This window comes from Bidens hawaiensis, unplaced genomic scaffold, assembly GCF_021521415.1.
Source record: "Bidens hawaiensis isolate Kalapana, Puna unplaced genomic scaffold, B.hawaiensis_p1.1 tig00000904_1, whole genome shotgun sequence".
Lineage (NCBI taxonomy): Eukaryota > Viridiplantae > Streptophyta > Magnoliopsida > Asterales > Asteraceae > Bidens > Bidens hawaiensis.
In genome coordinates this window covers 5415289-5487377 of record NW_027491052.1, presented here as the reverse complement: position 1 = coordinate 5487377, position 72089 = coordinate 5415289, and the positions used below count along the sequence as shown (strand labels likewise).

The 72089-nt window shown below is 41.0% G+C and overlaps 1 protein-coding gene across 1 annotated transcript; it reads right to left on the bottom strand.

Annotated features, from left to right (window-relative positions):
* Positions 1-33947: 33947 nt before the first annotated feature.
* On the bottom strand, positions 33948-35069 carry LOC143546373 (uncharacterized). Its single transcript, XM_077038057.1, has 2 exons — positions 34697-35069; positions 33948-34462 (listed from the first exon to the last, which is right to left on the bottom strand). Exons 1-2 carry the CDS (start codon positions 35067-35069, stop codon positions 33948-33950), a joined length of 888 nt encoding a protein of 295 aa, XP_076894172.1.
* Between the last annotated feature and the right edge of the window lie 37020 nt (positions 35070-72089).

Sequence of the window (72089 nt, the reverse complement as noted above, 5' to 3'; positions counted from 1 at the left end):
TTATAGTTTAGGCTGGTTGTTATCAAAACTCGTTATTAATTCGTTACGCGCAATTAAATTTTATTGAGAACGTTTACCTTGTCAATGATAGTTGATGATTTGTCATCTTTGATTGATAAAGCCTAACCTAACTTGGTGGATGGATATTTTGCTGGGCAATCACGATCTACAAGTCACATTTTCTGATTCTTTTTTTTTTATATATAATTTACAACCTATCATAACACATATAAACAGTTTAAGGATAAATCGTTATACCATTTTTTTTTACAATTTAAAAATTAAATTGTAACACCCCGGCTAAAGCGGAAACGTCTGAGTGCGACGTACATATTACTCAAACACACGTGACACTGTTAGGTTACCATAATAACATTAATTTATTTCAAAACATCATGTAACACTAGTTCAAATGAAATAATACAAATCCAAATCAAAATCGCAATCATAATAATAGTTTGCTTATTTGAATAACCTAGAAACTAAATGTCTTCCAATACTTCATCCTCTAATCACGGTACCTGTAACATATGTATAAAATACGGTCAGCTATAAATATAGCTTGTGAGATTTCCACAGTTTGAAATACTACGTAAAAACCATACAATTCCATGAACTCGTATAATGCGCAAGTAAGGGTTCTTTACACTCGATGCAATGGACCTGAGTGTAAAGAACAAACGAAGGTCCTTTCCGGCTGGGGCTACCAACGTACTCGAATATGAGGTCCCTTTTTCACTCGATACAAATGGACCTAAGTGCAAAGGGGGGCGTACGATCATACTTATTGAGACAACCACTTGAATTCCACGTATATAACAAAAAAGCACGTAAGCACACAAGTCCATGATAAGAATTGTAGTTTGTAAGCAAAGTTGTAAATCTTGAAGTTTGATAATAAATACATATGCCACCCCAAAATATGAAAGCGTTTAAAAAGGGGTTGTGAAAACTCATCTTAGAAGTTTGAAGCGAAAGACTAAGAATAAACGAAAGCGTCAAAGATACCCGAGTAAACGATCAACCGAGCTATAATAATAAATACAAAAATCAATCAATCAATCAAACATACCCAGTATTTCCCATCACAAATAGCCTAGGCTATCATAAGTAGGGTCTGGGGAGGGTGGGATGTAGGCACACCTTACCTCTATCCCTAAAGATAGAGAGGTTGCTTCCGGCGAGACCCCCAACTCAAAAGTAAATAGATATACAGATAATATATATATATATATATATATATATATTTACAATCAACTACAGTACTATGATATTAGTCTGTTTAATTCAACATTTCACTATAGGTAAACTAAAAACACAACACACGGTTGAATTTAGTAAATAATAATAAGTAGAAAATAATAATTCTAAAAGTAGAATTAATAGTAAGAACGATAGTAATACTAACAACAACCACAACACCCACCACAAAAGCAATAGCAATAGCAAAAGGGATAGTAATAATAATAGCCCGTCATTCTAAAGGTCTTTAACATTAATTTTACGTCTCCAAGAACTCCTATCCTCAACCATGTCCTCAGAGAGGTGCAACTCTAGCAAATCACGCCTAATCCTCTCATCCCAAGTTAATTTGGGTCTACCTCTACCCATCCTCCCCTCTATAATAAGGCTTTCCACTGATCTAACGAGAGCCGTTGTCTGTCTCCTTTTTACATGTCCAAACCTGTGACAACTGCCCAATCAGACCCGACCCAGGTACCCGTTTTCGAATCCGATTCTTTTTATGATTTAAAATTTAATTATTTTTCTTTTTACAACTTAACATTTAATATATATATTTTTACTTACTAATAATAATATTTTCTCTTTCTTGTCGCCATCTCGCCCTTTTCTCTTTCTTGTCGCCGTCCCGCCTCTTTCTCTTTCTCTTGTCGCCGTCCCGCCCTTTTCTCTCTTGTTGCCATCCCCCCTTTTTTCTCTCTTGTCGCCGTCCCGCCCCTCTGCTTAACCCTTGAGCCTTGTACCCCTTTTTCTCTTAACTCTTTGCTTGTCCTTTGGTTCTTCCCGCCTAAGGATGTCTGCGCAGCTCCACGCGCCAGACTCCTTACAAGGAAGCCTGCGCGAAGACCAACTGTTCCTGCGATACGCGAGGCGAACTGTTCTCGCAGCGCGCTAAGAACGGTAGTTCTTCCCGCGACGCGCTAAGAATTGTAGTTCTTCTCGCAGCGCGCTAAGAATGGTAGTTCTTCCCGCGACGCGCTAAGGATTTGTAGTTCTTCCCGCGGCGCGCTAAGAATGGTAGTTCTTCCCGCGGCGCGCTAAGGATTTTAGTTCTTCCCGCGGCGCGCTAAGGATTGTTCTCTGTCTGCCTTCGCCCTCGCGCGTAGCGCTCGAATCTTCTCGCTCTAGACCTTAAGTCTTTTCTTCTGTTTAGGTCAGCCTGTATCTTTTGATATCTTATCTTTTGTTTGAGCTGTAGGTCAGTTCCGATATCTGTCCGAAAAGCCACTTTCGGCGCAGCATGCGCACCAATCCTATTGGTTGACAGAAAAAGTGACTGACATAATCTTTTGAAATCTTCTTTTGCATGCCTTGACCAGTACCTTTATCTGACTCCTCCCATGCTTTATTCTGTAACCTGTCAGCCCTTTTTCCTGTTCCCCGGCTGCCATATCTTTTGGTATCTTTTGCTTTTGGAGTCTTTTGCCTTTTGATATCTTTAGCTTGATTTGATAAGATCTTTTCCTCTTTTTAAGGGATTGTGTTCCCTAGGGTTTCCCTATATATAATACTATTTTCTTGTTATTTAACACTACACACACAAACACTTAAACTCTCATCTGCTCTCTTCTCCTTGCCCTCTGCCGTTGTTCCTCAGCCGCCTCCTCTCTCTGCCTTCGTCTTTTCCCTTGTCCTGCCCAGATTTCCGGTAATATATAATATATAATAATTTGCTAAAGATACATATTACTATGCTAACATATATTCAAGGCATAAAACAAATCATTAAACCAATAACCTCTTATTTATAGGTTAACTTGTGCTTGTTTAAAAGTTGGTTCTTGCATTATCTTTCCACACACCTTTTTCAGGTGAGTAATCTCGTACCTAATCCCTTTTTATTTTTAATGTTTTGGGATGTTCATGTGTTCGTACAAACTTGAGTCTTAAACTTGTTTATAAACTTTTGTCGCGCAAAACCCCATGTGTTATGGACGTAGACTTGGCTGTTTATTTGTATGTGTGGATCATTAACCGTCTTGTCGGCCTATTCCGCAGTTTTCATGGATCCATTAGATGAACACGGGAGAACTATCGTTTATGATTTCTCTTTTGTTTACACTTGCACAGTTTTCTTGTTTTTGTGCTCAATTGGGAGCACGGGTTGAACTATGAGCTATGATCTATTAGGCTTGATCACAATCTGATTACACCCTTGTTGAACACCAGTTATACACATGATGCGCGCAAATATTGTTATCTATTTATATGTATTAAACTTGATTTCTCACCGACACGCAAGTGTTGACGTTTTATTTTAACACATGTTCAGGTTTGCTGTAGCTGTTTCTGGAAGCTTGAGGACACATAGGATGTTTTCTTTTCTTTTGGACCTAGATTAAAATGTAACAAGACAAGTTTATGTTATTTGAATATTTTGAGTTATGATATGATTAATTTTATGTTACTTCGTGAAATTGTGTTGCGCGTGCGCGGTAAATGTATTTAATAAATATTGACACCCAAATAGTGTCACGAGTAATGAAACAATACGTGGCGCCCCGATGTATAATCCGCCATCGGTCGGGGTGTTACAGATTGGTATCAGAGCTCCGTGACTTTAGGATAGGTGGTTAGACGTAACGACCTAGAATACCTAAGAGTCCCTTTTCGCGCATGAGAAATATCTCATGTTTGCGCGCTAATTGTTAATTACTCGATATTTATAAAATATGCTTGCGCTTACGCAGCACATGATCTCATGTTTATTTCGCGATCTTTCGATTCTTATTGTTAAATTTCAATTTATTTCTTTACTTGTATATTCGTTTGTTGAGGGGATTGAAGATTTGAAAAGTCATGGTGATACATGAATGGTCAACCTTCAATGCTCATTTACTCGATATTTTAAATTGAAGATTTGAAAAGTCATGGTGATACATGAATGGTCAACCTTCAATGCTCATTTACTCGATATTTTAAATTGAAGATTTGAAAAGTCATGGTGATACATGAATTGTCAACCTTCAATGCTCGTTTACTCGTATATTTTAAATTGAAGATTTGAAAAGTCATGGTGATACATGAATTGTCGATTTTCAATTCGAATTTATTTCCTGTATTAAGTTTGCATTTTACTTCAAAATTTGATAGCATTTAACTCCGTGAAACAAGCTTTACGACGATATAACTTTGCGCTAAAACGATTTCCCATACCAAGATATTAACAAAAATTAAAACTTTTATAGAATGCCTCCGCTATCTCGCCGTCATCAGAGGAGAGAAGCCTCGCGCAGACGTAGGCAGCAACGTTCCCAGGAAATGGCCGCCGCAATAGCCCAAGCCTTAAACCAAAACAATACCAACCCCTCCGGATACAATATTAAATCCTTCAATGCGGGTAACCCTCCGAAATTCACAGGAATTGAAGGAGCCACCGTAATGCTCCAATGGCTCGAGAAAATTGAAAACACTTTCCTCCATACCCAATGCCCTCCAGACAAACGAACCTTATACGCCTCAAGTGTCCTAGAATCAAGGGCGCTTACTTGGTGGAACGGAGTAGCTCATGCGCGTGGCGCAGAGGCTGCTTCTAGCATGCTCTGGGAGGAATTCAAGGAAATCTTGACGCGAGAGTTCTGCCCTCCCAACGAAGTAAAGCGCCTGGAGGAAGAGTTTTGGAACCTGAAACAGTACAGTGGCGAAGCGCGCGAGTACGCGACGCGCTTCCATGAATTAAGCTTGCTTGTCCCGCACCTAGTTACCCCTTCCCGCCGAGCCATCGAGAAGTTCCTTGGGGGTCTCCCCATGGAAATCCAAGATTCTGTATGGGCCAGGAACCCACTAATGTTGGTACATGTTTGTCAGTAGTTCATAGTCTAGTATTTGTTATCGAGTCTGTAATATAGTTAATGGTTTGTTTATGTTTTGTTTTGTAAACTAGCGAAGTTATCAGCAAGTTCGCTATGGCGAACTTGCTGATTTAGCGAGGTTACTGACAACTTCGCCAGTGGCGAAGTTGTCGTGTTTAAATACACTGTTTCAGCCGAAACAGAAAAGGACGTGAGTTAGGGTTTTTGGTTACGCTTTGTTTCGTTTTGTTCTCTGTAACAGTGACTTACTGTCACGTGTTTAGTTATTCAATATAACGTGTTTACCTTATAGCTCGTGTTCATTGTTCGTGTATTCAATCTCTACAATATCTACACTCGTACCTATATACGCAGGGATTCCGCACCTGCGTTGTTAGAGATTTCCCGTGTACGATCCGCGTTCAGGAACCTACAATTGGTATCAGAGCCATCGGCTCGATTGTGAGGTTCGGGATTTCACGCGGGTGTAGATTTCGTTTCATTTCGGGTGTTACCGGGACGAGTTTTTGGTGTGTTTATTCATTCTAGCTACCTACCAGTGTGTTTAAGCCTTTAAACCTTCAAAATTCTCGTTAAAATCCGAGTTTCAGATCTGAACTGTTCTTCGCGTTCATCGGGCGAAGTTGCCGTCACTGGAGATTAGGGTTTCGGCGAAGATATAAGGATTAGCGAAGTTAACCACAACTTCGCTTACCTCATAAGTTCGTCAAAGCGAAGTTATCCGTAACTTCGCTTACCACCCAACTTCGCTTACATCCTAAGTTCGCTCATTCTAAGCGAAGTTATTCTTAACTTCGCCAAGTCAAGCGAATTTAAGATCCAGCGAAGTTCTTGTTCAGCGAAGTTAACTTCCAGCGAAGTTATTCTTAACTTCGCCATCTGAGCTGTTTTAATATTTTTTTTGTGTGTTTTTCAGGTTTTTCAGGTTTTCGCAAGGATGTCCGCGATTAACATCTCAGATTTAGTCAAGATGGAGGTAGAGGCGGGGTCAGCCACTAAGGCCCCGAGGTTGATGAAGGGAACGGACTTCGTGGCATGGAAGGACAGGTTCATCCAGTATATCAAATATCAGGACGCCAAGATGTGGGTGTGCATGCAGGATGGATATGTACCTCCAACCATGCAATACGAAGGACGTGATGTGGTGAAGAAGTACAGTAAGATGGATGACGAGGAGAAGAAAATGTATGAGGCTGAGAGTAAGGCCCATGCTGCTATTACTATGGCACTACCTCAAGAAGTTCTTCATACATTCCGAAAGTACACTTCTGCAAGAGAGCTCTGGGATGCTCTGGAAAACAGATTCGAGGGGAACGTGGGTATACGTGCCTCAAAAATTAAACTTTTAAAAACCCAATTCTCCGTCTTCAAATATTTGAAGAATGAATCCTTAGATGATATTATCACCCGATACTATCACTTAATGACAGAGCTTAGCAACTATTCAATTGCCTATCGAGAGGAGGAGATCGTTGAAAAGCTTCTAGATGCTCTCCCACCGAAGTGGGAAATGTATACCGTGTTAATGAGGGAAGACAAAGACTTTCCTAACTGTGACTTAGAAACTACAGTGAACAAGCTCAGAACGTATGAGCTAAATATGGTTCGAAAGGAGACACCCACAGACCAGATACAAGACCCTGGTATGTATGGTGCTAAAGTTAACTCAGGCTCAAGTTCAAGGCCTGAATCTGCTGCATTTTATTCGAAGGGGGAGTCAGGTTCTGACTCTGCACATGAAGGAAATGTTTCTGTGAACTCAAATGGGGACGTATGTTTTGTTGCTGGAGGATCTAGTGCTTCAAAGCCTCAATCCTCTACAAGTGGTTATTCAGCTGGTCCCACAAGCAATAATTACACCAAGATGCCTATGAGTGTAAAATCTGCTGAAGAGCAGTTTGCAGTCTACGCTTCATTTATTGCTTCATACGAGAATTATATCCAGGGGAAGATTGTGGACCCTGCCGTTCTTGATGAGGATTATGACCAGATTGATGCTGACGATTTGGAAGAAATGGATTTGCAATGGCAAATGGCAATGATCGTGAGACGGGTAAAACGTTTTATGAACAAAACAGGAAGAAAGTTTGTTGGTGGTAGGCCTGGATTTGACAAATCAAAAGTAAGGTGCTACAATTGTCAACAGTTCGGGCACTTTGCTAGGGAATGTAGGAATGAGAGAGTTGAACGGGGACAAGTTAGGCCTAACCAACACTCTGGAATTAACCGCGAGATCAATGCCATGTTAACTAGAGAGGCAGGAGAATACAACTGGAACCAACACTCAAGTGGTTTGGGTGAACAAGCACACATGGCTGAGACTGAAGCTGTAGAAGTTGAGAAGGTTGATGGAGAGAAGAAAGCAAATGAAGAAGAAACCGCTTTCATGGCGAACGATCAGGATGGTAGATCCAAGGTATGTCCCAAAATTATTTGTGCTAATTGTGAAAATTTGACTGAGCAACTAACCAATATAACTGATCAGTATGTCAAATTAGATGCTGAGTTTAAAACTGTTAAAGAAGATCACCATTTCATTAAAGCAAGAGAAAACAGTTATAAAGTTAAGATAAAGGCTTGTGAAAAAGACATTAAAAGTCTTAAAACTAAACTTGCTGAGAAAATAGAAATTATTGATCTTAGTTATGAGGTTTTGGAAGAAAAGACAAAATTGATTGCTGATAGAGATAAACAGATTGCTGACCACCAGGTAAAGGTGGTGGAACTGAACCGCAAACTTGAGCAGTTCAGAAACTCCTCGGCTATCCTTGATCACCTTGTGAGTGATCCAAGTACCTCTGCAAAGAGGGCAGGAATCGGATACCACGAGGTTCCACCACCCTTTAACCATAATTACACTTATAATCCAAGTGTTCAGAAATCTGTTGATTTTGAGATTGCTCAGTCAACCCCAATTAGAATTACTAGTGTCAAACCAAGTGTTAGCTGTGGCGAAACAAGTTCGCCTGTTTCTAGTGTGAATATTTCTGTATCAAGTCCAGTCTCATCAGATTCGGATATGTTGTCCGAATCTGGTCAGACAAAAGAAAAGGTAGAATTACCCACCAGTGGAGATAATGATAAAGTTTCTAAAAAGAGTTCTCCACTCAATCCGTACGTCCCACCTTATGTGAGACGAACGGCTGGTAATACTACCTCTACATCCAAACCAACATTTGACAAGAAAATGGAGAGTAGATGTTGCTTTAGATGTAACAGGTTAGGACATCTTGTTGCAGATTGTCCTTTGAAACCGAGATTTAGAGATGTGAAGCCAAATAAAAATGAGAATAAGCGTCATTTTATTCCAGCTAAAAATGAAAACTTTAAAAATTGCCAAAATGTAACGAATTCAAGTTTTCATAAAAACCAACCTCATTTTTACAACCAAACCACAAGAAATAACACTTTCTATTCTCAAAGGTTTGGAAGGCATTACACTCAATCTGCAGGGAGATTCCCTAACAGGACGTACAGAAATTATCCTGACGCTAACTTGAGAAAGCCAGGGTACGGGATGTATCGATCCAAGACCAACTGGTCTTGGGTCCCAAGATTCTAACTCATTGTTTTATTGTGCAGGAACAGTTGAACAGGGCTGCCAACAATCTTTGGATTGTAGATAGCGGCTGTTCCCGGCACATGACTGGCAACAAACACTTGTTGCAAGATTTAAAACCTGTTCAGGGAGCTAGAGTTAGTTTTGCTGGTGAAAGCGGAGGAAGAATAACTGGGAGAGGAACAGTGTCGAATGGGAGAATGACACTTGAAAATGTAAATTTTGTGGAGGAATTAAAGCACAATCTGCTGAGTGTGTCGCAGATCTGTGATAAAGAATATACTGTCCATTTCACTAAGAATGAAGCAATTGTATTGAAGCCTGGTTTTCATATACCAGAAGAATGGATAGTAATGAAAGCTCCACGTGAAACGAATACATACGTGATGGATATGAGGTCTACTGAAATGGCCACCAGAGAATCCTGTTTAATGACAAAGGCAAGCGAATCAGAATCAGAGTTATGGCACAGGAGAATGGGACATATTCATCTTCGTAAGATGAACTTCATTGTCAAAAATGGGCTTGTGATGGGTGTTCCCTTAAAGAGTTTTAACTTTGAAGATAAATGCATAGCGTGCAAGAAGGGAAAACAACACAAGAAAAGCCATCTCACCAAGACGATCAACTCAATTGCTGGTACTCTAGAACTACTTCATATGGATCTCTTCGGTCCGGTGAATGTACAAAGTCTAGGCGGTACTTCTTACTGCTTGGTGATAACTGATGATTACTCACGATACTCGTGGGTATATTTTCTGAAAACGAAAGACGAGACGACTCAGATGGTGAAGAATCTAATTACAAAAGTCGAGAACGTCATGAGTAAATCAGTTAAATTCATCAGAAGCGACAATGGGACAGAGTTCAAGAACTTTGAGATGGAAATCTTTTGTCTTCAGAAGGGTATTGAGCATCAATATAGCGCTCCGTATACTCCACAACAGAACGGAGTAGCTGAAAGGAAGAACCGAACGTTGATTGAAGGAGCCAGAACTATGCTGGCCGACTCAAAGCTTCCTGTGATGTTCTGGGCTGAAGCAGTTGCTACAGCCTGCTATGTTCTGAATCGGGTGTTAACCGTTAAGAGACTTGGAAAAACTTGTTACGAGCTTATGCACGGAAGGAAGCCCAACTTGTGTGGTCTTGAACCTTTTGGGTCTCCTTGTTCGATTTTGAAGACTAACTCGAAATTTGGTGAAGTAGCCGATGAGGGAATTCTAGTCGGTTATGTTGTTGGGACTCCCAACAGACGGGTCTTCAATACGACAACTTGCAAGGTGGAGGTGGTTTGTAACACCGACATTACTAGTTATCAACCGCCAAAACCAAGCAATGGACCTGCTGAGCTTTTTGACTATGTTAAACTGTTTAAGTCGTTTAACGTACCTAATTTGGAAATTGCTGAAGAAGACGAAAGAGTTGTGACGAAGATGATATTTGATGAGGAAGAGGAGCTAGTGCAACATCAGATGACAGAAAAATCTCAGCCTTCCACATCAAACCCTATCGATACCCCTGCGGCCTCAACTGAAGATGAGTTTATTAATCCTTTTCACTCTCAGCCTGAAACTACCATAGATGAGATCTCTTCAAACTTGGAAGACAATTTACATGTCGGTGCTGTTCCGACCACGAGAATTCACAAAGATCACCCTTTGGAGAATGTTATAGGTGATGTGTCCTCGGGTGTACAAACCAGAAGTAGCCTGAATGAGCACACCTGTGTTTATTCAAGCATAAAAGAAACAGGTATAATGAATGAATGTTTGTACTCCTGCTTTATAAGCCAAATTGAACCGAAAAATTATCAAATGGCTTTGAAGGACAGCTCGTGGGTCGAAGCTATGCAAGAAGAGTTGGCTCAGTTCGGGAAAATGGAAGTTTGGACTTTGGTCGAAAAACCAAAGAATGTGCACGCTATAGGCACGAAATGGGTGTTCAAGTGCAAGAGAGATGAAAAGGGGATTATTGTGAGAAATAAGGCGAGGCTGGTTGTTAAAGGTTTTAATCAGCAAGAGGGTATTGACTACAATGAGGTTTTCGCTCCTGTTGCCCGGTTAGAAGCGATTCGATTGTTTTTGGCGTTTGCTGCTTTCAAAAAGATGAAGGTGTTTCAGTTGGATGTAAAGAGTGCGTTTCTTAACGGGAAAGTTGACGAGGTTGTGTATGTTGAGCAACCACCGGGTTTTCCTGACCCAGACTTTCCTGATCATGTATACAGGTTGAGCAAGGCGTTATATGGTTTACATCAGGCACCTCGTGCCTGGTATTCAACGTTATCGGACTACTTGCTGGAAAATGGTTTTGAAAGGGGTTTGATCGACAGTACGCTGTTTGTGAAGAGAGAAGGATGTGACTTCTTACTGGTTCAAGTCTACGTGGATGACATCATTTTTGCTGCATCAAGAGTATCCATGTGTCAAGATTTTGAGGCTGTCATGAAGAAACGATTCGAGATGAGTGCTATGGGTGAACTAACTTTCTTTCTAGGATTGCAGGTTGATCAGAAGAAAGATGGAATGTTCATTCATCAAACAAAGTATGTTCATGATGTGCTGAAAAGATTCAAGATGGAGGACAGTTCTCCATATGACACTCCAATCTGCGTCAATCACAAATTGGGAGCTGAATCAGATGGTGATGCAGATGTGGACCCTACTCTGTATCGGGCGATAATAGGTTCTTTAATGTATTTAACTGCTTCTAGGCCTGATATAATGTTTTCTGTTTGTCTTTGTGCTCGCTTTCAGGCAAACCCAAAGGAATCTCACATGAAAGGTGTGAAGAGGATTTTGCGGTATCTCAAGGGCAAGCCGAAACTAGGATTGTGGTACCCAAAGGGAGGAGACGTTGAACTGGTGGCATATACTGATTCTGATTATGGAGGTTGTAATCAGAGTCGGAAGTCAACAACAGGAGGCTGTCAGTTTCTTGGAGGAAGATTAGTTTCCTGGCAGTGCAAGAAACAGACATCAGTCGCAATTTCAACTTGCGAAGCTGAATACATGGCAGCATCCAACTGCTGCTCTCAGGTTTTATGGATTCAGCAACAATTGCGCGACTATGGTCTGAATTTCTTACTCACTCCTATTTTAATTGATAACACTGCCGCCATCTCAGTAATTAACAATCCCGTGAAGCACAGTAAAACTAAGCATATTGACATTCGTCATCACTTCATACGGGATTGTGCTGAGAAGAAACTGATCAAGATCGAAAAAGTTGATACACTTGAAAATTTTGCTGACTTGTTTACAAAAGCGTTTGATAAATCCAGATTTCAAAACCTAATTGAACTAAATGGGATGATCAATCCCGAGTAACCATGTCTTTGTTTTTGATTTAAAAAAAAAAAAAAAAAAAAAAAAAAAAAAAAAAAAAAAAAATGAGTCTTTATTGCTTAAAATTAGTCGGTTACCTCGGTTTGATGGACATCTCCTCGGATATGTTTTGGTCCTTGTTTTCGACTTAGGAAATGAGGATAGCCATTAACCGGAAGACTGAAAGTAACTGGGGCAGTGTTGACATGTTTTTCTTTCAGTTGCTGAAAATTAGTCGGTCATTCTTAGTAAGAAGGACACATACTTGCATGTGGTCGGTCCAGCTGATCCAATGGATCTTCAGGATAGCCGTTTACCTGATGACTTTGACATGATTGGGGCAATTGAATTCAAAACTTTATTTTGGGAAATGAAATTACTTTTCAAGTCTATTACTTCGTAAGAAGTTCTTTGCTGTGTTTAAAAGAAAATTGATCCACCCTTGGAAAATGATATGTATACTGACTATGTGTGCCTAACTAGTGAAGTTATTAAGCTTAAAAGGCTTTAGAACAGTCATTGTATGTCATGGTAATTTTAATGGTGCGTAAAAGTGTATGTGATACTAACCTAAATTTACTCGAATTTAATGTGGAAACTCCTTAAGAGTTTTGCATGTCTTCATACACATCTTTTCGAAGGATAGGCAGAAAAGCAACTACCCAGTCATACACGAGCCCGTGAGTGTTCTGATTCCCGTGAAGAAAGCATTTCAAGACACTGCAGTGATCCAGATTCGGGACTTGCAGTAGTTTAGTACTCCGATGAAAACTCTTATGTGTGATTAAAAAAAAAAAAAAAAAAAAAAAAAAAAAAAAAAAAAAAAAATGTACTTATGAGAAGTAGTGACAATAAACACGAGAACCGACACTTCTCAAGATTTCTCAAGTTTGGAGTAAGAAGAAAACGGGAAGCAGACAACGAGTATCTACAAGTTAATCAGACACTATGGGTCGAAGTCAATTCGGGGTGACTTGGGTATAGCCAAATACGCTTTGAGAATAGATAGAAGGCATCATTACCTCTGAGTTGTTGCCAACTTAAATTTTTGAGCTTAACTGAACCTTAATCCGTATCACAGAAACAATGAAAACCATTTAAGTTATTACATGCTTATAACCTGCTTCTCTATGTCATAATACAGCCAAACACGGATCCAAGTGACAGTCACGTAGTTAGTATGATTCCTGTTAGGATCTTTTCTAAAACATGGTGGTCCCCTGACTAGACTGAAATTTGATCCCTTGTTTCGTAAAATAAGTTTTTCCTATTTTTTAAGTTGTATTAATTTTGACTGGTTACTTGGACATGACCATTTTAGTTATAACTATTTTTGGAAGCTTCCAAGGTTAAATGACAAATTTTTCAAACTTAAAGGGCTGATTTTGTAGTTACTGGCGAAGTTGTTGAATTTGGCGAAGTTGTTGAATTTGGCGAAGTTGTGCTTAACTTCGCCATGGCGAAGTTATTCGTAACTTCGCCAGACACAACTCCGCCCTATATATGTTCTGTTTCAACACTGTAGCTCTTTCATAAATCTTCCGGCGAACATAAAACCTCAAATCCTTCGGCGATCTTTATACTCAATCGTCTTTTCGATCTTGTGTTTCTTGTTACTATTATTCTTGTGGTATGTGTTATCACTTGTATCTTACCTCTCTCGTTCGTAATAGTTTACCCGGTTCGAGACCTTGGATCGTCGGTCTTTCAAAACCAAGTTTTTCCGACCCTTTGTTACGTGATCATGGACGAGCCTTACGTCTCAAATCCTTTGAAATATGTTGTTCTTCACTTATAAATCATCGATTTTGTCCGAAAATCATCGGACAAAATCGATTGAATCTGAACAGTCGCTGGTTCTGGTTCTGGCGAAGTTAAGGTTTTGGCGAAGTTATCCTCAACTTCGCCAGTGGCTGAAGTTCGCCAATGACGAAGTTGTCCCCAACTTCGCCCTCGGCTTAAGTTCTCCAGTGGCGATGTTAACCGTAACTTCGCCAAGAATTTAACTTCGCCTATTTCAAATGCCTTATCAGTTTTCAGACGAACTTAAGGACGAAGCGAAGTTGTCTCCAACTTCGCCTCACCCTTAACTTCGCCTGTACTGGTTACCTCACAACTTCGCACTTGGTTCTATGCGAACTTGTGGAATACACTACTGCTCTCTAACTTGTCTTGTTTGGTGCAGATATGGCTGCTGTTGGAGGAACTGGTGGTAATGACGGTGATGACCAACGACAATTCTTTCCATCCCACAACCAATATATCACCTTAGATCCATATGCACGAGGCTTAGATGATTTCAGGGAGATTATCACATTTCTCCAGCGATCAAGGATATTTCATGCTTTAACGACAACACTGCCCATCTCCCTGCCAAACATTGAGGACTTCTGGAAGACAGCTTACCTTGATTGCAGGGCTGAGCCTTCGGTGATACGAGCAACCGTAAATGGCCAAAACATACAATTCTCTTCTAAGGATATACGGTTGGCTCTGCAGTTCGGTGCAGAAACCAGAGATGACCCTACGGAATTCACAGCTCCTTTCCGTGATGGAGCATATTTGAGAATGGGTTATTCGGGTCCGCTGGGGGACTCACAAAGGAGGAAAGGCTTTCTGCTGGACCAATGGCGGTTCTTGATGCATGTGTTGATTGTTTGCATGTCCGGCAGGAAGGGAGGGACAGACGGAATGGGGGCAACGATGCAATCGGCTATGCTTGCGCTGACTTATAATCGCAGATACTCATTTAGTCAGATGATATTCTATGAGATTGATCGCCAAATACGGGCTGCGGCGCGCGAGCGATTCACTATGTATCCGCGCTTCTTGCAGATGATTATCAATCACATTGCTCCGTCTCTACCGCAAAGGCGCCCGATACGATTCGTTGAGTGTGTCACTAAGCGTATCTTCGCTCAGTGCAGGACGTCAAGCGCTCGGAGCAACCCTGAGCGTCGTCCCAGGCATACTCCTCTTTTCGGGTATCTAATTAACCCAGAGTATGTCCATGCAGGCGGGGATGAGTTCAGGGATCCCCAACCACATCAGGCGGCAGCACCTCATGCTGTATCAGCTGCGCCTGTTGTCACTTCTGCTGCTGTGCCAGCTACTTCATCGCAGGCTGTGTCTGCTGCTGCAAACATTGATCTGGATGCTGCCTTCAGTGGACACGGTCTGTTCGATATGGATCTCTCGGGTTCTCAGATTTTGGGTACTACCTCAGCGGCTACTTCGGTAGCTGAAACCGAGCTGGATGAAACATTTGCTGAGGCCAGACGGTTGTTGGTGACTCGGGAGAGGATATCGGGTAAGCGACCGAGGGCTGTGGATGAGGATGAAGATGATGAAGATGAGGAAGAGGCAGTCCGACTTGTGCTGAAACGCTCACGTCGAGAACGACAAGGTATGGTCACTGGAGCGGGGGAGACTTCAAGGTTCGTACGATTTGCTCCGCCTGCCTTGTCAGGTATGTCTCTATTGCCTACTACTGCACAGGTTACTACGGTCGAGGCGTCGGCACCAGCAGTTGTGTCGCTACCACCCCAACTGGTTGATCCCCCGGTGGTAGTTGCACGCTTCGTCGACTCAACAATTACAACAACTGCAGGGTTACCTAGTGTACCACCTGCGGTCACTTCAGCTGCTACTTTTCCACCAACTCCAACGCCTGCTTCAGACTCTGAACGGATTGCTTCGCTGGAGCGTATTGTTGCTGTACAATCGAAGACCATTGACCGCCTGGTGGAAGCCAATCAAATCCAAGCCGCCCTCCTGGTAGAACACGGACGAACTATCGATGCCTTCAAGGAATTCTTGGCATCTCAGGGGGAGACGACTTGCAGGGGCGATGAGTTGAGGACAAAGAGACGACAAGATCATGACGATGATCCCAATGCACCTTCGGGTGCAGGTGGTGAGCTGCCAAGAACCTCTCAGGATCTTGGGGCTTCCACAGCTGAGGGGGAGTCAACTGATGCAGCGGGTGATGATGTTGTGGATGTTGATGACGATGCTGATGTTGAAGACGTCATCGATGCTTTGAAGGAGTTAGATGAGGAGGAGGTTGATGACTTTGTGGATGTTGATGACGATGCTGATGTTGAAGACGTCATCGATGCTTTGAAGGAGTTAGATGAGGAGGAGGTTGATGACTTTGTGAATGATGATGACGATGATGTGTTGCCCGTGGAGGAAATTGAAAGGATTGGAGAAAATATTGATGTGGTGAATGTGTTGGAAGAAGGAGAGATCGTGGATGACGCAGTGGAACATGAGATTCCAGCTGTTGAAAGAGCAGATTTGGGAGATGAGAATGTGGTAGATGATACGGTATGGGAGGAGCAACCAAATTGGAAAGAAGGGTGTGCTCAATGGTTTGTTAAAACTAAGAAGCCTGCAGTGCCAACAATGTTTAGAAAGACGTATAATATAAAGGGCTATGCAGAGTCGAAGAAAGGTATTATATGCTGGTTGTACGACAAAGAGTTGAAATTATTTGTGATCAAAAGGTACGACGGCATTCAATACTTTAAAAGATTATTGAGATCTCTAAACTCCCTACCGGAATGCGAGGTGAAAGAGTTAGCAAGACTGGGGCTAATTAACAGAAGTAACGATAATATGGCGAGAATTATTGAAAAGATCGTCTGGAAAGAAGCCATCAAAGACAAAAAGTTTGAACTGCTAAAGCCTCAGAAAGGAAGATTGATAGAAGATAAAGATAGGGGAATGAGGGCTGACGGAAAACCATGGATGGTTATGAAGTATAAACCAGTCCGACATCTGAAGGAAGTACCAATGAGAGTCATGCCCAAGAATGTCCTAACAGATCTGAAATGGTGGTATGTGGATTGCGAGACAGCTGAGGCGGTTATGGAAGATGAGGACGAACAAGAAGTTCTTCGGGTTTATGACCCGATGCATCTTGTTAATCTATCGCAGGCTGATCTGGAAGTGCTGAACAACAAGAAGATCTTCTACATTCCTGCTTGGAAGGATCAAGCGAGGAAATATCAAGGAGTTGTGTCGGTTTGTGTGAGAGAAGGGGCGCACGCGTGAAAGTGCAAGATTACAAGACTCAGAGATCAAGATATGAAGCTACTGCCAAGGGGGAGTCTGTTGGTACATGTTTGTCAGTAGTTCATAGTCTAGTATTTGTTATCGAGTCTGTAATATAGTTAATGGTTTGTTTATGTTTTGTTTTGTAAACTAGCGAAGTTATCAGCAAGTTCGCTATGGCGAACTTGCTGATTTAGCGAGGTTACTGACAACTTCGCCAGTGGCGAAGTTGTCGTGTTTAAATACACTGTTTCAGCCGAAACAGAAAAGGACGTGAGTTAGGGTTTTTGGTTACGCTTTGTTTCGTTTTGTTCTCTGTAACAGTGACTTACTGTCACGTGTTTAGTTATTCAATATAACGTGTTTACCTTATAGCTCGTGTTCATTGTTCGTGTATTCAATCTCTACAATATCTACACTCGTACCTATATACGCAGGGATTCCGCACCTGCGTTGTTAGAGATTTCCCGTGTACGATCCGCGTTCAGGAACCTACAACTAACCCTCTCTGACGCCATCGAGTTGGCCGCTGTGCTCAGCGACAACCATGTCAGGGCAGGAACCCTGTTCCTGCGAGGAACCGAAAAGACCAAACTCACCAAGACTGTCCCAGAACCAATAGAAACCAAACCAGAACCCTCAAACCGTAACAACCTCAAGCGCAGGCGCAAAGCCTATGCGCTTACCAACCCGCCCATTGTCCAGCAACCCACCTACCAACCTCCAGTTTACGCGCCTAACCCACTGTCGACCTACCCAACACCTCCTGTAGTCCATAACTATGCCTTAACCAATCCAGCACTCCCTGCCCCGTCAACTAAGAAACCCTACACAGGAAACCAACCCTTTTGCCCAACCTGTAGACTTCACCACCCACCTCAAGTCCCGTGTCGACTTTGTCACCGATGTGGCCGCGCTGGTCACAATGCGGAAAACTGTAGAGTCCTTCCCTCCAACCCAATCGCGCAAACACCACCAACTTACCCGCTAAACCCACAACCAGCATACCCTAATCCACGACCCAGGTCGTGCTATAACTGCGGTGATCCCAGTCATTTCCGGAACGCGTGCCCGAGACTACAAGTTCAGATTACACAAGCGAACCCAGTTAACCAAATTTCGAACCAAGTGACGCGCGGACGAGCTTTTAATATAACCGCGCACCAAGCGCAAGCGAATAATGACGTGGTTAATGGTACATTTTTACTTAACGGACAATATGCATCTATACTTTTTGATACTGGCGCCGATAGAAGTTTTATTTCTCGAGCATTTGAGCAGAAACTCGCGCGACCGCGAGTAAACTTAAACGAAAACTTTTCAGTTGAATTGGCTAATGGTGAAACTATTTTAATAAACTCCGTAATCAAAGATTGCACGCTTAACCTTAATGAACACGATTTTCTAATCGACCTCATTCCTATGCCGCTTGGAAGCTTTGATGTTATTATCGGTATGGACTGGCTCTCGCAAAATCGCGCCGAAGTTATTTGCGCCAAAAAGATGATTCGCATTCCTCGAGAAAATGGTGATCTGCATATCTACGGCGAGAAACCATTTAACGGTCTTAAACTAATGTCATGCACTGAAGCCCGAAGACTTTTGCGGAAGAAATGTGTCGCTTTCTTAGCTCATGTGGTCAAACCCGATGAAGGAAAGAAGAAACTTTCTGAAATCCCCATCGTGCGTGACTTTCCTGAAGTCTTTCCCGATGATCTTTCTGGTCTACCTCCCGCTCGGGAAGTCGAGTTTCGTATTGATCTGGTCCCTGGTGCTTCCCCCGTAGCCAAATCTCCTTATCGACTTGCACCCGCTGAAATGCAAGAATTGGCAAGTCAACTTCAAGAGTTGACCGATAAAGGATTCATTCGCCCTAGCTCTTCGCCATGGGGTGCTCCGGTGTTGTTCGTTAAAAAGAAAGACGGTTCGTTTCGCATGTGTATTGATTACCGCGAGCTGAACAAGCTCACCATTAAGAACCGGTATCCCTTACCGCGTATTGACGACCTCTTTGATCAACTCCAAGGTGCCTCTTGTTTCTCCAAGATCGATCTCCGCTCTGGCTATCACCAGTTGCGTATCCGCGAAGAGGATATTCCCAAGACTGCTTTTCGAACCCGCTATGGCCATTTTGAATTCTTGGTCATGTCATTCGGTTTAACCAACGCACCCGCCGTTTTCATGGATCTAATGAATCGGGTGTGTAGGCCTTTCTTGGATAAATTCGTGATCGTGTTCATCGATGATGTTCTGGTGTATTCTAAAACCAAGGCCGAGCATGAGCAACATCTTCGGTTGGTGTTGCAAAAGCTTCGAACCGAGCAACTCTATGCCAAACTCTCCAAGTGTGAGTTCTGGTCGGATGAAGTACAGTTTCTTGGTCATGTTGTAAACAAGATGGGTATTCATGTCGACCCATCCAAGATTGAAACAATCAAGAACTGGATTACGCCATCCACTCCTACCGAAATCCGTTCCTTTTTGGGCTTAGCTGGTTACTACCGGCGATTTGTTTCGAACTTCTCAAAGATCGCCTTGCCTTTAACAGCTTTAACGCACAAAGGCAAACCGTATATTTGGGGCTCGAAGCAAGAAGAAGCCTTTCTGAAGCTCAAGCGATTGTTGTGCGAAGCTCCTGTTCTAGCTTTACCTGAGGGTACTGACGACTTTGTTGTTTATTGTGATGCCTCCAACCAAGGTCTCGGTTGTGTACTGATGCAACGAGGCAAGGTTATCGCTTACGCATCAAGGCAACTTAAAATTCACGAAAAGAATTATACGACTCACGACCTCGAACTTGGTGCAGTTGTATTTGCCTTAAAAATCTGGAGACACTACCTCTATGGGACTAAGTGTATCATTTACACCGACCATAAAAGCCTTCAGCATATTTTTGATCAAAAGGAACTTAACATGAGACAACGCCGATGGAACGAACTCATCAGCGATTACGATTGTGAGATCCGATATCACCCTGGAAAGGCTAATGTGGTAGCCGATGCGCTCAGCCGCAAACCCTGCCAGCTTAACTGTATCTTGCCGCGCACGCAGCTTCGCTTCGCGCCGATCCAAAACGATCTTGAATCGCGCATTCGTGACGCGCAGCGCGCATCCATCAGCAATGGCAACCTTCGCGCCGAGTTAGCGTGTGGCGCGGAAGCGCATTTTGTCCCTAATCTGAGTGGAATTCTCTGCTATCTCAATCGCATCTGGATTCCCAATGATGAGAATCTTCGCTCTGTCATACTGAGTGAAGCGCACAAATCTCGGTATTCCGTTCATCCTGGTGCTGACAAAATGTACAAAGATTTGCGCCTTTCTTATTGGTGGCCTGGTATGAAAAAGGATATTGCTGTGTTCGTAGCTAAATGCCTAACTTGTTCTAAGGTAAAAGCTGAACATCAACGCCCATCTGGTTTGCTCGAACAACCTGAAATTCCTATGTGGAAGTGGGAAAGTATAGCAATGGACTTTATCACCAAGTTACCCTTGATCGCAAGCAAACATGATAGCATTTGGGTAATAGTGGATCGATTGACCAAGTCTGCCCACTTTCTGCCCATTCGTGAAACATACCGTGTTGAACAACTTGCGCATCTATATGTCAAGGAAATTGTCTGCCGTCATGGTACTCCTTTGAGCATCATATCCGATCGCGATGGCCGTTTTATATCTCGCTTTTGGAAATCTCTCCAATCTGCGTTAGGAACTCGTTTGGACATGAGTACTGCATATCATCCTCAGACTGACGGACAGTCTGAGCGAACCATCCAAACCCTTGAGGATATGCTTCGATCTTGTGTTCTTGATTTTGGAGGTAATTGGGATTCACACCTACCTCTGATCGAGTTCTCTTATAATAACAGCTATCATTCCAGCATCGGTATGGCCCCATTTGAAGCACTTTACGGTCGAAAGTGCCGTTCACCGATTTGTTGGAACGAAGTGGGTGAAGTTCAAATCACAGGACCCGAACTAGTTCAAGAGACAACCGATAAAATCGCCAAGATCCGTGATCATCTGCTGACTGCCAGAAGCCGACAGAAGAGTTACGCAGATCGCAGGCGGAAGCCTCTTGAATTTCTAGTTGGTGATCTTGTTCTCCTCAAAGTGTCGCCCTGGAAGGGTGTTGTTCGCTTTGGGAAGAAAGGTAAGCTTGCGCCTCGTTATGTTGGACCATTCAAGATTCTTGCGAGGGTGGGAAAAGTTGCCTACAAGCTTGACCTACCGCCCGCGCTCAGCAATGTGCATCCAACTTTCCATGTATCCAACCTCAAGAAATGTTTAGCTGACGAGAACCTCCACATACCACTTGATGAAGTTCAAGTTGATGAGTCTATGCATTTCGTTGAGAAGCCTGTTGAGATTATGGATCGCGAGGTAAAGCAAACCAAGCGCAGTGGCATCCCTATTGTCAAAGTTCGTTGGCAGTCCAAGCGCGGAGCCGAGTTCACTTGGGAAAGGGAAGATCAGATGAAGATCAAGTACCCGCACCTTTTCTCTGCGCCACCTACTTCGAGATAAATTTCGGGACGAAATTTCTTAAAGTAGGGGAGACTGTGACAACTGCCCAATCCGACCCGACCCAGGTACCCGTTTTCGAATCCGATTCTTTTTATGATTTAAAATTTAATTATTTTTCTTTTTACAACTTAACATTTAATATATATATTTTTACTTACTAATAATAATATTTTATCTTTCTTGTCGCCATCTCGCCCTTTTCTCTTTCTTGTCGCCGTCCCGCCTCTTTCTCTTTCTTGTCGCCGTCCCGCCCTTTTCTCTCTTGTCGCCATCCCCCCTTTTTTCTCTCTTGTCGCCGTCCCGCCCCTCTGCTTAACCCTTGAGCCTTGTACCCCTTTTTCTCTTAACTCTTTGCTTGTCCTTTGGTTCTTCCCGCCTAAGGATGTCTGCGCAGCTCCACGCGCCAGACTCCTTACAAGGAAGCCTGCGCGAAGACCAACTGTTCCTGCGATACGCGAGGCGAACTGTTCTCGCAGCGCGCTAAGAACGGTAGTTCTTCCCGCGACGCGCTAAGAATTGTAGTTCTTCTCGCAGCGCGCTAAGAATGGTAGTTCTTCCCGCGACGCGCTAAGGATTTGTAGTTCTTCCCGCGGCGCGCTAAGAATGGTAGTTCTTCCCGCGGCGCGCTAAGGATTTTAGTTCTTCCCGCGGCGCGCTAAGGATTGTTCTCTGTCTGCCTTCGCCCTCGCGCGTGCGCTCGAATCTTCTCGCTCTAGACCTTAAGTCTTTTCTTCTGTTTAGGTCAGCCTGTATCTTTTGATATCTTATCTTTTGTTTGAGCTGTAGGTCAGTTCCGATATCTGTCCGAAAAGCCACTTTCGGCGCAGCATGCGCACCAATCCTATTGGTTGACAGAAAAAGTGACTGACATAATCTTTTGAAATCTTCTTTTGCATGCCTTGACCAGTACCTTTATCTGACTCCTCCCATGCTTTATTCTGTAACCTGTCAGCCCTTTTTCCTGTTCCCCGGCTGCCATATCTTTTGGTATCTTTTGCTTTTGGAGTCTTTTGCCTTTTGATATCTTTTGCTTGATTTGATAAGATCTTTTCCTCTTTTTAAGGGATTGTGTTCCCTAGGGTTTCCCTATATATAATACTATTTTCTTGTTATTTAACACTACACACACAAACACTTAAACTCTCATCTGCTCTCTTCTCCTTGCCCTCTGCCGTTGTTCCTCAGCCGCCTCCTCTCTCTGCCTTCGTCTTTTCCCTTGTCCTGCCCAGATTTCCGGTAATATATAATATATAATAATTTGTTAAAGATACATATTACTATGCTAACATATATTCAAGGCATAAAACAAATCATTAAACCAATAACCTCTTATTTATAGGTTAACTTGTGCTTGTTTAAAAGTTGGTTCTTGCATTATCTTTCCACACACCTTTTTCAGGTGAGTAATCTCGTACCTAATCCCTTTTTATTTTTAATGTTTTGGGATGTTCATGTGTTCGTACAAACTTGAGTCTTAAACTTGTTTATAAACTTTTGTCGCGCAAAACCCCATGTGTTATGGACGTAGACTTGGATGTTTATTTGTATGTGTGGATCATTAACCGTCTTGTCGGCCTATTCCGCAGTTTTCATGGATCCATTAGATGAACACGGGAGAACTATCGTTTATGATTTCTCTTTTGTTTACACTTGCACAGTTTTCTTGTTTTTGTGCTCAATTGGGAGCACGGGTTGAACTATGAGCTATGATCTATTAGGCTTGATCACAATCTGATTACACCCTTGTTGAACACCAGTTATACACATGATGCGCGCAGATATTGTTATCTATTTATATGTATTAAACTTGATTTCTCACCGACACGCAAGTGTTGACGTTTTATTTTAACACATGTTCAGGTTTGCTGTAGCTGTTTCTGGAAGCTTGAGGACACATAGGATGTTTTCTTTTCTTTTGGACCTAGATTAAAATGTAACAAGACAAGTTTATGTTATTTGAATATTTTGAGTTATGATATGATTAATTTTATGTTACTTCGTGAAATTGTGTTGCGCGTGCGCGGTAAATGTATTTAATAAATATTGACACCCAAATAGTGTCACGAGTAATGAAACAATACGTGGCGCCCCGATGTATAATCCGCCATCGGTCGGGGTGTTACAGATTGGTATCAGAGCTCCGTGACTTTAGGATATGTGGTTGGTAACGGTTTTTGATTTTCGTAAACCAAAATCGAACCGTAGAACTTCTAAACCGAACCGAACCAAACCGGTAGTAACAATTTGGTTCCGGTTTGGTTTCGCGGTTTGGGCTTATTAGATTTTTATACAAGATGACCAAATTAATGCATAATATATTTTTAGTAATGTTGTCATATGTTTCTATAATTTAACAAACATAAACAAGTCATTAAGAAATAAGCAAAACACAAGTTTAAGCCACAAATTGTCAATTAGAAAACCTATGGATTTGGGTTATTCCCATCTTTTTCTTAACCATTATTGTTCAATTTAGCAATACATAGTAATAAATTTGAACATATATATACATATAAAATATAAATATTTAAAAATTTAAAATTTTAAAACAACTAAATCACCCCATCCGGTCCGGTTTATACGGTTGGTTTGCGTTGTAAACCGTAAACCAAATCGTTCGCTACGGTTTGAATTTTTTGAAACCGACTGACCGATAGTTAATGAAAAAAACCAACCGTGAAACCAACCCGATGAACGATTTGGGCGGTTTCACAGTTTCGAACCAAACCATGAACACCCCTAATTAACACATAACATTATTAGGAATATGTACAATAAAAATTTCCTATAGGTTCACCGATGGACCATCCATCAAACTAAGATAGTTCCCGACAACGTAAAAGTCCAAGAAGGAAAACGATTTGATATTTCATCTTCAAATAGTGAAACGATTCATCGAAGATATATTTGTTACACATTTGAACTCACTGGACAACAAATGAAACGTCCGGTGCGAAATCTTATCTAAAGTCTAATCTGTAACTGACATTGGTAATCCGTCGTCAATAATCTATGGGTAATCAATGACAAATTACTGCTCGTAAAATTCCATTTTTTCCTTATACTTGGACTGTTTTTTTCTTCATGTTGGTAACCCGTCAATAATTACCGACGAACCTTGAAAGTTATTTTTTTTAATTTGTATTTTTCCGTTGCTAATCCAACAAAGATTTGTCCTTCGATGAAAACCCATTTACTAGTAGTTATAGGTATGTTAAAAAAGATTATTAATAAATCATATTCTTCTAATTATTTAAAATTACATATTTAATTATAGTTTAGGCTGGTTGTTATCAAAACTCGTTATTAATTCGTTACGCGCAATTAAATTTTATTGAGAACGTTTACCTTGTCAATGATAGTTGATGATTTGTCATCTTTGATTGATAAAGCCTAACCTAACTTGGTGGATGGATATTTTGCTGGGCAATCACGATCTACAAGTTGTAACACCCCGGCCCCTCGCACCACCAATATTGTCCGCTCTGCCCACAAAGAGCTCACGGATTTGTTTTTGGTTGCCCAAAACGCGTTGGTGATGTTAAGAGGCAGGACATTACTTATGAACCAAGGATCTCTCTTGTCCACGGCCGATGTGGGATAGCCTAAGAGTGGGACGATGTTGTGTTTGCCAAGGGTGTTACAAACAACCCCCCTTTGGACTCATCGTCCTCGATGAGGCATGCCCCATCATCCCGAACGGCACAACCTGGCTCTGATACCAATCTGTAACACCCCGACCAAAGGCGGATTATACATCGGGGCGCCACATATTGTTTCATTACTCGTGACACTATTGGGTGTCAATATTTAATAAATACATTCATTCGCGCACACGCAAAATAGACAGAAGATAACATAAATCAACATAATTCGATATATTATAAGGCAAAATATTCGAACAACAATAACTTGTCTTGATACATTTTAATCTAGGTCCAAAATAAAGAAAACTTCCTACGTGTCCACAAACTCCAAATGTAGCTACAGCAAACCTGAACATGTGTTAAAATAAAACGTCAAACACTTGCGTGTTGGTGAGAAATCAAGTTTAATACAATACATAGATAACAATAAATCTGCGCGCAACATGTGTATGTCTGGTTTTCAACAAGGGTGTAATCTGATCGGGACCAACTCTAAGATTCATAGACTGCCAGTGCTCACAATTGAGCTCACAAACAAGAAAGACTGTGCAAGTGTAAACAAAAGAGAAAATCATAAACGATTGTTCTCCCGTGTTCATCTAATGGTACCATGAGAACTGCGGAATAGACCGACAAGACGGTTAATGATCCACACATACAAATAAACAGCCAAGTCTACGTCCTCAACACATGGGATACTGCGCGACTAAAGTTCATAAACAAGTTTAAGACTCTAAGTTTGTATGAACACATGAACATCCCAAAACATTAAAAATAAAAAGGGATTAGGTACGAGATTACTCACTTGATAAACGATGCGGTGTAAGATAAAGCAAGAACCAACTTTAAACAAGCACAAGTTAACCTATAATTAAAGATTATTGTTTTAACGATTTGCTTTAAGTCTTGATTATAAGTTAACATAATTAATAAGTAAATTATTATATATATAATATATATTACCGGAAAAGCAGGGCAGAACAGGGAGGAAGACGGAGGCAGAGAGGGAGGCGGCAGAGAGAGCAAGGAGGAGGTTAAAATAAGTGTTTGTGTGTGAAGTGTTAGGAAAATAACATTATTATTTATAGGGAAACCCTAGGGAACACAATCCCTAGAAAAGGGGAAAAGATCTCCAAGGCAAACAGAACAAGACAAACCAAAAGATAACAAAAGATATGACGGTTGCAGGAAAAGAGAAAAAGCAAAAGGGGAAGACTGACAGGGAACAGTAAACAGGCATGGGAGGTGTCAGAAAAGGTACTGGTCAAGCATGGAAAAGCAGATCTCAAAAGATAATGTCAGTCACTTTTTCTGTCAACCAATGGGGTTGGTGCGCATGCTGCGCCGAAAGTAACTTTTCAGACATAAGGCAGGTTAGGTCAACAGCACAGAAGATAAGACAACACAAAAGCAAACGGCTAGATTAAACAGAAGAAAACTCAAAGGGTTTAGCGCGAGAAGGCTCGAGCGCACGCGCGAGGGCGAAGGCTGACATAACAAACCTTAGCGCGCCGCGGGAAGAACTATTATCCTTAGCGCGCCGCGGGAAGAATTACCATTCTTTGCGCGCCGCGGGAAGAACTTCCGTTCTTAGCGCGCTGCGAGAGGAACTACAATTCTTAGCGCGTCGCGGGAAGAACTACCGTTCTTAGCGCGCTGCGAGAAGAACTAAAATTCTTAGCGCGCTGCGAGAACAGATCGCCTCGCGTATCGCAGGAACAACTGGTCTTCGCGCAGGCTTCCTTGTAAGGAGTCTGGCGCGTGGAGCTGCGCAGACAACCTTAGGCGGGAAGAAACAAAGGACACAAAAATAAGAGAAGGGGGTTCAAGGCTTAAGGGCGGGACGGCGACAAGAGAGAAAGAAGGCGGAGAGAAGAAGAGGGACGGGACGGCGGAAAGGAAGAGAGAGAAAGAGGCGGGAAGGAAAATATATTATTATTATTAAAAGTAAAATATAAGTATAAATAAATATTAAATCATAAAAGAAAGAGATCGGATCGGAGAAACGGGTACCTGGGTCGGGTCGGATCGGTGCAGATGTCACAGTCTCCCCTACTTTAAGAAATTTCGTCCCGAAATTTATCTCGAAGTAGGTTGCGCAGAGAACAGGTGCGGGTACTTGATCTTCATTTGATCTTCCCTTTCCCATGTAAACTCGGCTCCGCGCTTGGACTCCCAGCGAACTTTCACGATAGGGATACGACTGCGCTTGGTTTGCTTTACCTCGCGATCCATAATCTCAACAGGCTTCTCAACGAAATGCATAGATTCATCAACTTGAACTTCATCAAGTGGAATGTGAAGGTTCTCGTCAGCTAAACATTTCTTGAGATTGGATACATGGAACGTTGGATGCACATTACTGAGCGCGGGCGGCAGGTCAAGTCTGTAGGCAACTTTTCCGACACGCGCGAGAATCTTAAATGGTCCAACATACCGAGGAGCAAGCTTACCTTTCTTCCCAAAGCGGACAACACCTTTCCAAGGCGACACTTTGAGGAGAACAAGATCACCAACTTGAAATTCGAGAGGCTTTCGCCTGCGATCTGCGTAACTCTTCTGTCGGCTTCTGGCAGTCAGCAGATGATCACGGATCTTGGCGATTTTATCGGTTGTCTCTTGAACAAGTTCGGGTCCTGTGATTTGAGTTTCACCCACTTCGCTCCAACAAATCGGGGAGCGGCACTTACGACCGTAAAGTGCTTCAAATGGGGCCATACCAATACTGGAATGATAGCTGTTATTATAAGAGAACTCGATCAAAGGCAGGTGCGAATCCCAATTACCTCCAAAATCAAGAACACAAGATCGGAGCATATCCTCAAGAGTTTGAATAGTTCGCTCAGACTGACCGTCAGTCTGAGGATGATATGCTGTACTCATGTCCAAGCGAGTTCCTAGCGCAGATTGGAGAGATTTCCAAAAGCGAGATATAAAACGGCCATCGCGATCGGATATGATGCTCAAAGGAGTACCATGACGGCAGACAATTTCCTTGACATAAAGCTGCGCGAGTTGCTCAACACGGTAGTTTTCACGAATGGGCAGAAAGTGAGCAGACTTAGTCAAACGATCCACTATTACCCAAATGCTATCATGTTTGCTTGCTGTCAAAGGTAACTTGGTAATAAAGTCCATCGCTATACATTCCCATTTCCACGTAGGAATTTCTGGTTGTTCGAGCAAACCAGATGGGCGTTGGTGTTCAGCTTTTACCTTAGAACAAGTCAGGCATTTAGCTACGAACACAGCAATATCCTTCTTCATACCGGGCCACCAATAAGTAATGCGCAAATCCTTGTACATCTTATCAGCGCCGGGATGAATAGAATACCGAGATTTGTGCGCTTCACTCAGGATATCAGCGCGAAGATTCTCATCAAAGGGAATCCAGATGCGATTAAGATAGCAGAGAATTCCACTCAGATTAGGGACAAAGTGCGCTTCCGCGCCACACGCTAACTCGGCGCGAAGGTTACCATTACTGATGGATGCGCGCTGCGCGTCGCGAATGCGCGATTCAAGGTTGCTTTGGATCGGCGCGAAGTGAAGCTGCGTGCGCGGCAAAATACAGTTAAGCTGGCAGGGTTAATAAATGGGTTGCTGGACAATGGGCGGGTTGGTAAGCGCATAGGCTTTGCGCCTGCGCTTGAGGTTGTTACGGTTAAAGGGTTCAGGTTTGGTTTCTGTTGGTTCTGGGACAGTCTTGGTGGGTTTAGTCTTCTCAGCTCCCCGCAGGAACAGGGTTCCTGCTCTGACATGGTTGTCGCTGAGCACAGCGGCCAACTCGATGGCGTCAGAGAGGGTTGCTGGGTTTCTGGCCCATACAGAATCTTGAATTTCCATGGGGAGACCCCCAAGGAATTTCTCGATGGCTCGGCGGGAAGGGGTAACAAGGTGAGGGACAAGCAGGCTTAGTTCATGGAAACGCGTCGCGTACTCGCGCGCTTCGCCACTGTATTGCTTAAGATTCCAAAATTCTTCCTCCAGGCGCTTAACTTCGTTGGGATGGCAGAATTCTCGCGTAAGAATTTCCTTGAATTCCTCCCATGTCATGCTAGAAGCAGCTTCTGCGCCACGCGCATGAGCTACTCCATTCCACCATGTAAGCGCTCTAGATTCCAGGAAACTAGAAGCATATAGGGTTCGTCTGTCTGAGGGGCATTGGGTGTGGAGGAAAGTGTTTTCAATCTTCTCAAGCCATTGGAGCATCATGGTGGCTCCTTCAAGACCTGTGAACTTTGGAGGGTTACCCGCGTTAAAGGACTTAATGTTATAACTGGAGGTATTGTTTTGGCTCAAGGCTTGGGCTATCGCGGCGGCCATTTCCTGGGAACGTTGCTGTCTTCGCATGCGCGAGGCTTCTCTCCTCTGATGGCGGCGAGATAGCGGAGGCATTCTATAAAAGTTTTAATTTTAGTTAATATCTTGGTTTTAGCGCAAAGTATAACCTCGAAAAGCTTGGTTTCGCGGAGTCAGTTACTGCCAAAAGTTAAAGTAAAATAAATGACCCTAAATGCAGACTTAATAAAGGTAACAAATTCGAATCAAGAATCGACAATTCATGTATCACCATGACTTTCCGAATTCCCAATTTAAAATATACGAGCAAACGAGTATTGGAGATTGACAATTCATGTATCACCATGACTTTTCAATCCTCAATATAAAATATACAAGAAAATGAGTATTGGAGGTTGACAATTCATGTATCACCATGACTTTTCAAGTCTCCCATCTCAGAACATAATCGTAAATGGAAATTGAAAATCAACTATTCATGTATCACCATGACTTTTCGGATTTTCAAATTCAACAAACGAATATGTAAGTAAAATCAATAAAAATCGAAATTCAGCAAAAATCGAAATATCGCGAAATAAATCATAAAATCATATACTGCGCAAGCGCGAACATATTTATAAACAACGAGTAATTAACAATAAGCGCGCAAACATGAGATTTCTCTCATGCGCGAGAAGGGACTCTTAGGTATTCTAGGCCGTTACGTCTAACCACCTATCCTAAAGTCAACGAGCTCTGATACCAATCTGTAACACCCCGGCCCCTCGCAATTCACATGGCGGAAAACTGTAGAGTTCTTCCCGCCAATCCAATTACGCCAACACCACCAGTCTACCCGCAGAACCCACAACCAACCTACCAAAACCCACGACCCAGGACGTGCTTTAACTGCGGTGATCCCAGTCATTTCCGGAACGCGTGCCCGAGACTACAAGTTCAGATTACGCAAGCGAATCCGGTGAACCAGATTTCGAACCAAGTGACGCGTGGCCGAGCTTTTAACATAACCGCGCACCAAGCGCAAGCGAATAATGACGTAGTTAATGGTACATTTTTGCTTAACGGATTTTATGCTTCTGTACTTTTTGATACTGGCGCCGATCGAAGTTTTATTTCTCGCGCGTTTGAGCAGAAGCTTGCGCGACCGCGCAGCGATTTAAAAGAAAATTTTTCAGTTGAATTGGCTAATGGCGAAACTGTTTTAATTAACTCCGTGATTAAAGATTGCACGCTTAACCTTAACGAAAACGATTTTCTGATCGACCTCATCCCCATGCCTCTTGGAAGTTTTGATGTTATTATTGGTATGGACTGGCTCTCGAAGAATCGCGCCGAAGTTATTTGCGCCAAGAAGTTGATTCGCATTCCTCGAGAAAACGGTGATCTTCACATCTATGGCGAGAAACCCTCCAGTGGTCTTAAGCTTATGTCTTGCGCCGAAGCCCGAAGGCTCATGCGGAAAAGGTATATTGCATTTTTAGCCCATGTGGTTAAACCCGATGAAGGAAAGAAGAAGCTTCGCGATATCCCTGTTGTGCGTGATTTCCCTGAAGTTTTTCCTGATGATCTTCCTGGTATCCCTCCCGCTCGTGAAGTCGAGTTCCGTATTGATCTTTTCCCTGGTGCTTCCCCCGTAGCTAAATCTCCTTATCGTCTTGCACCCGCTGAGATGCAAGAATTGGCAAGCCAACTTCAAGAGTTGACTGCTAAAGGATTCATTCGCCCTAGCTCTTCGCCCTGGGGTGCTCCGGTGTTGTTCGTTAAAAAGAAAGATGGATCGTTTCGCATGTGTATTGATTACCGCGAGTTGAACAAACTCACCATTAAGAACCGGTATCCCTTACCGCGTATTGACGACCTCTTTGATCAACTCCAAGGTGCCTCTTGTTTTTCCAAGATTGATCTCCGCTCTGGCTATCACCAGTTGCGTATCCGCGATGAAGATATTCCGAAGACTGCTTTCGGGGTTTGGGTTGGGTGGTGAAATCTACAGGTTGGGCAAAAGGGGTGGTTTCCTGTGTAAGGTTTCTTAGTTGGCCTGTTAAACTCAACACCCGGGTTCGAAAAGCAGTCTTCGGAATATCTTCATCGCGGATACGCAACTGGTGATAGCCAGAGCGGAGATCAATCTTGGAAAAACAAGAGGCACCTTGGAGTTGATCAAAGAGGTCGTCAATACGCGGTAAGGGATACCGGTTCTTAATGGTGAGTTTGTTCAACTCGCGGTAATCAATACACATGCGAAACGATCCATCTTTCTTTTTAACGAACAACACCGGAGCACCCCAGGGCGAAGAGCTAGGGCGAATGAATCCTTTAGCAGTCAACTCTTGAAGTTGGCTTGCCAATTCTTGCATCTCAGCGGGTGCAAGACGATAGCGCGCCGCGGGAAGAACTTCCGTTCTTAGCGCGCTGCGAGAGGAACTACAATTCTTAGCGCGTCGCGGGAAGAACTACCGTTCTTAGCGCGCTGCGAGAAGAACTAAAATTCTTAGCGCGCTGCGAGAACAGATCACCTCGCGTATCGCAGGAACAACTGGTCTTCGCGCAGGCTTCCTTGTAAGGAGTCTGGCGCGTGGAGCTGCGCAGACAACCTTAGGCGGGAAGAAACAAAGGACACAAAAATAAGAGAAGGGGGTTCAAGGCTTAAGGGCGGGACGGCGACAAGAGAGAAAGAAGGCGGAGAGAAGAAGAGGGACGGGACGGCGGAAAGGAAGAGAGAGAAAGAGGCGGGAAGGAAAATATATTATTATTATTAAAAGTAAAATATAAGTATAAATAAATATTAAATCATAAAAGAAAGAGATCGGATCGGAGAAACGGGTACCTGGGTCGGGTCGGATCGGTGCAGATGTCACACAAGTCACATTTTCTGATTCTTTTTTTTTTATATATAATTTACAACCTATCATAACACATATAAACAGTTTAAGGATAAATCGTTATACCATTTTTTTTACAATTTAAAAATTAAATTGTAACACCCCGGCTAAAGCGGAAACGTCTGAGTGCGACGTACAGATTACTCAAACACACGTGACACTATTAGGTTACCATAATAACATTAATTTATTTCAAAACATCATGTAACACTAGTTCAAATGAAATAATACAAATCAAAATCAAAATCGCAATCATAATAATAGTTTGCTTATTTGAATAACCTAGAAACTAAATGTCTTCCAATACTTCATCCTCTAATCACGGTACCTGTAACATATGTATAAAATACGGTCAGCTATAAATATAGCTTGTGAGATTTCCACAGTTTGAAATACTACGTAAAAACCATACAATTCCATGAACTCGTATAATGCGCAAGTAAGGGTTCTTTACACTCGATGCAATGGACCTGAGTGTAAAGAACAAACGAAGGTCCTTTCCGGCTGGGGCTACCAACGTACTCGAATATGAGGTCCCTTTTTCACTCGATACAAATGGACCTAAGTGCAAAGGGGGGCGTACGATCATACTTATTGAGACAACCACTTGAATTCCACGTATATAACAAAAAAGCACGTAAGCACACAAGTCCATGATAAGAATTGTAGTTTGTAAGCAAAGTTGTAAATCTTGAAGTTTGATAATAAATACATATGCCACCCCAAAATATGAAAGCGTTTAAAAAGGGGTTGTGAAAACTCATCTTAGAAGTTTGAAGCGAAAGACTAAGAATAAACGAAAGCGTCAAAGATACCCGAGTAAACGATCAACCGAGCTATAATAATAAATACAAAAATCAATCAATCAATCAAACATACCCAGTATTTCCCATCACAAATAGCCTAGGCTATCATAAGTAGGGTCTGGGGAGGGTGGGATGTAGGCACACCTTACCTCTATCCCTAAAGATAGAGAGGTTGCTTCCGGCGAGACCCCCAACTCAAAAGTAAATAGATATACATATAATATTTATATATATATATATATATATTTACAATCAACTACAGTACTATGATATTAGTCTGTTTAATTCAACATTTCACTATAGGTAAACTAAAAACACAACACACGGTTGAATTTAGTAAATAATAATAAGTAGAAAATAATAATTCTAAAAGTAGAATTAATAGTAAGAACGATAGTAATACTAACAACAACCACAACACCCACCACAAAAGCAATAGCAATAGCAAAAGGGATAGTAATAATAATAGCCCGTCATTCTAAAGGTCTTTAACATTAATTTTACGTCTCCAAGAACTCCTATCCTCAACCATGTCCTCAGAGAGGTGCAACTCTAGCAAATCACGCCTAATCCTCTCATCCCAAGTTAATTTGGGTCTACCTCTACCCCTCCTCCCCTCTATAATAAGGCTTTCCACTGATCTAACGAGAGCCGTTGTCTGTCTCCTTTTTACATGTCCAAACCATCTCAATCTGCCTTCCCTTATCTTATCTGATATAGTAGCCACCCCCAGTCTTTCCCGAAAAGCGTCGTTTCTTATTCGGTCTAACATTGTGTGTCCACACATCACCTTAGCATCCTCATCTCTGCTACCTCCAACTTGCGCATGTGTGTCTTCTTGATGGCCCAACAATCTGTTCCGTATAGCATCGCAAGTCTAATCGCAACCCTATAAAATTTTACCTTTAATTTAGTAGGGAACCTCTTGTCGCACAATACCCCTGTGGCAGCTCTCCATTTACACCATCTTGCTTGGACACGATGGGCTACATCACTATCTATGGTCCCGTCACTTTGCACAAACGATCCCAAGTATTTGAACTTGGTTGACTGCGGAACCTCCTGGCCTTTAATTGCGATTTGGACATCTTCATCATCGTTTACCCCACCAAAGCCACAGTAAAGATACTCCGTCTTTGACCGACTAATCTTCAAACCTTTACTCTCTAGAGCAGAACGCCAATCCTCTAGCCTCATATTCAGATCTTGTTTACTCTCTGCGATCAACACGATATCGTCGGCGAAAAGCATGCACCAAGGAACAGTATCCTTAATCAACTTTGACAACTCATCTAGGACTACTGCAAAAAGGAACGGGCTCAATGCTGATCCCTAGTGAAGGCCTGCTTCTACTAGGAAGAAGTCCGTGTCCTCAACATGTGCACGCACGCTTGTTTTAGACTTGGCATACATATCCCTAATTATCTTTATATATTTTCCACGAACACCTCTACTCTCTAGGCAAACCCAAAGGAGCTGACGTGGCACACTGTCGTACGCCTTTTCTAGGTCAATAAACACCATGTGCAGGCTACACTTTTTATCTCTATATTTTTCCATTAATCTTCTTAGGATGTGTATTGCCTCTGTAGTTGACCGTCCCGGCATGAAACCAAATTGGTTCATTTTGACCTGAGTTTCCCGTCTAAGTCTAACATCAATAACTCTTTCCCATAGCTTCATCGTGTGGCTTAGAAGCTTGATTCCTCTGTAATTACCGCAACATTGGGCGTCTCCTTTGTTCTTATAAATAGGGACTACTACACTGCTTCTCCATTGATCTGGCATCTTTTCGGTTTTTAAAATAGTATTAAACAAAGTGGTTAACCACATAACTTCTTCCTCTCCCAAACACTTCCATACCTCGATCGGTATGTTGTCCAGGCCAACTGCCTTAGCCCTTCCCATCTTCCTAAGTGCGTTCCTCACATTTTCCTGTGTGATACGTCTACAGTAGCAATTATTCCTTTGTTGTATAGTTGTGTTCTCATTTTGCTGTTGGTGAACGCTCCCGCTGTTGAAAAGATTGTGGAAGTATGTTTGCCATCTCAACTTGATGTCCTGCTCCTTTGCCAATATGCGCCCATCCTCTCCCTTTATAAACTTCACCACCCCTAGATCTTGCCTTCTACGCTCCATGGCTTTGGCAATCTTAAACATATCGTTTTCCCCCTCCTTTGTTTCTAGACGTTCATACATCCGTTTATAAGCCATGTTCTTTGCTTCTGATACTGCCTTTTTCGCCTCTCTCTTGGCCTTTTTGTATGTCTCCCTCAAACCGACTCGCTCCTCCTCGTTTGTGCATCTCATAAGCTCCCTAAAGCTCCATTGTTTATCCCTTATCTTGTTTTGCACTATCTCATTCCACCACCAGGACTTCTTATACCCACTAGCTTTTCCTGTTGTCACCCCTAGAGTCTCCTTCGCCACTTGAGTAATTTTTTTCGCCACATAACTCGAAATATAAATAAAAAACTAAAAAAGTAAAAAAAAACTAAAACGATTCCTTCGTTTTTCTCGTTCAAAAAAAAAAGTAAAAAACTCAAGAATTGTCAACTCGTTTCAATTATTTTCTTTTTTTAGTTTAACTCATTCTGACCCATTATATACATTTTATTACAACTCATAGGTCACATTTGTCACCTAGCTAGTTACGTCCTTTGAAAGCATGAGCCTTTTATCTCGTAAAAAACCCAACAATAATATAATAATTTGTTAAACAAATTAAAGGCGAGATGAAATGGATCTTAAGGTACTGTTATTTATCGGATGTATTTGAATATTATCAAAATGAAGCATGATGAACAATATAATTATAAAAAGATGACTGTTTGGGAAAACAAAGGTCAAAGATTGAGCCCAATCATATTGTAACATAATGATTTTTATACCCATGACTTAATAATTATGTGTTTTGTCCATGCATAAGAGATGTAATGGGTGTTAAGAGTTTTAATCATGTATATATAAAGTTTTGAAACGGAGATAGATCACTTAAAATATTCCAAAATAGTAAGTTAGTAACTGACCATTTAGGTCAAGTGGTCAACTACCTTTTCAAATTTGTCAATGTGGTGAAAGTGAATACTTACTATTCTTCCAATTTGTGCGATTAAGCACTTTATCTCTTGGCTAATCATGTAAAGAAAAATGGTGATTATCATGATTTATAAACAAGCAAAGTTCAAAGCATCGTTTTCTTACAATTATTAGCTTGTTTTCACTTTGTCCGTCTCTACCCATCTTAATTGATTTTGATCCGAAAATGACCCACATCGATTATTAACGGCCTTTCTATCCTTAGATGATATGCGGTATCTTACTTAAGCTACACTATGTATATATGGGTGCATTTGCCTTTTGTATACTCTAGTGAGTGGAAGTGAAATGCCGGTTTTACACATTTAAAGCGTAATTGTGCTTCAAAATCATCAATTTTTATGTACTACTCACAAGTCACAACACATCACCCCTTCCCTGGCATGGCCTGTCTACATGAACAATCCGGTTGATGTAACATATTTTTATTATTTTTCTCGAACACGATAATGAAAAGATTTGTGAAGATTTTGATAATATACCGACTAGAAAAATATGTATTTTTTAACAGCTATGGACACACTCTCTAACTCTAATTTTAAATTATAATTTTTTGACAACTATGAGACTCGAACTCTCACTATTTGAAAATGCAAAATCTTATCCAATCGTTTTCAATTTATACATAACTAGATTTCGTATGACAAGTGGCATCAATTTCAAATGAAATAAGAGGAAAATGAAATTAACAAAATTGAGAAAAAACAAATCGTGATGATCTAGAGTTTGTGTTGATTAATCCATTTCATTCCTAGATTAATTACCAGCAAACATCATGACATTGTTCTATTACATAGAAAACAAAGCTATGAGTATGTGGAGGACAAAAGAACACAAAGAAAACAAAAAGAATGAAAATAGGAGAAACGGGCCATTGTGTTTGATATATACACATACTAGTTTGAGGCCCGTGCATTACATGAGTAATATATGAAAATTTCAAAATTGAGCCATTAAGAGAAATACAGTAAACAACACAATTATCATATATTGTTAAAACAATGACAATTTACTTTAAAATTACATGAATTACAAAACAATAATTTTACACAAATATGCTACAAATTAGTAAAAATTTCTTTGTAGTTACATTTGTGGTTGTATTGATTAATACCTTGTTTATAAAGAATCAGTATCTTTTGTCCATGTATGCTTGGAACTTTTGATAAGGCCATTCATAAATCTTAATAAAACTCTCGCATTAGTCAATATACCTTCTTCATATGAATGTACTTGCCAGGATAAATGAAAAAGACATACTAATGTTAAAGGTCAGCTAATGGAAAACATAATGTTAAAATTCTGTATATAACTAACGGAAAGTTGGACTGCATATTTGACTTATAGTTTGACGAATATAGATGTGAATTTTAGAAAGCATATCATAATCAAATTTTGATACTTACCATCATAAGTTCATAAGCATAACACCAATTGATGATAGAATTTTAAGCCCATCATGTAAAAATAAAACAAAGTACATTAACAGGGGTTGTAAATTACACCATACTAAAGATATGATTTGTACTAATTGTATTATTTTAAAATTTTGTGTATAGGTTTCATATTTTGAATATAAATCATACTAAACACCTTAATAATGTACTAATAAACAAGTAATGCTTTTATCATAATAAATAAAAAAGTAGATAAATAGATAGGTGGTTGTCATAAGTATCTACCTAATAGAGAATAAATTCCAGTAATGCATTTGTTCTTGTGCCCAAATAACAACGATGATAACACTAACACAACTCCAATTCCTTGTGCAGATCGTAATCCTTGTATTCATTTAAAATAAAAATATAAATTAAACAATTGAAATAAAAAAAGAAGCTAAAATTATGAAACTATACTCGACTCTGCAAAAGAATAAGAACCACAGAACCAACAAATTTGTATCAAAATATTGAAGTTTTCTTTATTACTATTGACAATGCTTGCATTGATTCTATCATTGCCTATTCGGCTACACACATAACAAAATCAATAAAATGTTAATCTAAAATTGATATTTTATAGAAATAGATTGGAAAACATAGAAATAAAATACAATCAAGTGATTAAATTAAAAGTAACCCATTGAGGCCAAGAAACTGTATGCCTTTCTTTATGCTTCCTTGAGAGTTTTTTTTCCCATAAATTGTATAACTTTAAAAAAAATAAGAAAAAATCCAATTATTTATACATGTAATCACTAAATATTAAGTTTTATGACTTTAGCCTCCAATGGCATGGCTAATTTACTTTAAAACTCTCTTTTAAGTTTTATGACTTCATCTCTAATGGTGGAAGTTTCATCAAGGAGCCTTCGTTTTCATCAAATAAAATATTGATATCGAGTACTATCATTATAGTTTTCATCTATGTAGTTTGGTCTTACTAACACCTTTCATTCATTATATTTTTTCTCATACATTGTGGTTTCAATTTTTTTTACCAATAGTTTGACTCACCAACATTGTTAGTTGTGTTAAGTCACATGAAAATGCATTTAAAATGCTCCAGTCACCATCAAACATCTAAAAGATTATCCGAGGTGGAATTAAAATCGCAAAGATAGGTTCGTGGATCGCAATCGCATTTTGTGGCTGAAGGTGAGGAGGAAGATGAAGGATATGAAGAGTTGGGCGTGGAGAAAGATGAATAGGTTGTAGTTTGTGAACAAAACAATGGCAACAAATGAATTCATCTATGAAGGCATTGTTACGTGAAGGATTATTGAATATGATTAGTAAAGATATACTTGGATTTCATCTTAGTCTCACGATTGCAATACGATCTTACTTCAATTTTAAAGGCAACCTAGTAACATATACAACACGTTCATTAAATTTCAAACGCAAATAATTACGTAAAGCGAATTGTATGCCACGCTAAGAAACATTTCCATAAAAAATATCACTTAACCATCAAATATCTCGACCCTAATATTGAGCATCGTCATGACAATTAATGCACCTCAAATGGGTGAACATTTTGTGTGTCTAGAGTGAATGGTTGCAAAAGTCATTAGGTGCTCCAAGTTGGTTAACTGAATAATTGGGAAGTTGTGAGTACTCGGACATTGTAAATTATAAATAAATTAATTTTTGAGAAATGACATACATTGCTAAATCATAAGTTTAGCAATATTTATAATAAAATACATGAATATCAATATAAATAAAAAAGATACATTTATAAGTAGTAAAGTATACTAAAAATTGATAATCATTAATTAAACAAATCCTATTCGTTTTTTAATATTATAGAAATATGATTTATGTTTTATTTTTTTTTTCATCAAAATCAGCTCGAATTGACTGAATAGATCCAATTCTGTCTGATCAGGTTGATCAACCTTGATCGATTCTGAGTAACTAGGCGGAATTAAAGAAACTCGCATTAACACCATACCTAACGATTACTGGACAAGTACTCTGCCTTCTAAACCTAATTTTACGACACTCTAGACATAATGGCATCAAGGTTTTGCATGTGAGAGAGAGAGAGAGAAATAGAGAACCGGGGGGGGGGGGGGAGGAAAGAGAGGAGAGAAACTGATAGACACGTTGACTCGTGTGATATAATGGCAATTCAAATTTTGTTTGGACTAGAGATGCTCATCTCATATTTGACACTGTACCGACCTCTTAGCCAATCATAATAACCGTTGTTCTTTTGCTGTATGTCCTAAAAAAGGGAGATTTACATATATCCCTCTTATTTAAGAACTTAATTACATATATACCCAATCCCAAACCTAAATTACATATATCTCCTTCTTTTATAAAATTACAAGTTCTCTTAGGGTTAAAAAAATTAACGATTCATTCTCCTAGCACCCCATGATTGTTGGTTTTCATCTTCCATTATGATTCTCCGCGTTCCTTTCTCAATTGATAATTCAAGGTTCTCATTTACATACATGATTCATGATTTCCATGGTTAACGGCGAAAGACCAGGGTGGTGCTTCCAGATTTGAACCCTGTTTGGAATGAGGGAGAAGAAGATGTTGCAAAAAGATCCATCTAATCCTTTAATTAATCGTCGACGCAATTTTACAGGCACCAGGAATCGGACAAACTTGAAATCAGGTGACCACCGCCACCGAAACTTAACCGACACCGGTCAAACGGCAGCGGCCGTACCTTTTCCAACTCCCTAACCCCTTTAAATGATAGTAAACTCTAAAATCATCATCTTTGATGTGAAGGGGATGCTTGCGTGTACTGGAAATGATATAGAATAGATACGAGGATGCTAGTTAATTTCGTTGGGGTTATAGACAGAAATTGGATGCATAGCCAAGATAATGATGTCAATTTTAGTTTTGCTAAATAGAAAAAAGGGTAAAATGGTCATTTATCAATTTATTTTTAAATGCGTATATTTGATGTTAAAGTCTTTAAGGAAGGGGATATATGTAATTTATTTTTTAGATTGGGTATATATGTAATAAACGAAGTTAGTAGGGAGATATATGTAAATGCTCATAAAAAAAACATATTGCTAGTGACAGAAGTAATGAAAATGCACCAAATCTATAGGCTTTCTAGTTTTCTTTCTTATTGTGATAATGTTTTAACCATATCTTATGTGAATAGGAACATATGCTCTTGATGGTAACATGCCATATAACTTTGTAACAAGATTTGACATTTGATATGACATGGTAACCAACTTCAAGGGTCGAGATTTATCATCCGTAGATCGTCATAAAAAATTCGGATGTAATTTAAAGATGCTCAATTTTTTTACTTTTATTTTGTAACAAACTCAAAATAGGTACTTAACAAATCCAAATTAGAACAGAGTAAAAGACAACGTTATCCATTTTCAATTTGATCTCTAATTTTTTATGATTATTTAATATTGATAGAGATTGATATACCGTGTAGCAAATAAATAACCAACGACGAATCAAAATGATGGGTACGTCGAATATCAAAACATTTGTGTGTGTGTGTTGAGAGGAACCAAAATCTCTCTGTGACATCGATGTCGGGTCAAATTGTATTTATTTTGTATTTGTTTTTATGTTGTAAACCGACCTGATTTATATCCCGAACATTTCAAATATATAAAATATTGGATTTTATGTTACTAAAACATTCCCGCTTGTCTAATTTGAAAAATCCCTTTTACGGATTCGAAAACGGACTTAAAACGCTCAAGATACATCAAAAACGAACTTCCGGACGCGAACCGACATGCTAACCAGCAGCAGCCCCATTTTTGTTTTTTTTTTGTTGTTTTGTGACTTGTCTTGACCCCTCTTGCATGCAAACCTTGATATCACACCCCATGCTTGACCCTTTCAACCCACCCTATATATACACCCTTATCCCCTTCATTAATCCTTGCTCATTCATCTCTTTCTCTTCCAATTCTCAAGCATTCAAATGTGTTCTTCATATTTTTTTGGCAGTTTGACTTTCCAAAGTCAAACTGACCATAGTCTTACATTATAATCAACTTGTTAACACTTATTTATACTTGAAGATTGTTATACAACATATATATAATAGCACCCTTTGTACCTTCGGTGGGCATTTCTCCGGTTTCGGTCGGTTAAGTGTCCGGCCCATAAGACAAAGCTACATGGAGGACTCGTAATAGTCCTTGATTATATATATTTTCCGCGTATAACTATCAAACTTGTTATACTTGTTTAACTTCTGCTCATCTTAGTTCTATTTTACATTTTGAGTTCCATGGTTATGGGTTTGTAGAGACTAGCCTCAGTTATTTCGTAAATAGCTCCAAACCGGAAGCCGAACTCTTGTTTACTAGTTTGTTTAAATAGTTGTATAAACATTTTTATGTAATATTTGAGTTTCTAAAATCATTTTAATTAGTTCCATGGTTATGGGTTTGTAGAATCTAACATCGGTCTTATCCCGAAACAAGATCCGAACCGGAAACCGAACTTTCGTTTAAAGACTTTGTTGTTGACTTTTTGTATGTAAAACTTTGGTATTATTATTTATAAATTATTTTACAAGTTCTATGATGTTTGGACATGTGGTAACCATTCTTGGCCTTATTCCAAGATAAAAACCGAACCAAACGAACTAAACCAAGTTTACTCGCTTAAGACACACAAGTGTGTTTTTAACCATTAAAGTTTATATATTTCTTTAAAAATACTTTATAAACTGATTTTAATTATTTTCACAAAGTATTGGGAATGTTGAATCCAACTTGATCTTATAACAAAGTTTGGACCGATTAAACCTAACACTCGCTTAACGGACGTTGTTAGTTCTAAAACAATAGAACTACATACTTGGTTAAGTCTCTTTAAGATTTATTGAGTTATCTCGTACATTTATTATTTTGGGAAAGTTGACTTTGGGTTTGGTCAAGTCATCAAGACCCGAACCGACCACCCGAACACTCGTTAAAACCCGTTTTAGTATCTGTATTATAAAGGGACTTGCTTTCTTGCATTTTAACCCACCTTATTACTTAACATAGGTTGAGTAAAATTAAGAGCTAGATACTTTAACCCGGTTTCGAGCAAACTTACATTTTTAAAGGACTATTATTATAATTTCTTAAATATTTACATTTTAAACCTTAAACTTTAAATTGTTTACATTTCTTATCATTTATTTTCGTTTAAAGACTTCCAAGACAACTTTTCTAATACAAGACTTCTTCTCCTTTAGGCTTCGTTCGTTAAACTCATCGTTCCGGTTAATCTCCAAATCATCAAATCTTTCAAGTTTATTAATTGAATGTGAGTACTTTCATTCCCCATTTTCACTCTTTTATATTTTGGGGGTGACATTGCAAACTTATTCAAATCCAAATGATTTATACTTGAGTCTTAAACCACAAACTTTATTATATACTTTACTTAAATAAATGCTCGATTTGGTGATTATATGCTTATATGCTTGAGTGCTAATGTGTTTACCGTTTTTGGATGGTTGATTCATAAATCCGAGTATATATGGCATCCCCTTATAGAAAGGTGTCGTTAATGTATTCTTATTAACGATTTCATACAAAATCCAAGTATATTTGACATCCCCTTATAGAAAGGTGTCGTTAATGTATTCTTATTAACGATTTCATTTATCTAAATTGTTGCTATTATTTATTGTTTTGTATACAAGTTGTGGAATTTCATATTATATATCTATTGTTCAAAAACTATGAAATTGCTCACCAACTTTTGTGTTGACAAAATCTATTTATGCAATGTTACAGGTTTGACTTTAGGTTGACTCGAGGACTTGAAGAAAAAACGTTATCGAGGCTATTAGGATATTAGCAAAACGAACATTATATTATTTACTATGATTTGAATTCGGTTATTGTATGAACAAGTTATGTGACTCTTTGTGTTTTTATGAATTTAAATAAGTTGATTAAATATTGTCACTTAATAGTGTCGTGTGCGATGAAAAATCGGTTGCGCCCCGACGTTTCCGTCATGGTCGGGGTGTGACACTCTCCATCCTGACATCTTAGACTTAATATCACATGTAGCATTAGTACCGAATAGAATATATTGTGGAATAAACATAGAGCAACTTAGAAAATCAAGATATGGAAGGCATTTATGCAAAATGAAGAAGTGTAATCGATGTAGTGGTTTAAGGTGTAACTGTGAACAAGCTCCTTTAGGCATATTCTTGTAAATCATGGGCATCACCATCATATGGACATGCTCACCACTTGTTTTAAGAATTTAGGACACATTCGTCTTGTTTCACACTTTCACTTTCACAATCCATTTCTCCTACAAGTGAGAATACGTTGACACAGTAGGCAATGAACCAAAACTCGGTTTTTAGATTTTCATAACGGAATAATTCCAGTTAAAACGATTTAGTTGTATTTTTTTTCCTGCTATGAGGTATTACATGTAATATAATTGAGTCAATTCAACTAGTATATATTTTGTTTGTTTTGTAGTTTTTTAAAATGGGTTGGGTCATTCAACCCGGGGTCCGCAAGCTCAATAGGGTTGTCCTAGCTCACCGCCCCCTCCCTCCCGAATATCCCTTCGGCTGTTGCGGGTTGATCATGTGGGTTCATGAACTCGCTTGTGGTGTGGGTGTTGTGACCGTCGTAAAATGATATTTTTTAACGTTTAATATATATTTTTTCAAATTAAATTTCCATTTTTTATATAAATACCCATATAAACTTACAAAAAATTATATGACTTTCTTTCTTTCTCAATCATTTTTCTCTCTTTTTTAACCATGAATCTAAACAACTCGATGAATTGAGAAAACAACGTTAACCATCGTATACTAAACCAAAGACGTAATTATTGACACCTGAAGATAAAGGTGTGTTGTCGATGGTGTGGGTGGAGACCATTGATACTAAAACTAATGTGAGCTTTTGGTTAAGCGTTAGTGAAATATTCATACCCGTATGGGTTTGGGAATTTACTGTAACGCTGACCAACTATTGGCGATGGACGGTGATCCTTCATAAATGTGTAGGGTTCAACACGAACACGCTTTACCAATGTGCTATGAAGGATCGACGTTATGAGTGGGCCGTATAAGAAGTTATGAACTATTCACTCATCGACTATTAGATATGCTACGGGCAATGGTTCACAAATGTTAATTATTGGTTAACTGCAAGGCAATTTGTCTAAACATCTTGTAAGTATGGTTATTGTTTTATAATAAAACTATTTAAATATTAGTTGTTATTTTTTTAAAAAATATTTTAATACTGTTTATGTTTTTTAGATTGTGTTTTTTTATTTGTTAGACAATTGACATGTGATATATATTTTTAAAACAATTAACACGTTCTTTTTAAAATATATTACATCATTAATAAAAATATAACAATTCTAAGTTGAGTTTTCAACCACAATAAAGACTTGGTTGTATTAGTTTCATGTAACTTAACCCAACGGTCCTAACCACAAAACTCAATTATAAAAAAAAATGCCTTCAATTAATGTCTGGTGAGACAACATGCAATCATGCATCATTAATGCTAGACAAAATGTCCCTTTAATCCATACTTCTAATGGAGGAGTTTCTAAAAAAATATTCATGTGCAAATGTAATGATTAAATGTCCTATTAATTTGTGTTTCTAAAAAATATTCATGTCCAAATGTAATTATGAAAAAACTTCACAATGTTAAAAGAAAAACATAAGAATTAGCATATAAACGATTTCATGTTTTGGTTAACAAATTTTCCGGTTTCTTTATGTTTTGCAATCAAATTTGATTTAGGGGGTGTTTGGGATTGCTTATTTTCACCAACTTATAACTTATTAACTTTTTGAGAAGTAATAAGGTGTTTGGGATTGCTTATATTATGAGAGAAAAAGTTTCATAAGTTATGATATTGTAACTTATTAACTTAATAAAAAGTTATAAGGAGGTAAAATAAGGAATCCCAAACACCCCCTTACAAAGCTTTAAATTTGTTGGTAAATGTTTAGGCAAAGATGCATATCGGATTTATATATTTTGGTTGTATTTTAAAAGAGAAAATTCACAAAAATATCCATTTTACTTTGTTAAAGTCATATGTTTTCTATTTTATCGGCCACTCAACTCACAAAAGTATCCATAAAAAAACAGTCTACCAATACAGATTCCAAGCATCACCCGACTGGATTCTAACCAGTTGAACAAACAAACTGATTTTTTTTCAAAATTTTGCTTTAAATATTAAATTAATATAATTAAAATTACTTCTGCATGGTTTTTCTTTTATAACTTTAACATATAATTTTTAAAATTTTGAAGATACCGTTCGGGCATGTTTACTTTATCAACGTACAAACATAACTTTATCAAACCTAGCCGCTTCGATGTGCATTTGACCTGGCTCGATTTTAAGTAACTTTTATTCTCCACACATACATAAAAATAAGCACGTCCGAAAGGTATCTTTGAAATTTTATAATATAATATGTTTTAAAAGTTGCCAAAGAAAAACCAAAAAAAAGTCAAATTAATTATATTAATTTAATATTCAAAAAAAAATCCAGTATGTTCGACCGGATTTTTGAAAAAGTAACTATATTCAACTGGAATTTTTGGCGCTTGGTATTTTCTTATTGAATTAGAATTCGGTCGGATAATCATTAAAATTCAGGATGATAGACTGTTTTTTAATGGACATTCTTAAAAGTTGATCAGTCAAATGAAAAAAAAAAAGTCAAAATGTAACTTTAACAAAATAAAATGGGCATTTTGGAAAATTTTCCATTCTTAAAAGTTCAATAAGATAATTCAAATAGTACTATGATGAATTGCTACTAAATTAATACTTGTCTTCCACAAACATCAAATCCCTTATGGAATACGATAAGTATCGGGGTATTTTTGAGCTTTAGGGTGAGGGCTTTAAGTTTAAAATGCATCCAATGCATGTGTTAATCTAAATATATGTAAATATTGTGAGTAACTCATTAATAATAATAGTAATTTAACATAATCAGATAAGGCTTATATGTTTATAACGAATTCATCAGTTCCTATCAAGACAAAAAACCTTGGCCTGCCAAAGACCGTCCTTAGGTGAGAACAAGTCCATGATTTTGAAGAGAGAAACATAGTTTTTGGTTGGCTGGGTGCATGGCGTGAATTAAGTGGTCCTCCGCCATTGCATCTCTCGTGCTACATTTTGTCTCAGTCTGTATTTGTAAACAGTAAATAAGTTGTATAATTGTATTATCGATCATTCTCTCTCGTTATAAGTTATCATCTTTCTCATATTTACTTATATATATAATACAACGTCCTTGACACATGTGACATGTGAGAGACAAAAGGATCCATGCATAAACGAGCTAGAAAAGACAATACGAAAGTTCAAAGCTCCAAAGTAAAATAGGAATCCATGCATTCTCGAACATACAAAAAACAAAAAACTTTTCCAAAATTTGAAACCTGGATTATATCATCAATAATCGGTAATAGTAAAACACTAAAACGGTAAAAGTAAAACCACTGCAGTACTGTACATTATTCATTCATTCATTCAATTATGACTTATGAGTAACAATTGCAAGTCTTTCCTCGTGATGAAACTTAATCTGCCTAGCAATAAACCTCTCAATCCTCCTCTTAAACTCCTCATTACTCAATTCATCAACAACCACCGGATTCTCAACTACTCTCCGTCCGATCTCCGTCTCCGATCGCTTCAGGTTGCCGTAAGCTTTATCCGCCATCAGCTTCTCGGATTTGCTTCTCCGGTACACTTTCACATCTTGATCTGGATCCAATTTAACTTTAATTTCATGATTTTCATCGGTAGTAATCGGTTTAGCGATTACTTCAGATGTAATTCGTTTATCCTCGTAAACAATTTCCTCCGGTTCAATAACCGGAGGAACCGCGTCTTCTCGAATATCATTATTCGCACTTCCTTCGTAGAAATCAGTTCCGGTAATGTCAATTTCACTAATATGATCGGTAATTTGACCGGATTTGAGTACGAGAGTGAGTACAATCAAATTACCGATTAGGAAAATGAATAGAGGACTAACGATGACGGATATAAGCTGCCGTAAGTAATCAGAAACTACTCCGATTACTAACGGCAACTGAGTTGTGATCCACGAGAACAGAATCACTGCTAAAAGAAGCTCAATTATCCGAACAGTTCAGCGATTTTTCTAAACCGTTGATATCGAAGCATCGCATTCGCCTTTTCGACTTTCATATCGTGGATATCGAATACATCCATCTCCGGTGTTAATAGTTTGGAGTTGAAATGTCCGGTGACGGAGTTAGTTACCGGCGACGGTAACGGAGTAACTGAAAAGTGAAATGTTAGCGGGTATTTATAGACGGTCAAGCACGGGTAAGTGGGACCCACGGGTGCTTTAAAGTTTAAAAAGGTGGGAAATAATAAAACCGGGGGTTAGGTTCAAATAACAAGTAAAAAGGCTAGAAATGAGAGTATTTTAGTCTTACACTTAAATATCAAAACCCACATAATTTAATTTCAAAAACCCAGTTACATTAATTTCAAATACCCACTTACATAAAACCCAATTACATATTTACTCTCTACAACCACCACCACTCCACCGCCCACCGCCACCACAACCGTCACCCACCGCTACCACCTCGTCGGAAAAGTCCGGAAAAACACAATGGAAAACACTATGAAAAATACAATGGATAAAACACAATGAAAAAAACACAATTGTATGACACAATGGAAAAAATACAATGGAAAAAACAAAATGAAAAAAAAACACAATGAAAAATACTATTGTATAACACAATTTTGTAAAATACAATTTGTAAAAAACCCACTATTTTTTTAAAATTTTATATTACAATATGGTACTCATATAAAAGATAAAAAGACACTCGTTATTATGGTGAATTTGTTTTTCAATAAAAACGTCGTAAAAAAAGTTATGGACGTTTTAAAATGATGGGGGAATTTGGCATGTGCCTTGCATTTTGAGAGAGAAAGTCAACAAATGTGTTATTCCTTTTATGCCCTTTACCTTGTGTTCACACTTGATTTCCCCCTAAACTAATCTCAACCTTCCATATTCAAAAGCAATGAACAAGATTACTTCTTATCCTTCCTATAAAAACTATACTTCCTATTATAACCTAACCCATAAAACCGGAAATAATCATATATTCAAATAAAATGTTATTTTCTTTAATTTTGGAAAAGTGTTTTTTTAGTCGATACGTTTTGTTACTTGCAAATGATATGAGGAAGTGTATTTTAGCCTGATAATGAATAATTGTTCTTGAAAGAGTTTTGTTAAACTACGATATCCAAGATCATTATTGTTAGGTTGCTTTAAAAATACTTTCTTTTGCTATTACAAGAATAAAGTGTATCTCAAAATTAAAAATACAGAATTTATAATGAAACAATACCCCAAAAAGAACAAGTGTCGAGTGTATCGCTTTGTTCACATTCTTTTTGAGTTTTTGTTACATTTGCATTACAGATAATATATATTTACATTTATTAATACAAAATTAAACAAAGTCAACTCAAAATTATATGTATATAAGGTTTCGAAGATAAGTTAGAAACTTTTATATATAAAAATATATATATACTGTGTTCTTCTGTATTGTAAATCATGTTCTTTTCTTTGATTCTCTTTTCTTTAGAAAATAATATTTGTAATAAATAGCATAAATAATTTGATAAGGTAAAGATGGTTTTTCTCCCTTTGTTTTGTCAAAACAATGATTTCAACTTTCAATCCATTTGTTTATTTGGCATTGTGTGATTTTTATGTTTTTGCCATTCAAACTAGAATGTTGTTTAGGTATTTTAATCTGATTTTGGGTTTTTCGTGCAGAATTATTCGGGTTTTTACTACATATGTATAGTTTTAACTCCATTAACATATGTGTAGGTTGAAATCTTCCTATGGATTTTATTATTTGATAAGCCTCCGTAAACTAAATTATCGTTAAAGCTAGGATGAACACAAACATAGTTATAACATATTAAGGTAACATTAAAACATATATATTTTTTTGCCAGCCTACGTGTATAAGTCATCACCCTAAACTTATATAAAGATATTATCATATACACACGTGTAGGTGTGTAAAATGTAAAGTACGTAATTAGTTAGTATACCTACCTGCATATGTATAATTTCTATGATTGAAAACTTCATGTACGTAAGTTGAATAAAAAAACACACATGATGCATCAATTTTATAATTCTTTTAAGTTGTGGTTTACAACTTTTGTCATTCATGAATTAATATAATTTAATTAGCTACTTCATTTGATGCTTTCAATAGGAATTATAGTAGAGGTTTTGCAAATGTGTAAAAGAAATCGAGCATTATAAAAATTGAATTAAAAGAATCAACTTACTAGCTCGAGCTTTTTACGAGCCAAGCTCAAGCTCAACCTTTCAGCTCGTAATATAAATGAGCCGAAACAAGTGAGCTAACGAGCCAGTAACCAAGCAAGCCACAACCGAGTTCACTATGGCTCAGGCTGTGCTTGTCTATAAACCGAGCTAAGCAGAATTTACAAACTGAACTAGTAGGGCCTGCTTATTTTAACGAGTTGAAAAGCGGAGCTCAAGTACGACAGCCACTGCCACCATGACGTCCACGACCATCACAATTACCATGACCATGACCACGACCATGACTACGACGATCACGACAACAACCACTACTGCTACCATGACAAACATGACGTCCACGACCACCACAATGACCATGACCACGACCACGATGATCACAACAACCACCACCACCACTACTACCATGACGTCCACGACCACCACAATGACCATGACCACTACTATGACTACTACCACGACCACGACTATGATGATCACAACAACAACCACGACTGCTTCCATGACCGCTAGCACGATTACTACAACGACCGCCATCATCCCACTACAACTACCACTATTGCCATCACCACTACTATTTATAACCCAAATTTTGTTTGTGAACGCTTGTTAATTAGTTTGTTCGTTTATGCTCATTCATTTTCGTCAGTTAATAATGATAATGTGTTAGGGAAAAATGTATAATTAACAAAAACGAACGAATCTAAAAGAACACATTATCGAGCGTTCACAAACAAATTTCAGGTTATAAGTAATAATAATAAAAACAATATGAGTAATAGTAATGATAATAATAATCTGCTCGATAAAAAACATGATTAACAAAAACGAACGAACATATCACAGACATTTATGAACAAACTTTGGGTTATAAATATTTATAATAATATTAGTAGCTGCAGTAATGGTAATAATAACATAGTAGTAGTCTTTGTGGTGGTAGTAAGTCGTAGCCGTAGTGGCAGTTGTAGTAATAGAAGTTCTGGTAGTGGTAGTCATACATGAGTCATAGTTGTAGTATTAGAAGCTGTGGTAGTAGAACTAGTGGCAATAATAATAACTAGGATAGAGCCCGCGTGATATATGGATGATTAAAAAGTAAAAAAAAGTTAAACTTAATCGTATACATATTAAGTATTAACATATTGTATTTGTATTTTAAAATAAATAGATTTAAGAATAATTTGTATTTGTATATTAAAAGTAATTGAATGAAAGTTGTGAATCAATACCAATTAAGAAAAAAAGAAGACTATTATCAATTCATCCTAGTTGAAGTGGTAAGCCATAAACATTATATAAAAGCAAGGTAGTGAGCTCAATTCCTATCAACAACATATTTTTTTATTTTATCATTCATGAAGGGAAAAGTGTAAAAATGGAAAGTTGTACACTTGTAGCTTATGTGGAGGGTCTAATTGAATGACATGTGGAAAAATTGTGTTGCTTTAATAGTATAGGTAGATTTGCTTCAACCCATGAAACGTATGTGTTATTTACTTTAAACACTGATTAATTATTATATTTTATTATCCTAAGCTAAATTAGTTCTACATTATTAACCTAATTTTTTTAAATAGCTATTGGAACTATTCACAATACCCGACGGATCGTTCCTGAGACGGAATGTCAACCATATGTATTAATTTTGACGTTTCAGGCTTGACTCACACGTTAACACCATTAAGGAGGAAAATCCGTTTTTTAAATAGATTTTTTGGAACTACTTTCCAAATCTATCTTACCCACAAACACCAACCATTAAGGACGAAAATCCATAACCATAGTAAAACCTGCTTAAATTAGGTTTTAAATTTAAGGTGCTGTTTGTTTTTGCAGACATAAACTGTCTGCAAGCTTATTTCATCTGTTTTCATGTCTGCAACTGAAGATGTGGTCTGAAGATCTGCAAGCTGAAAATATAAGACTGTTTGTTTTTATAAGCTGATATTGTCTGCATAACTGTCAAACTTATCTCACAAGATAGAAGTCATTTATTCAAGTTACATCTAGTTTTTAGTCTTTGCTTGCCATGCCGATTTGGTTTTGGTGGGTGGTGGAAGGTGGTGGTGGTGGATGGTGGTAGTGGCGGCGGACGGTGGGTAGTGGCGGTGGATGGTGGTGGTGGACAATGGGTGGTGGTGATGGATGGTTTTGGTTGGCGGTGGACGGTGGTGGTGATGGATGGTGGTGGTGGTGATGGATGGTGGTGGTGATGGATGGTGGGTGGTGGACGGTGGTGGTGATGGATGGTGGTGGTGGTGGCGGACGGTGGTGGTGATGGATGGTGGGTGGTGGACGGTGGTGGTGATGGATGGTGGGTGGTGGACGGTGGTGGTGGCGGTGATGGATGGTGGTGGTGGTGGCGGTGATGGATGGTGGTGGTGGTGGGTGATGGATGGTGGTGGTGGCGGTGATGGCGGTGATGGATGGTGGTGGTGGTGGCGGACGGTGGTGGTGATGGATGGTGGGTGGTGGACGGTGGTGGTGATGGATGGTGGGTGGTGGACGGTGGTGGTGGCGGTGGATGGTGGTGGACGGTGGCGGCGGGGTACGGGGGTGGTGGTGGCGGCGTACGGTGGGTGGTGGTGTTGGCGGACGGTGGTAGGAGCAGTGGATGAGAGGGTGGCTGCAAAGGGAGAAGAGTAGGGTTTTTTTGTGAAGATGTTTTAAGCAAGATTTCCTTGCTTTTCTTTTAAGATGAAAGAAGATAACTTCAGATCTGTTTTAAGAAAAAAAACAAACAGTCTTCAAGGGTAATGTCTGCGCGCCTGCAGACATTAGCTCCCTTGAAGATGTTTGAAGAAAAAACAAACACCCCCTAAGACTACAAAACTTGATCCTTGATTATTACTCTTGTTTCATTGAAGGAGAAGTACATTGCACTTCTACATTAACCTCTTTGGGGTGAAAGTAGAATAGATCGAGTATAATAGATTAGGGTAGGAGAGATCACATGGGAAATTTATGCCTGTGACTGCACCACACAGTACATATAGCCAGATGGCAGGCATCCACGCACAAACCCTTGATTGATTGACTTGTCTTTACCTCACTATCCTTCAATTTCCACCTGTTTGTCCCCCCACACTGCTCTTTTTGTCATACCATATTTGCCCTTAATAACACCACCGTACACGTGGCTCTCTTTCGTGTTACGGACCCACCACTCGTTGCCGTACCTTTAGGTAGCTGCGTACGTACCTATGCATGCTATCTTAATAATTACTGCACTACAATATCTTTGTCCCTATGACGTTTCAAACAACACTCATAAAATGCAATCGGCCATGGGTCGCCACGTATCTCATGTTATGTACACGATATTTTCACTCGTCTTATAGTTTTTAAGCTCAAAATATTGTGGAGATGATGTAGTTAGTGATCGAGATTAATACATTACTGTACTTTGTTTGAGCATGAAGAGGTAGGTTCCAGCAGAGCCCAGTTGGACCCGCAAGACTCACCTTTAAGAGGGACGTCTGCACAGAAACCAACTGGGTCCGCAGGACCCACCATGCTCAGAGACGTGACGTCCTTACGCGCAGTACGCAAGCTGTTCCCGCAGGAAAAGCCTCCCAATGGTGAAGTACTCTGCCTGTTCCCGCAGCTGCAGATACAAGCCATCAGGGAAGGCTACCTGCGCAGCAAAGCTACACGCACAAGGCACTTAACTCTTAAATAATTCAGTAATGTCACCTGAAGAAGGAGTGAGCAAGCCGGGAACACTCCCGCACAAAGCCGGGAGAACTCCCGCCCAAATGAGCCAGTCCGTATGATACTGGAGGATCTTTTGTACTGTACCTGACGAGGTATGGACAAAAGATCTGACCAAGGATACGACAGCTCACTGACAACAGTATGACGAGCAGCACGCTCTTGTACTGTATGTCACTATTAGCCGCTGCCTACTCACCAACCTGTCGGAGGACGTGCATGGCATGGTTTGCAGTTGGTGGAACATGAATAGTACACAGCCGGTCTGGTCACTATCTGTAACACCCCGACCAAAGGCGGATTATACATCGGGGCGCCACATATTGTTTCATTACTCGTGACACTATTGGGTGTCAATATTTAATAAATACATTCATTCGCGCACGCGCAAAGTAAACATAAGATAACATAAATCACCATAAATCAATAAATATAAATCATAATATTCGAACAGCAAAAACTTGTCTTGATACATTTTAATCTAGGTCCAAAATAAAGAAAACTTCCTACGTGTCCACAAGCTCCAAAACAGCTACTGCAAACCTGAACATGTGTTAAAATAAACGTCAAACACTTGCGTGTTGGTGAGAAATCAAGTTTAATACAATACATAGATGACAATAAATCTGCGCGCAACACGTGTATGTCTGGTGTTTAACAAGGGTGTAATCAGATTGTGATCAAGCCTAAATAGATCATAGCTCATAGTTCATAGTTCAATCCGTGCTCCCAATTGAGCACAAAAACGAGAAAACATCTGTGCAAGTGTAAACAAAGAAAACCGTAAACGATAGGTCTCCCGTGTTCATCTAATGGATCCATGAAAACTTCGGAATAGGCCGAACAAAGCGGTTAATGATACACACATACAAATAAACAGCCAAGTAAACGTCCTCAACACATGGGATACTGCGCGACTAAAGTTTATAAACAAGTTTAAGACTCTAAGTTTGTATGAACACATGAACATCCCAAAACATTAAAAATAAAAGGGATTAGGTACGAGATTACTCACTTGATAAACGATGCGGTGTAAGATAAAGCAAGAACCAACTTTAAACAAGCACAAGTTAACCTATAAATAAGATTATTGTTTTAATGATTTGTTTTAAGTCTTGATCATAATTAATAAGTAAACTATTATATATAATATATTATATATTACCGGAAAGGCAGGGCAGAACAGAGAGGAAGACGGAGGCAGAGAGGAAGACGGCAGAGAGAGCAAGGAGGAGGTTAAATTAAGTGTTTGTGTGTGTAGTGTTAGGAAATTAACATTATTATTTATAGAGAAACCCTAGGAGACATGAATCCAGAAAAAGGGGAAAAGATTCCAAGACAAACAGATCAAGACAAAATAAAAGATAACAAAAGATATCAAAAGCAAGATCAGAAAAGTAAAAGATATGGCAGCAGGGAAAAAGAGAAAAAGGCTGACAAGGAACAGTAACAGGCATGGGCGGTTCAGATAAAGGTACTGGTCAAAGCATGGAAAAGCAGATCTCAAAAGATAATGTCAGTCACTTTTTTTGCCAACCAATGGGGTTGGCGCGCATGCTGCGCCGAAAGTAACTTTTCAGACATAAAGCAGATTAGGTCAACAGCACAGAAGATAAGACAACACAAAAGCTAACGGCTAGGTTAAACAGAAGAAAAGACAAGACAGCGCGAGAAAGCTTCGAGCGCTCGCGCGAGAAGGCTTCGCGCGCTCGCGCGAGGGCGAAGGCAGAGAGAACCAACCTTAACGCGTCGCGGGAAGAACTACATTTCTAAGCGCGCCGCGGGAAGAACTTCAATTCTAAGCGCGTCGCGAGAAGAACTATATTCCTTAGCGCGTCGCGGGAAGAACGGTATCCATAGCGCGCCGCGGGAAGAACTAAAATCCTTAGCGCGCTGCGGGGACAGTTCGTCTCGCATATCGCAGTAACAGGTGGTCTTCACGCAGGCTTCCTTGTAAGGGGTCTGGCGCGTGGAACTGCGCAGACAACCTCAGGCGGGAAGAAACAAAGGACAAGCAAAGAGTTAGATGAAAAAGAGGGAAACAAGGCTTAAGGGCGGGACGGCGCCCGGAGGGAAAAGAAGGCGGAAAGAGAGGAGGAGAGGGACGGCGGAAAGAAAGAGAGAGAAAGAGGCGGGAAGGAAAAGTACATTATTATTATTAAAAGTAAAATATAAGTATAAATAAATACTAAATCATAAAAGAAAGGGATTGGGTCAGAGAAACGGGTACCTGGGTCGGGTCGGATCAGGGCAGATGTCACAGTCTCCCCTACTTTAAGAAATTTCGTCCCGAAATTTATCTCGAAGTAGGTTGCGCAGAGAACATGTGCGGGTACTTGATCTTCATTTGATCTTCCCTTTCCCATGTAAACTCGGCTCCGCGCTTGGACTCCCAGCGAACTTTCACGATAGGGATACGACTGCGCTTGGTTTGCTTTACCTCGCGATCCATAATCTCAACAGGCTTCTCAACGAAATGCATAGTTTCATCAACTTGAACTTCATCAAGTGGAATGTGAAGGTTCTCGTCAGCTAAACACTTCTTGAGATTGGATACATGGAACGTTGGATGCACATTACTGAGCGCGGGCGGCAGGTCAAGTCTGTAGGCAACTTTTCCTACACGCGCGAGAATCTTAAATGGTCCAACATATCGAGGAGCAAGCTTACCTTTCTTCCCAAAGCGGACAACACCTTTCCAAGGCGACACTTTGAGGAGAACAAGATCACCAACTTGAAATTCGAGAGGCTTCCGCCTACGATCTGCGTAACTCTTCTGTCGGCTTCGGGCAGTCAGCAGATGATCACGGATCTTGGCGATTTTATCGGTTGTCTCTTGAACAAGTTCGGGTCCTGTGATTTGAGTTTCACCCACTTCGCTCCAACAGATCGGGGAGCGGCACTTACGACCGTAAAGTGCTTCAAATGGGGCCATACCAATACTGGAATGATAGCTGTTATTATAAGAGAACTCAATCAAAGGCAGGTGTGAATCCCAATTACCTCCAAAATCAAGAACACAAGATCGGAGCATATCCTCAAGAGTTTGAATAGTTCGCTCAGACTGACCGTCAGTCTGAGGATGATATGCCGTACTCATGTCCAAGCGAGTTCCTAGCGCAGATTGGAGAGATTTCCAAAAGCGAGATATAAAACGGCCATCGCGATCGGATATGATGCTCAAAGGAGTACCATGGCGGCAGACAATTTCCTTGACATAAAGCTGCGCGAGTTGCTCAACACGGTAGTTTTCACGAATGGGCAGAAAGTGAGCAGACTTAGTCAATCGATCCACTATTACCCAAATGCTATCATGTTTGCTTGCTGTCAAAGGTAACTTGGTAATAAAGTCCATCGCTACACATTCCCATTTCCACGTAGGAATTTCTGGTTGTTCGAGCAAACCAGATGGGCGTTGGTGTTCAGCTTTTACTTTAGAACAAGTCAGACATCTAGCTACGAACACAGCAATATCCTTTTTCATACCGGGCCACCAATAAGTAATGCGCAAATCCTTGTACATCTTATCAGCGCCGGGATGAATAGAATACCGAGATTTGTGCGCTTCACTCAGGATATCAGCGCGAAGATTCTCATCAAAGGGAATCCAAATGCGATTGAGATAGCAGAGAATTCCACTCAGATTAGGGACAAAGTGTGCTTCCGCGCCACACGCTAACTCGGCGCGAAGGTTACCATTACTGATGGATGCGCGCTGCGCGTCACGAATACGCGATTCAAGGTTGCTTTGAATCGACGCAAAGTGAAGATGCGTGCGCGGCAAAATACAGTTAAGCTGGCAGGGTTTTCGGCTGAGCGCATCGGCTACCACATTAGCCTTACCAGGATGATACCGGATCTCACAATCGTAATCGCTGATGAGTTCGTTCCATCGGCGTTGCCTCATGTTAAGTTCCTTTTGATCAAAGATATGCTGAAGGCTTTTATGGTCAGTGTAGAGGATACACTTAGTACCATAAAGGTAGTGTCTCCAGATCTTCAAGGCAAAAACAACTGCACCAAGTTCGAGGTCGTGAGTTGTATAATTCTTTTCATGAACCTTAAGTTGCCTTGATGCGTAAGCGATAACCTTGCCTCGTTGCATAAGAACACAACCGAGACCTTGGTTGGAGGCATCGCAGTACACGACAAAATCTTCATTACCCTCAGGTAGCGCAAGAACAGGAGCTTCACACAACAAACGCTTGAGCGTTAGAAAGGCTTCTTCTTGCTTCGAGCCCCAAATATATGGTTTACCTTTGTGCGTTAGAGCTGTTAAAGGCAAAGCGATCTTTGAGAAGTTCGAAATAAATCGCCGGTAGTAACCAGCTAAGCCCAGAAAGGAACGGATCTCAGAAGGAGTGGTCGGCGTAATCCAGTTCTTGATTGCTTCAATCTTGGATGGGTCGACATGAATACCCATCTTGTTTACCACATGACCAAGAAACTGTACTTCATCAGACCAGAATTCACACTTGGAGAGCTTGGCAAAGAGCTGCTCGGTTCTAAGCTTTTGCAGCACCAATCGAAGATGTTGCTCATGCTCGGCCTTGGTCTTAGAATACACCAGAACATCATCGATAAACACAATCACGAATTTATCCAAGAAAGGCCTACACACCCGATTCATTAGATCCATGAAAACGGCGGGTGCGTTGGTTAGACCGAAGGACATGACCAAGAATTCAAAATGGCCATAACGAGTTCGAAAAGCAGTCTTCGGAACATCTTCATCGCGGATGCGCAACTGATGATAGCCAGAGCGGAGATCAATCTTGGAGAAACAAGAGGCACCTTGGAGTTGATCAAAGAGGTCGTCAATACGCGGTAAAGGATACCGGTTTTTAATGGTGAGTTTGTTCAACTCGCGGTAATCAATACACATGCGGAACGATCCATCTTTCTTTTTAACGAACAACACCGGAGCACCCCAGGGCGAAGAGCTAGGGCGAATGAATCCTTTAGCAGTCAACTCTTGAAGTTGGCTTGCCAATTCTTGCATCTCAGCGGGTGCAAGACGATAAGGAGATTTAGCTACGGGGGAAGCACCAGGGACAAGATCAATACGGAACTCGACTTCACGAGCGGGAGGGATACCGGGAAGATCATCAGGAAAAACTTCAGGGAAATCACGCACAACAGGGATATCGCGAAGCTTCTTCTTTTCTTCAGCAGGCTTAACCACATGGGCTAAGAATGCAACACATTTCTTCCGCATAAGTCTTCGGGCTTCGGCGCAAGACATAAGCTTAAGACCGCGGGAGGGTTTTTCGCCGTAGATGTGAAGATCACCGTTTTCTCGAGGAATGCGAATCAACTTCTTGGCGCAAATAACTTCGGCGCGATTATGCGTAAGCCAGTCCATACCAATGATAACATCAAAGCTTCCAAGAGGCATGGGGATGAGGTCGATCAGAAAATCGTTTTCGTTAAGGTTAAGCGTGCAATCTTTAATCACAGAGTTAATTAAAACAGTTTCGCCATTAGCCAATTCAACTGAAAAATCCTCTTTTAAATCGCTGCGCGGTCGCGCAAGCTTCTGCTCGAAGGCGCGAGAGATAAAACTTCGATCGGCGCCAGTATCAAAAAGTATAGAAGCATAAAATCCGTTAAGCAAAAATGTACCATTAACTACGTCATTATTCGCTTGCGCTTGGTGCGCGGTTATGTTAAAAGCTCGTCCACGCGTCACTTGGTTTGAAATCTGGTTCACCGGATTCGCTTGGGTGATTTGCACTTGTAGTCTCGGGCACGCGTTCCGGAAATGACTGGGATCACCGCAGTTAAAGCACGATCTGGGTCGTGGGTTTTGGTAGATTGATTGTGGGTTCTGCGGGTAGACTGGTGGTGTTGGCGCAATTGGGTTGGCGGGAAGGATTTTACAGAACTCAGCAGAGTGACCAACGCGGCCACATCGGTTACATTGACGACACGGGGTTTGGGTTGGGTGGTGAAGTCTACAGGTTGGGCAAAAGGGTTGATTTCCTGTGTAAGGTTTCTTAGGTGGCGGGGCAGGGAGTGCGGGATTGGTTAAGGCATAGTTATGGACTACAGGAGGTGTTGGGTAAGCTGTCAGAGGGTTAGGCGCATAAACTGGGGGTTGATAAATGGGTTGCTGGGCAATGGGCGGGTTGGTAAGCGCATAGGCCTTGCGCCTGCGCTTGAGGTTGTTACGGTTTGAGGGTTCAGGTTTGGTTTCTGTTGGTTCAGGGACAGTCTTGGTGGGTTTGGTTTTCTCAGCTCCCCGCAGGAACAGGGTTCCTGCTCTGACATGGTTGTCGCTGAGCACAGCGGCCAACTCAATGGCGTCAGAGAGGGTTACTGGGTTTCTGGCCCATACAGAATCTTGAATTTCCATGGGGAGACCCCCAAGGAATTTCTCTATGGCTCGGCGGGAAGGGGTAACAAGGTGAGGGACCAGTAAGCTTAGCTCGTGGAAGCGCGTCGCGTACTCGCGCGCTTCACCGCTGTATTGCTTAAGATTCCAAAATTCCTCCTCCAGGCGCTTAATTTCGTTGGGAGGGCAGAATTCTCGCGTAAGAATCTCCTTGAATTCCTCCCATGTCATGCTAGAAGCAGCCTCTGCGCCACGCGCATGAGCTACTCCATTCCACTATGTAAGCGCTCTGGATTCCAGGACACTGGAAGCATATAGGGTTCGTCTGTCTGAGGGGCATTGGGTATGGAGGAAAGTGTTTTCAATCTTTTCGAGCCATTGGAGCATCACGGTGGCTCCTTCAAGACCTGTGAACTTTGGAGGGTTACCCGCGTTAAAGGACTTAATGTTATAACTCGAGGTGTTGTTTTGGCTCAAGGCTTGGGCTATCGCGGCGGCCATTTCCTGGGAACGTTGCTGTCTACGCATGCGTGAGGCTTCTCTTCTCTGAAATCGGCGAGATAGCGGAGGCATTCTATAAAAATTTTAATTTTAGTTAATATCTTGGTTTTAGCGCAAAGTTTTAATCTTATAAAGCTTGGTTTCACGGAGTCAGTTACAGTCAACAGTTAAAGTAAAATAAATGATCCTAAATGCAGACTTAATAAAGGTAACAAATTCGAATCAAGAATCGACAATTCATGTATCACCATGACTTTCCGAATTCCCAATTTAAAATATACGAGCAAACGAGTATTGGAGATTGACGGTTCATGTATCACCATGACTTTTCAATCTTCAACATAAAACATACAAGAAAATGAGTATTAGAGGTTGACAATTCATGTATCACCATGACTTTTCAAGTCTCCAACCTCAGATCATAATCGTAAATGGAAATTGAAAATCAACTATTCATGTATCACCATGACTTTTCGGATTTTCAATCCCAACAAACGAATATGTAAGTAAAATCAATAAAAATCGAAATTCAACAAAAATCGAAATATCGCGAAATAAAACATAAAATCATATACTGCGCAAGCGCGAGCATATTCATAAATAACGAGTAATTAACAATAAGCGCGCAAACATGAGATTTCTCTCATGCGCGAGAAGGGACTCTTAGGTATTCTAGGCCGTTACGTCTAACCACCTATCCTAAAGTCAACGAGCTCTGATACCAACCTGTAACACCCCGACCAAAGGCGGATTATACATCGGGGCGCCACATATTGTTTCATTACTCGTGACACTATTGGGTGTCAATATTTAATAAATACATTCATTCGCGCACGCGCAAAGTAAACATAAGATAACATAAATCACCATAAATCAATAAATATAAATCATAATATTCGAACAGCAAAAACTTGTCTTGATACATTTTAATCTAGGTCCAAAATAAAGAAAACTTCCTACGTGTCCACAAGCTCCAAAACAGCTACTGCAAACCTGAACATGTGTTAAAATAAACGTCAAACACTTGCGTGTTGGTGAGAAATCAAGTTTAATACAATACATAGATGACAATAAATCTGCGCGCAACACGTGTATGTCTGGTGTTTAACAAGGGTGTAATCAGATTGTGATCAAGCCTAAATAGATCATAGCTCATAGTTCATAGTTCAATCCGTGCTCCCAATTGAGCACAAAAACGAGAAAACATCTGTGCAAGTGTAAACAAAGAAAACCGTAAACGATAGGTCTCCCGTGTTCATCTAATGGATCCATGAAAACTTCGGAATAGGCCGAACAAAGCGGTTAATGATACACACATACAAATAAACAGCCAAGTAAACGTCCTCAACACATGGGATACTGCGCGACTAAAGTTTATAAACAAGTTTAAGACTCTAAGTTTGTATGAACACATGAACATCCCAAAACATTAAAAATAAAAGGGATTAGGTACGAGATTACTCACTTGATAAACGATGCGGTGTAAGATAAAGCAAGAACCAACTTTAAACAAGCACAAGTTAACCTATAAATAAGATTATTGTTTTAATGATTTGTTTTAAGTCTTGATCATAATTAATAAGTAAACTATTATATATAATATATTATATATTACCGGAAAGGCAGGGCAGAACAGAGAGGAAGACGGAGGCAGAGAGGAAGACGGCAGAGAGAGCAAGGAGGAGGTTAAATTAAGTGTTTGTGTGTGTAGTGTTAGGAAATTAACATTATTATTTATAGAGAAACCCTAGGAGACATGAATCCAGAAAAAGGGGAAAAGATTCCAAGACAAACAGATCAAGACAAAATAAAAGATAACAAAAGATATCAAAAGCAAGATCAGAAAAGTAAAAGATATGGCAGCAGGGAAAAAGAGAAAAAGGCTGACAAGGAACAGTAACAGGCATGGGCGGTTCAGATAAAGGTACTGGTCAAAGCATGGAAAAGCAGATCTCAAAAGATAATGTCAGTCACTTTTTTTGCCAACCAATGGGGTTGGCGCGCATGCTGCGCCGAAAGTAACTTTTCAGACATAAAGCAGATTAGGTCAACAGCACAGAAGATAAGACAACACAAAAGCTAACGGCTAGGTTAAACAGAAGAAAAGACAAGACAGCGCGAGAAGGCTTCGCGCGCTCGCGCGAGGGCGAAGGCAGAGAGAACCAACCTTAACGCGTCGCGGGAAGAACTACATTTCTAAGCGCGCCGCGGGAAGAACTTCAATTCTAAGCGCGTCGCGAGAAGAACTATATTCCTTAGCGCGTCGCGGGAAGAACGGTATCCATAGCGCGCCGCGGGAAGAACTAAAATCCTTAGCGCGCTGCGGGGACAGTTCGTCTCGCATATCGCAGTAACAGGTGGTCTTCACGCAGGCTTCCTTGTAAGGGGTCTGGCGCGTGGAACTGCGCAGACAACCTCAGGCGGGAAGAAACAAAGGACAAGCAAAGAGTTAGATGAAAAAGAGGGAAACAAGGCTTAAGGGCGGGACGGCGCCCGGAGGGAAAAGAAGGCGGAAAGAGAGGAGGAGAGGGACGGCGGAAAGAAAGAGAGAGAAAGAGGCGGGAAGGAAAAGTACATTATTATTATTAAAAGTAAAATATAAGTATAAATAAATACTAAATCATAAAAGAAAGGGATCGGGTCAGAGAAACGGGTACCTGGGTCGGGTCGGATCAGGGCAGATGTCACACTATCAGCCGCTGCCTGTCCACCAACCATCAGCATGGCATGTGCATAGCCCACAGTTGGCAGAACAGGAACACTATTCAGCCGGCTGTACCTGCTTGGAAACCTACCTTCGGCTATAAATACTCCAACACCTTGGAATGGTATCATCTTATCTTATATCTCATATCTTGATATTACATGATATCTGCTCTAGTCATTCTCTTAATATACACTTATATTCAGGAGCAATCTAGTCTGATTCTCACGCCGGAGGGTGGTCACAAGGAGGTACCCCCCCCTTCTCAGTGACGAGCTCACGGTGTCTGTTTTGCAGGTTATCAGAAGAACCATCTTCGCCGGGTCTAACCCCTCGTGGGAAACATCTATTTAACCCCCAGATTATCCGTAATCTGCCCGGGGTCGATTAGTGTTTCTTCATTGGCGCCATCCGTGGGACAAAAGCTAGAACTTAATCCTTTTCAGTTTTCTCAAAACTTCTGGAAAGATGGTTAAAGAAACCCCGGTAACCACAACCCCAGCTACTGGGGGGAATACCGGCGACTACACAGTTTTTACGAACACTACCCCGGTTACCCAAGCTGGGGCAAGTGCAGTAAATAATCCTTCACTGGGATTCACCGATACCCAGTTAGAGAGACAACGAACGAGGCTCCCCCGCCAAACACTCGATGAAGTTAAAGCGTGGGCGGAAGCACGTCAAAAAGAATTCCAAGCTGAGTTGGATGAACGCTTACGTTCACTCCAACAGGCTGATGAATTCGGAGAGTACTTGGACGATGATTCGGAGGAATCCGATAGTGACGCAAACCCTCGTCATAGGGCGAAAGGGAAGCGTAAGGAAACGGACTCCCAACCAAGAAGGCATTTTGGAGAAACCTTAAAACCAAAAAACGCGGGTGGAAACCCATGTGACTTCTCCAAAACATTTAGACCAACTGCTGCAAATGCGGGAACGTCCAAATTTGCAAGGGACATTGCGGAAGCAATCGCCCCGAAAAGTGCCAAACAGATGTCCAACATCGGCACTTACGATGGTATATCTGATCCAGACGATCATTTGAACAGATTCATAGCGGGGGCAACCGTCAGTAATTGGACGGAACCTACGTGGTGTTACATGTTCCAAATGACGCTTGTTGGGGCAGCTAGAGCGTGGTTCGATCGTCTACCGGTCCACCACATCTACGATTGGGCAGACTTCCAGCAGAAGTTCCGCCAACACTTCAGCCAACAAAGAAAGTATACCGAAGAGCAATGGACAATCCTCAACTGCATCCGAGAGGAAGATGAGTCTTTACTAGACTTCATCACGCGCTTCAATTCAAAGAAGCTAAGTCTGGGCACTATTAGCGAAGATCTTGTTCGCGCTGCTTTCATCCAAGGCGCGAAAGACCCAGAGCTCATCCGCACCTTAACTGGTAAAGATGGCATGCCGTCCACATGGGATGCCATCATGACAGCAGCTAAACGCTTTGCGGAAATGGAGAAGCAACTGGGTAGAGATCTCCCCCAAAGCACAAACCTCTACACCCAGAAAACAAGAGAAGACAACGTCCTTACCGCCCGACTAAACAAAAATCGGAAGCTAGGCATTTGGCAGTCAAGGGTAAACTTTGACACCTCATCCGGCTTGCAACATCGGTTAGGCGGAAGGGATAACGTACAGTCGAACCAGAACTCCAGATGGACGCCACTCACCAAAAGCGTCACCGAGATATTCGCCACGGAGAAGCTCCCATGGCCAAAGGCTCCAATAATCCGACATCGTCACAATGCTGATCGGAGCAAATACTGTGACTTTCACAGAACAAAAGGCCACAACACTGAAGAATGCACAGACTTGAAGGACATAGTCGAAGCATTTGTCAGAGATGGGACGCTCGCGCACCTCGTGGAGTAACGAACGCTGAGCAGGCTGATGCGTGTAGAACCCCAGTTGGGGAAAACACGAATAAAACTGCAGCTTCAATGTTGGAGACTACATACTGCGTAAACAACGAGATTCCGAACCAAGTGCATATCGGCTCGAAAGGCTCGATGACACTCCCAAGAACATGGAAGGGAGCTCAATTACACAGTCTGCATGTAGATCAATTCCAAACTTGTAAAAGAAAAGGCCCAGAGCCACTTCTAATGGAAATGATTCTCCTTATCATATTGACGCTGATGGTCTTACATTTATACTTAATGAACTTTCCACACTGATATGCCGGTCTTCACCGCATACATAAGTGGGGAAAGAAGTTGCGTGTGGAAGGCGGCAAAACCCGCATAAACATAAAAAACGGCAAACCTTCACGCAGGTCAGTCATAGGTAAAGTTCGGTCATCCCACTAAATGAAAGTGCCGGTCTTAGCCGCACAAATCATGAAAGAGGAAACCGAACTAACCTATTAACAACCGCGCGTCGAACGGTTAATTTATTCAAAACACTGATGCCGGTCTTCACCGCATAAATAAGTGAAAAAAGAAGTCGTTGCGTGTGGAAGGCGGAAAAACCCGCATAAACACAAAAAACGATAAGAATTTCTAAGGAAAAGATGAGGAAAACCTTCACGCAGGTCAGCCATAGTTAAAGTTTGGTCATCCTACTAAATGCAAGTGACGGTTTTACCCGCACAATCATGATAGAGGAAACTGAACTTTTATCGACAACCGCGCGTCGAACGGTTAACTTATTCAGAACACTTAGAAAATATCTTCAAGAAAAAAATGAGGAAAACCTCCACGCAGGTCAGATATAGGTAAAGTTTAGCCATCCTACTAAGTGCAAGTGACGGTCTTACCCGCATAATCACGAAAGAGGAAACAAAACTTTAACCTATTATCTGCCACGTTGATAGGTTAACTTATTCAAAGTACTTAAGAAATTGCTAAGTTAAACTACAGTATGCACAAGCGAATCATACATTGTTTATGCGGCAAAACAAGTGCCAAATTAAACTATAGTATGCATGAGCACGTCATATAACTTTTATAAAGCAAGTCATCCACTGAAAGTAGCGGTCCTACCCGCGCAAAGATTTGTATTCCATAATTCAAATATTACAAGAATGGCCGGGTAACTACCCGCCTACAAGAATATAAATCTATACAATGTAAACCTATCCTAACAGTGGGAAGGGATCTAAAGGTTCAAGCTTCAGGACCACTCCCTCCAAACCCACTTGTACCCGCACCATCAGTTGGCTGTGGCGGTTCAAGGAAGGTCTTAAGAATGGTTAGCCCATCATCATCAGCAGCAACTTCGTTCACCTTCTCCACCACCGGATGCGGGAAGGCGGCATACTGGTTCACTGCTTGGTCATATACAGCTTCAGTATCCACATCATATAAAAGGAAGTTGGAAGGCGGGATGCCCTTCTCAACGAACCCTAGACCAAGCAGGAAGCCGGCCTTTTCCCCATCCTCATGAGAAGCGTTGAGGGTTGTGCTCATGGCATCGTCGTATGATGTGTCCGTGAAGACTCGATGCACAACCTACAAGAAAAAATACAAGTATCAAAACCTTTTCTATGTACAAAGAAAAGCGTAAAGCTATTATGAAATTACGCATACCTGAGACAACGCTTCTCGAAGAAGCCATTCCTTGGCAACCAGAGCCTCCTGGATGGCAGCTTGAGCTTGGTTACGGGCGCGTTCGGCTTCACTTTTGTTAAGGTTGGCGAGCAACACTTCCTTAGCAGCAGCCTCTTCAATGCCCTTTAGCTTCCGCTCAGTGTGGTCAAGCACGCCCCTCTGGTCCAAGATCTCTTGGAGCTTCTTGGCGTCTTCCATAGCCAAGGCATCATGAGCCTGCTGGAGCCTCTCTAGCTTGGCTTTAAGCTCCTCGTTCTCAATGCGTAGAGGCTCAGCAACAGCTTCAGCCTTGGTGGCCCTCTCAGTTGCGTTCCGTGCAGTTTCTTTAGCCAGCCGAAGCTGTTCGTTAACAGCTTGGGCAGCCTTGGAACGGGCCTCGAGACGGGCCTGAACTACAACTTCAAGGGCCTGGAAGGCCTTCTCCTTTTCCGCAGCCACTGCGGCAAGCCTCTTGTTCTCCTCCCGGATGGCCCGCGCCTGAGCCACTTTCAGGCTACGCGCCGTCTTTAACTTATCGTTTTCACGACAAAGTAACTCGACGCGCGGCTGCATCCGGGCAAGGAGAATCCGCAGTTCATTCGACAGCCTACCCTCCTGGTAGCTGGACATGGCTTCCCCCAGCGCACCAGCGGGGGCGGCGTGGCGCGCCCATTCGACGCATTCTACAGGCGTCCGAAGGGTTGTTCCTCGGCGGATGTTCCATCGTGGAACAAACACTTCATTGGAATCTGACACTGCAAAAGCAAAAAGCAGTTAGGAAAAGATAAAAAAAAAATATGTATATATAAAATAAAGGCCAAAATAACCCTACGCACCTGTAGGGTCGACGACAGGCCTGTAACCGCCAAACCCATCACCCGAACCTAACGGATATCCATCCAAGAGGTCAGGCAGATGGGAAGGAGGCAGAGATTGGCTTGACGCCCCAACCCCGGACATACCTGAAGGACCGGCCGTAGTTGCCGGCGCCGGAGGTGGCATAGCGGAGGCCGCCGTGGTAGAAACCAGCGGAGGTGAACTCACCGGAGGTGAACTCACAACCGCGGCCGCGGCTGCGGAAGAATCCACAGTAACACTCATCGCCGGCTCAATGAAAGAATCAGTGAATATGGCACTGACAGCCGGCGGGGACGTCGTCACAGTTGGAACAGTTGGCTCAACAGGGTGAGCAACTGAACCAACTGAAGCAGGCGCAGTCGCCTGGGTCATCGCCTCAGGTAGGTTGACCAAACCTACCTTCATGGGTCCAGAACTGCTACCTCCCGCTCCTCCCCGGAATGCGGTAGCATCCACGCCTGCACAAAGAAGATATAAGTATAATGGTGGAAAGCTATGCAGTAAAGTTTAAGGAAGATTATACTTACGGGTTTTCTTGAGCCTAAAGGTGCGAACAGGCGGGGACGAACCCGATGGAGCCGGCCTCTTCATACCGGTCACCGTCGTCGTCCTGGGTTGCTCAGAGGTGACAATCTCAGCCTCCGGAGCAGTGGTCTCAACACCACCTGGGTTCCCCGCCGCCTCCTCGCTCTCGGTCTCCGAGTTTGACCGGTTCCCCTGATCGGCGGTGGAGGCAACCTTCGCCTTGCCCTTTCCGCCAGCAGCCTTCTTCTTCCGCGTGAAGAAAGGACCGTCTGCGGATTCCTCATCAGAAGATGATAGAATTAGAGGAATTCCAGCAGAGGTTTCAGCATTGAGAGGTCGAGGGTTGAATAACTCCTTACCTGGCCGCATGGCGCTCAGAATCGGGTGGCCTGGCGGGTAGACCTCTACAAACCGATCCCTCGTTTGATCCAGGATGGGCAACTCGTTCTCATCGAGAGCACGAGTACCCATCCGAGCGGGACCATCAGCCTCCCGCGGATGCAGGAGCGACTGCAAGTCATTCCCCTCTGAAAAAAAAAAAAAAGAAAAAAGAAACAGTTAGAAGAAAAACCTATATCAACAAAGAAGACAGAGCATACCGTAAGGGACAGAGTTCAAACCGTATTCGAGGACGATGGGAATCTGTGACGCCTCCTTCCACACCCGGCTCATCCCGAGCATCACCATCCCGGACTCCGCAAAGCGGTACACCGGAGTCTGGATCCGGGAGATCTTGGCGAACCACTCCGCCTCCTGGTGGTTGAGGGCGTGAAGGGCGGGGAGGGCTCTCCCATTCTTAAACGTCATCGCAAGGGGGACGACGCGAGCGGAGATATAAAAAAACTCCCGCTTCCACGACCGAAGACTGCGCTCGGTAGCGCAGATCTTCAACCCCTTGATCCGATTGACCAAGGTGTACCACCCCTGGATGCACCTCCAGGAGTAGAAGGTCATCAACCGATCAACGTGGGGCTCCACGCCCAGAATGAGGCACACCCACTCAAAGTGGCGGATCTTGGCGATCGCCATCGGGTGTACCTCAGTGAGATGCACACCGTGTCTCTCCAGAACACGGTATACAAACTTCGTCAATGGGAACCTGAGATTCCCATAGACGAAGAATGCAGCGTACACCCCTATCTTTCCCTTGGGGCATCGTACACCGTCTGGTGTGGCTCCGGAAACTCAGGCTCGAACGGCTCGAGCATTAACTTCCGGACGACGTACTGATAGAGGTCGGCCGGAAGAGCACACTGGCACTCGCCAGCAGTACTCTTGTCATCCTTATCGGAAGTGGACGACGGATTCTCGACGAACAACTCAGACTCCTCGGCAGTGGCCTCAAAATCACGGGTAGAAGACATGTTTTGGATGTATCAGAACAACGATTTCAGAAGAATGCTCGACGGAATAGTGAGTATTCGCCGGAAATCGTTTAGAAGATGAAGAGAGAAGTGAAATGTGGACTAAGGTGCACCCTCTCGCCTTTTATATACTCATCGCAATTAATGCGATGAATTTAATGCGGAAGAGAGAGAAATCGCAGGTGCAATGAAACTATGACACGTGGCAAAGAGCAAGCTGGCAACAGTTGTTGAAAGGACGCGTGCCATTAATTTCGCGGCCACGCGCCCGAAAAATCGCGCCCACGCGTGTAACATCCTAAAAATTTATAATGTTGAGTAAAGAAAGTTATGTTAGTGATTTCGCGTTTTTAATTATTAATATCGGGTAGGAGCGGATCAGGGACTTGGATTAATTAAGATGGGTTAGATGAGAATGGGATTTAAGGGATATAAATATCCCCTAAACCCAAAAATATCTTCATTTACATCTATTCCTTCACACTTCCAAAACACACACACACCCCATACACAAGCCGACCGGCGGCCGAGATCCGAGGAGAGAGAGAGAGGCCGAGAGCCGTAGAGAGAGAGACCGAGATCCGAGAGAGAAGAGAGAGCGGTTGGTTGTGATTAAGCAAGGAAACAAGATCCAACAAGCTCAAAAAGGTAAGATTCTTGAACTTTGAAGTTTAAAGATCCAAGCTTTTTAGTGTTAAGTGACCGGAAATGGTCGGGAAGTGTAGTGGGTGATATTGAACCATAGCGGGGGTGTTAAAATCGCTCGAAATGTTGGACAGAAACCAAACAGCAGGCTGTCTGGGCAACTTCGCCTTCATCTGGGCAACTTCGCCTTCATCTGAACAACTTCGCCTTCAAGCGATGAACTTCGCCTGCAAGCTAAGTTCGCCTGATGACAAGTTCGCCTGAGGTTTTAAGTTCGCCTGATGACAAGTTCGCCTGAGGTTTAACTTCGCCTAAAGCTAAGTTCGCCTGAGGTTTAACTTCGCCTAAAGCTAAGTTCGCCTGAGGTTTAACTTCGCCTAAAGCTAAGTTCGCCTGAGGTTTAACTTCGCCTGATGACAAGTTCGCCTGAGGTTTAACTTCGCCTAAAGCCAAGTTCGTTTAGAAAATAAATTAAAAATCTAATGAAAAATGTGTTAAGACAGTTAATGAAAATAAAATTTTTCCAAGCTGACCTGGCAGCTCGACCCCAGCCAGGGGCTCTGCCCCTTGGACCCTGATAGGGGCTGCCGCCCCTAGACCCCGCTGCCAGGGGCGCTGCCCCCGGACCCCCGTTCGTTGTGGGTCATATAAAGATAGAAATACATTATGAGAAGTGATAGTTAATTGATACGTATACTTGTTATACAGTCAGCCGTGCACAACTGAAGAAAGGAATTACGATTAACGGTGAACGTAACCGTGTTCAGGTGAGTTTCTAGCCCCATTTATGTGTTACGTTTTCGGGGCTGTGTGCATACTCAATATGTTTGTTAATACACTTATCCTAAGAGATAAGTGTATGCCTTATGTGGATAATGTGAAATGTATGAATGATTGCTTGGTAGTACGTGAACGATCTTCGGATATTGCACGTACTGTCAGGTTGTAATGCTATGTATAAGGTAAGTATGTTATGTATGTTTATGTGTATGAACATGATAGAGATAATAGAAGAAAGAAATGATAATGTATGGTTACGAAAAGGGTACCGAGCCCTAATAATACTCGAGGTATGATGTATGGTTGTATGGTTACGAAAAGGGTACCGAGCCCTACTAATACTCGAGGTATGATGTATGGTTGTATGGTAACGAAGAGGGAATCGAACCCTTCTAATATTCGAAAACTAGGGACCAGACCCTTATAATATCTGTGATGATAGGGACCAGACCCTTATAATATCTGTGATGTTAGGGAATCGAACCCTTCTAATATTCGAAAACTAGGGACCAGACCCTTATAATATCTGTGATGATAGGGACCAGACCCTTATAATATCTGTGATGTTAGGGAATCGAACCCTTCTAATATTCGAAAACTAGGGACCAGACCCTTATAATATCTGTGATGATAGGGACCAGACCCTTATAATATCTGTGATGTTAGGGAATCGAACCCTTCTAATATTCGAAAACTAGGGACCAAACCCTTATAATATCTGTGATGTTAGGGAATCGAACCCTTCTAATATTCAAAAACTAGGGACCAGACCCATATAATATCTGTGAGGTTATAGGGCGAAAGGCTCTTTAAAAAAAGTATGATTTTGTATGTAAGGAAAGCATGAAGGTAAAAACGAACGTATGATTATGAATGTAAAGAAAGTATGAAAGTAAAAATGAAAGTAAAAGCATTAGGTGTATATGAAAGAAAGTTAAGAGATTAAGTATGAAGCGTAAGAATGTATTGTAGGATTATGTGATTAACTAGAACTCACTCAGCGTAGCTGACTTTTAGTATGCACGC

What these genes read in the sequence shown, in the direction of transcription:
- LOC143546373 (XM_077038057.1), bottom strand. Translation starts at nt 35,069, where the DNA reads ATGGGAAGGGCTAAGGCAGTTGGCCTGGACAACATACCGATCGAGGTA. An exon ending in AAAATATAGAGATAAAAAGT is followed by an intron (nt 34,463 to 34,696) that starts GTAGCCTGCACA and finishes TCCTTTTTGCAG; the next exon opens with TAGTCCTAGATGAGTTGTCA.